Source organism: Mizuhopecten yessoensis, unplaced genomic scaffold, assembly GCF_002113885.1.
Source record: "Mizuhopecten yessoensis strain PY_sf001 unplaced genomic scaffold, ASM211388v2 scaffold11139, whole genome shotgun sequence".
Taxonomy (NCBI): Eukaryota; Metazoa; Mollusca; class Bivalvia; order Pectinida; family Pectinidae; genus Mizuhopecten; species Mizuhopecten yessoensis.
In genome coordinates, this window is record NW_018408899.1 from 1,353,846 (window position 1) to 1,421,024 (window position 67,179).

Consider the following 67,179-nt stretch of genomic DNA (forward strand, 5'->3'; position numbering starts at 1 on the left):
CGGACACTCATGACCTAGTTGCTGTATCGGACACTTATGACTTAGTTGCTGTCTCGGACACTTATGATCTAGATGCTGTCTCGGACACTTATGACCTAGGTGCTTTCTCGGACACTTATGACCTAGTTGCTGTCTTGCACACTTATAACCTAGTTGCTGTCTCGGACACTCATGACCTAGATGCTGTCTCGGACACTTATGAACTAGATGCTGTCTCGGACACTTATGACCTAGTTGCTGTCTCGGGCACTTATGACCTAGATGCTGTCTCGGACACTCATGACCTAGTTGCTGTCTCGGACACTTATGATCTAGTTGTTGTCTCGGACACTTATGACGTAGTTGCTGTCTCGGACACTTATGACCTAGACGCTGTCTCGGACACTTATGACCTAGTTGCTTTCTCGGACACTTATTACCTAGTTGCTGTCTCGGACACTTATGACTTAGTTGCTGTCTCGAACACTTATGACCTAGGTGCTTTCTCGGACACTTATGACCTAGTTGCTGTCTTGCACACTTATAACCTAGTTGCTGTCTCGGACACTTATGACGTAGTTGCTGTCTCGGACACTTATGACCTATATGCTGTCTCGGACCCTTATCATCTAGTTGTTGTCTCGGACACTTATGACGTAGTTGCTGTCTCGGACACTTATGACCTAGTTCCTGTCTCGGACACTTATGACCTAGTTGCTTTCTCGGCCACTTATGACCTAGTTGCTGTCTCGGACACTCATGACCTAGATGCTGTCTCGGACACTTATGAACTAGATGCTGTCTCGGACACTTATGACCTAGTTGCTTTCTCGGACACTAATGACCTAGTTGCTGTCTCGGACACTTATGCCCTAGTTGCTGTCTCGGACACTTATGACCTCGTTGCTGTCTCGGACACTTATGACCTAGTTGTTTTCTTGGACACTTATTACCTAGTTGCTGTCTCGGACCCTTATGACCTAGTTGCTGTCTCGGACACTAATGACCTAGTTGCTGTCTCGGACACTTATGATCTAGATGCTGTCTCGGACACTTATGATCTAGTTGTTGTCTCGGACACTTATGACGTAGTTGCTGTCTCGGACACTTATGACCTATATGCTGTCTCGGACCCTTATCATCTAGTTGTTGTCTCGGACACTTATGACCTAGTTGCTGGCTCGGACACTTATGACCTAGTTGCTGTCTCGGGCACTTATGACCTAGATGCTGTCTCGGACACCTATGACCTAGATGCTGTCTCGGACACTTATGATCTAGTTGCTGTCTCGGACACTTATGACCTTGTTAAAAGGATTGTCCTCAGTTAAAATTTTGTTTAAGCGATAGGTCTGTTCAACATAGCAATGATCTAGATGCTGTCTCGGACACTTATGACCTAGTTGCTGTATCGGACACTTATGACTTAGTTGCTGTCTCGGACACTTATGACCTAGGTGCTTTCTCGGACACTTATGACCTAGTTGCTGTCTCGGACACTTATGACCTTGTTAAAAGGATTGTCCTCAGTTAACATTTTGTTTAAGCGATAGGTCTGTTCAACATAGCAAATCAATGCCAGTGTCTGTGACGTCATCAAAGCTTCATCAATCATCTCGTGGAAAATTTAAATATATATATATATATTCCAGGGTCAATAGACCATTTATCCGATGCAAATAGAAGCAGTTAGCCGATATCTTGAAATACGGATATACGTTCAAGTTTAAAGTTTCAAAAAAGACGGTAATATTTCTCAATATTAGTTAATGGATCAGTGTAGACATTAAATCAGGCCATATAGCTACGTAAGTGTACTTGTAGCGTTCACACATGCGTAAGACTGCTAAATATCCCGAAAGCCAGATGAAAGGGATGTAGAACGGAGGCGAAGCCATGCGGTTCCGAATGGTAAGTGTTTCTTACACCACACATATCACCCTTCATGACGTATCCCGTTCAATCCAGAATTGATATGTTACCAACGCTCGAAGACCCCGTAAGCAAGTCTTAAATCATGATTAACAATTAAATAATTATTACAACTACCTGTAGAAATGACGCCAAGACGGTGACCGTAAAATATTCATCAAGTTATCAGAGGAAACCTCACAAGTGAAACTTGGTAATATTACTACTAACCACAGCAGTAACCAGCACTAATACATGTAAATGTATCTGTCCTTGTTACAGTTGTGACTAAATTCTACATTTTTAAACTTGTATTTTAAAAAGGAACCTTTCAAAGTAATATTCAAAACTATACTGTGGTGAATTGACAAGATACTAACCTTCTTCCTCCTCTTCCTGTTGTTGTGCTAAAATTTCTGGAAATATTTAAAAGGGAATTCATTTGCTTTACGTATACATACATGTAGGTCCATTAGTTTAACAAGTTAAACAATTACTATCACAGATTAATTAAAAGGAAGCTATCGATGAATAATTGTTTACAATCGATTAAAGATACTTTAATACGTCTTCTTAAGTCAAAATTGAAAGGTGATCTGTCATATCATGCGTATTATTGCTAAATTAAATTTATTCTAAGCTTAATTTGATATTGTTAAAAGGAATTAAGATATCTAGACAGCTACATATTTCTAAGAAGTGAATAATTATTAGCACAATTAAGCATCGTTGGTCTGAGCAATGCTTTCCGGGAAAACGAATGAATAATGTTACTTTAGATTTATGAAACAAGCACTTAACTATGTATAACATACTCCCGTAGATGAAATCAACACTAGTACTAATCAAAGGCGTTTTTCATGCAACAATCCGCCCCGAACTGTTACTTCCCAAAACCAATATATCACAGAAAACCCTCGTTATACTGCCACCAGTTAATTAGAGAATTGTTGGCGTTATAAAAGGTTTGGTGATACACAGAGGGTGACGTAATATAGTTGTTAAGAAGAAAGCGAAATGAGATCTCTTAAAGACTTTGGCGGGAAGCAAGATGGACAATCAAAAGATTGACATTATATTATCGAGTTTTTACTGTTCAATTTATTTTTGTTAAGGATATAACAAACCAAGCTAACAAGTCAGAAAATGAAATATGAAATACATTTCCTGAGAATAAGACATGGATTACAATACATATAGTTATCATGTGATTTTTTTTAAAACGATACACATCCTATTTATTAACAAAGTACATGTTTTGCTTGCAACTTTTATTTTACTACGATTCGTTGCCATTTAAGACATTGTCTATCTCATAATGCTGTATTACTGTACAATAGAAATGTATCATACAATTCGAACGACTGTTCATGTTCAACCAAATCACCACGGAAGAGAAGGAAAACAAAAGTAAAAACAAACACATCTTCAGTAATTCCACCGTTTTTGCCAATAGTATTTTTAATGGCAACTTTCTGAGGAAGAAAACAGTTAATTAGTTCCTCTGACCGCTAACACCACATTAATTTTAGATTTTAACCATACATTCCACCTGTATATCAGCAAACACCTTCACCAAGGACCCGACACCGTATCACCTGCCCATGTGACCACCGGTGGGAGTGGTGTCCCTTGTTGTTTTTCCGGTTCCTCAGTTGAATCGACCGAGTCTGATGTCTGTGGCCGTGTCGGCATTATTTTTTTATATGAATATTTTTGAGGCTGGTCTATTGTTGGCGGAGGTTGAACAACTGTTTGTAAAATTGACTCACATAAGACACATCTGTTTTCATTCATTTTCAGGTCAGCCTTGGTGGAAAATAGCTAAGAAGCTCTAGAATAGGATCATTAAAGCATACCTACCGTATTTATGTTTTACCTCTTCAAAATTTATATTAAAGATACATTTAAAGGATTTTAAGTTTTGCCGACAGATGATGAGAATTTAAAACTTTGAATAAAAACACACGCAGATAACAATAAAAATATTTAATATCAATTTTTTGTTTTGGAAAATATAAACATAAAACAATAAAGTTGGATATTTATAGGTTCTATTTCGAAAGTTTAATGGGTTGTAATTGATTTTAATTTCATTATCACTGCACATCCATGCTTTACCTTTGTCTACAGGCCTAGAGCTTCTACTTCCCATCCTGAGCTGTGTGTGGGTTGTTAAGATAGGTGCCTGCAATTTCATGTAAAAACGAGGAAATTAACCCCAAGTTGTGAAATCAGGATATAGTCAGGTCTTAATCAGTACTTGTTCTAGGTCAATAAATAGATGCTTGTTCTAAGTCAATAAATAAATTGAACCCGATGCGGGGGAGGGGGTGATGTGTAGGAAGAAACACGCTAGTAATGTATACGTTTGAGAAAACCCTCCCCCTCTCCATTTCCTTTCTTTATTTTCTTTACCGTTACGTAATGATAATCTAGATCACTTGCTTTTCACGATGGCGACCTAGGATTGATTCTCGATCCCCCTAACTTGAAAAGGTATTTGACCACATGAGGTGGGGGGTTTTCTGGTTCACAGTTCCTTTCCACTTTCACCCTCCTAGATGCTTTCATCTGGGCCAACAATAGTTATCAAACTTGTTTCATAATTGCTGTTAAATCATTTTCATATCTGGTGAATATACTTATTATGATTAGAGCGATTGACAGATGCATTCACTTGGTCATTGTACACGTATTATGGTATATATACAAAATGTAGATACATAACTGAAATATGTAATAACAATTACCACACCTGTACAAGTATATACAATGTAACACACCTGGCATCAACACTTAATACTTACCTGTGTAAAATTACCCGGGATGGTTACAGAGACTGTCTAAAATCCGAGACATTGTCATCCCTTCGAGTAGATTTCACCAACAGGAAAGAAGGTCAGACATTTTAACTATATTATGACTATTCTACTTGATATTCAAAACCACCTCGTGCTCAGACCACAGGTATAAATATACAGTTCAGATATATAACACGGTCTTTACATTGTCTACACTGTTCCAGTGACGATTATAAGATCATATCTATCACGTGATCCCATAAGACAGTCAGCTCCTTTGTTTTGAGTTCACGCTAATTTGGTCGAATCAGTGGCGGACTTCTTTTGTGTTGTTTTAAATGGTTTGATATTATCTTCAATCTTTTTGTCAGTGCCACAAAATGCATACGAGTTGTCTCCCCTCTACCATATATAATTTGGTTGGGGCGCGTCATAAAGTGGGACTTGATACTGAGCCAGATAGTATGTAGTATCCACCTCTTATTCTTTGATGATAAACCATTAAAAAGATCATGGTTTATATATAGCTTAAACGTACAGATACGGATAACCAATCCTTTAGTTAAGTTTAATCAGTGTTCCAGCGAAGTCCGGAAAGTACCCAATCAATTTTGTTATTATCTGTGTAAAATTAATTTGTTTAAGTGTTCACGTAACTTAGCATTTACAAGATACAAGAATACAAGATACAAGAATTATTTTTATTTAGAGTCGTATATGTTGTAATGGAAACATTAGCTCTGTAGCGCCATTATTACGACAAATAAAGGGATAAAACAGGATATATAAGACAACATGCAGAAAACAACAGGCAGATGGCAAGGTTTATACACACACAGACAAGATTGTTTTTAAATCACAGCATGCAGTAATTATAAACAACTTGGCACAAACAGAACAAAGTATATATAAAAATCTACATTAAAATTGATGCTGCACAAAAGATTCATGACACATGCTCACAAACTAAGAAACCATGGTTCAGTAATACTTAATGCCAATATGACATGAGTTAAACATTGACCGAATATACGCTAATATAGCATAAATTAAAAAGATGATTTGACAAGCATTGAGTAAGTCATACAATGCGTAAATAAGAGCACTAAGCAAAAAATTGAAAGGAAGTAAAAGCATAGAAGCATGGTATCACAAGACATGGTAAAAACTAAGTATAGAAATGATAAAAAAAAAGGTTGGAACAAACAGCAGTCTGCGAAATCTCTGGAAGTTTTCTACTTTCTTCAGTTCATTCGGCAAACTGTTCCACACTTGGGCTGCCTCAAAACGAAAAAACTTTTTTTTCCATACCTCGTTGTGTTAACTCTTAGTACCTGAATGGCGTTCTCTTGCCTGAAATTATATTCAACATTATTTTTAACAATCAAATCATTTAAAAATTCTGGAGCTAACCCAGTTAAAATTTTAAAGACTTCTGTAGCCATAGTCTTCATTCTAACAAAGTATAAAAATGTGAGGTTGTTTCTGCGTAGAATATCTATCACAGGTGAGGTTAAATCGTTTTCAATAAAACGCAGAGCTCTTTCCTGTATCTTTTCCATCTTTCGAATGTTGCTGAGGCTGCAAAATGCCAGGCTAGGGGGAAGTAATTAAAATTAGATGAAATAAAAGATTTCAAAATGTTGATCTTTCCCTTTTTTCCAATTCTTTTCAAAATAGCTAATTGTTTGGAGGCCTTTCTACAGATCTTAGATACATGGTTATCAAATCTTAATAAAGATTCAATCTCCACACCTAGCAGAGTAACACCATTTTTACAATCAATGACCTGGTCTCCAATAGAAAAGTATTTCATGTTGTCACAGTTTTTTTCCCCTATACATATGGCCTGAAAGCTAGGATTTGCTTTCATACCATTTGCTGAAAACCAGTTTAGTAAAAATTTACTTTTTTTTCTAGAGTAAGTTTAAGGTTTGAAGAACAGTTGCTGAAAAATGAAAGGGTATTGTCATCAGCATAATTGTACAAATCGCAGTCTTTTAGAAACGTAAAAATGCTATTAGGAAAATGTTAAAAAGCAGTGGGCCGATAATAGACCCCTGGGGAACTCCCTTCCTCGGCAGCTTCCATTCGCCGACACCGGGGCCAAGTCTAATCCGCTGCTGTCTGCCACTGAGGTAGCTGCCGATGAAACTGACTGGCCTATTCTATAGGCTCGCAGCTTCTCCAGTAGCAGATTGAGTAGAATACAGTCAAAGGTCTTGGACAGATCCATCAAAATTGCACCAATATACTGACGATCATCCAAGGCCCGACGCCAATCCTCAAGTAGACGAAGCAGAGTAGACTGGCACCGAAACCCCTTCTGAAAGCCGCTAAGTAAGGATTAAAAAATATACTAAAAAATCACTAAGTTGTGCATGTACAATTCTTTCAAATACTTTTGAAAGAGTGGGTAAAACGCTAACAGGCCTGTAATTTTCTTTATTCATGGGGTCATTCTTCTTTAAAATTGGTATTACTTGTGCCTTTTTTAAGGTATCTGGGAACTGCTGTTGTGAAATACAATGATTAAATAACATAGATAGGGGGAGGGGACTTGGGGCCTCAGATCCTGCTTTTAGCATTTTGGCAGAAATTCCGTCCACCCCAGTAGATTTCTTGCAGTCTAAACTTGATATAAGTTTCGTTACCTGTGCAGTACTGACGTTGGTAAACTTAAAGCACCCCTCATCTTCCACAGGTTCCATGTTGTTTTGAATATGAACAATGCTTGGGGGGTGAGCATGAAAAAGCACAATGCAATGGGTGATCAGAAAAAGTACTTGCACCATCAAGCTCTTTCCCAATATCATTTGTCATATCAGTAAAATATTCATTAAAGATATCACCTACTTTCTTCTGAACAGATATTACAATATTTTCCTCATTGATAATTTCTACATTTATTTGATAAAACAGGCTTTACTGTGGGCCAAAAGTCTTTAGAGCTATGGCCTGTGCTACAACGTTCAAAAAAGTAATTACGGACTGACTTTCTCTTAACCTTAACAACAAGGTTTCTCTGACACCTATAAGCTTCCCAATTTTCTGCATTTTTGAACTTATTGTATTTATTAAATAACATTCGCTTCCTTTAAATGGCTTTTCTAAGTACACTATTGAAAAAGGGGACTGAATTACCTTTGGCCTTCTCTCCTTAATAGGTAAATGTTTATCAATTACATCTTTAAGCATACACTCATGGGCCCAATAAACACCATCAACATCATCAAAAGTCAAAGCTACGTCAAAAGGTACATTACTTAAATCACGATTAAAAGTTGCTTTATCAAAATTTCTGTAACTACGAAATTTATATTTATCTTCGGGTAGCCCAGGGGCTGTTCCCTTAATTACTATTTACAAATGTTTGTAGCAGTGTTAGATCTATTTCGTACGACTTAACGTTAACATCAAAAGACAATTGCTTCGGAATAAAAACATGAGTTCGAAACTACCTACCTTGTACACTACAAACCTCATCATGTCCGATCGGGGAATTTAACCCCGGGCGACATGGTGAAACGCGAGTGCGCTAGCCAACCGTCCTTTTATCTGTTATAACGGGGCAACTAGAAAAAAAAAGTGATTTTGAAAAAAAAAAAAATATCAAAACAAACAACCAATCGTGCATCCATTCTACAACCACGTGAATTCGTCGCCTCCCTTTTGCCTCTTTGACCAGACAACTAGTAATAAACGCTGAAATCCGGGAATATCCTGTAGGTACAGATTGCTACGCACTCCAAATAATGATTGAAAATATTATTTAGCTGGGCAAACCGAATTTATATGACTACAATGTAACCTTTTATTTTACGTCTTTATATATAACGGAACTGTTAAAAAACAACATAGAATCTACATATATCCGCGAAATATAGACTTTCTTCATTCAGTTGACAATTAACATATTATGCTTATTTTCATCCATTGTTTTTCAGACGTCATCACTCACCGTTGGAATAGAGCGACGCTACTTAGATGAGCTACTGTGATCTCAAATGACGAGTACTTTAATGTACAACATACCTAATATTTATTGATTGATTTATCTTTCAATAGAATTATTCTTTCCATTTTTAAATACGCAGCAAAAGTCTTCAATTAACTTCACAGATTCAATTAGACGATGAAAAAAATAACGATGTTGCCCTATAAGGTGTTGTTTCTGTTTCGATTAAACGTCTGACCCACTTGTTCTTTCCTTGACACACAGAATGCATACGCATGCAGCACAATGCAGGCGAGCACACACGCGCACACACGCGCACATACAATGCACATGCTCGTAGCACCTTGTTTACCTAAATTGTGAGAGAATTAACACATTGGCTACCACTTTTAATTGCAGTACCTGTATTTATCTTTTTATTATTTATTTATTTTCGAATCAGAAGAACTGATTTTGTTTGAATTACACTGAATATATTCGAAAAATAGAGACGTTTTCAAACCACAATTTGCGCGAGATAAACAAATATATAAAAATAACATGCAAGTTGGCTCATCTTGCCCCGTTCTCAACTTACTTTAAAAAGAAGGATTTCAACTTTTGCAATCGGCAGTATGCATTTCGCTGTTGGCATTATACATTTGGCATTACGCATTTGACACTAAGCATTTATGACATTTCACAAATACAATTTCACACTTCGTATTTGGTTGAAATCCTTATATTTAAATGTAAGACAGAACGGGGCTTGTTGAGCCTTTTTTTTAAAGATTTTTTTCATGAAATGGCACAGGAACATTGTTTGTTGCTTTCTGTTCAGTGTATATATCTATCTCGGGTACTGATATCACGTAATAGAATCTCTGATCTTTTAAACTAGAATTTCACATAACGCACTTGACAATTGACAATTAGGAAATTTGACATTTGACAATTAGCATTTCGCATTCTTATTTTGTTTTGTGTATCAGCCTCTGTATGTACTGTAGTAAAAAATAATCATTTTCAGTCATGATCTGCTGGAAATGACTACTGATCCACAGTTGTAGTAGGGGGTTCATTATTTTATGGTGTTTGTAGACCTCTAATACGTTCGATATATACAAGTTAAAACATATAAAACGGGGTTAAACTTTTAAATATGAAAACACTGAGCACTCGCTATTTTTCCATCTAGTGAATATATTTTCGTCAAAATCTAATATTTTCGTAAATAATTTTATTTTCACTGAATAAAGTGAATTATTAGATAATAATTTTGTTATCATTTCTTAAGATCAATATATGCTTTGGAGTCAGACCAAGAGTCCCCTTATAACATCCTGTGTTGAGAGCTGCTCGGTGTTTCGGTTATATCTCTGTTTCAGCGACGTTCTCATGTCGGCCGGCTAGCATTTGTATTCCTATCCAGTTATACCAATACACTTTTTTATATTGTAAACAAATTGAAGATAATTAAATATATTATTATATGTAGTCTACATCCAACGGTGTTCACTTGTAATATACATAAAACACAGCGATAAAGGGTTCCGGTACCATGTATGTCTATTTCTTAAAACTGGTATACAAAAACGAATAAATATAGCACGTGACTTAGGTTTTGATGAAGTTTTATTTCATTAAAGACAGACAAATTATATAACCAATAAAACAGTATACTTACCTTTTTGTTATAATAGTGTCTTCTACACTGAACCAACATTCGAACATAAATGTAACTTAGGTGTATGGTTCGGATATGTTAGCTCAATAATAATAATGATAATAGCAGCTATCACCCGACTTTGATAAATATCAGTGAATCTTGCTTATCTTTGTTCATACAAAAAGATCAATTGGCGTAATAGAGTAAGGAGGATATACGTTTCATCGTAATCACCCACTAGAACATTGAATAATTTAAAATAGATCAAATCGAAGCTAAAAGGAAAAAAGGAAAAAGTCATCTATAAAACTTAGCGCTATGAGTTGGCGCCTGCGTCACATACTGAAACATGAAAATAGGATGAATTCAAATAGGATGTGTAATGGCTGGTCTAGCTACACCGGAAGCGGAAGTGCTAATGTGTGTATGGCTACCAAATGTTGAATGAAATGTTATTCAAAGGGGGAAAAATGTGAGCATGATCTTAATTTACTTTGCATCAGCAGGACCTTTGTAATTATGATGATGTATGCGAAACGGAAAGGTATACTTGAGATCTACATCAAATAAGACAAGAGTTAACGTGATACTTATATACAAAGCGACACCAGACCTTTCCGGTCTAGTAACGATTTCGGAACTTATTTCCCAACTTGTTTCATTATATATCATATCATCTGCGATGAAAACTTGTTTGACTTTCTGTCTTTCGCCAAGCGAACTATGCCAAAATGACCGGCTTCCTTCTCATGGAACATATTGTCACGTTTAGAATTACGTCACAATATAAAACAACCTGATCAGTCTTAAATGTACTACTCAGAGCTCTGCACCGGGTTATAACACATACTCCAAAATAAAATTGAATATGATTGATAGCATAAAATGTTGAAATAGTGCTACAAACAGTATCGCAATCAATTAAAAGTAACAATGAAACACTAATAATTTGATGAAACTTTCGATTGTCTCGAGATTGATGTCGTTGTGTACAAGGCAGGCCGCGTAGGAATATTTTGAGTTGCTACATCTGTTAATAGATATGCAAGAAATGCCGTAACTATCTCTATAAATGTATACTCAAATTTTGTTTTAATGCATTTCAGATATTGAATTTTTCGACCTAAAAGAATTTTGAGTTTTTAAAGCTAACAACATATACAATTTAGTATCCATTACGGTACTACATCGCGGATTATCATCCATAATAGAGGAGCATATAGTCAAAGGTCACCGTTCTTCAAAAAACGTTTATTCACAATAAGGGGATGTGTTAAATCGACAGCCAGCACCTCTGCCATTAAATTGTTGGCCTGTAAGTTGATATAAAACAGGCTGTGATGGTAATAGGTGTGCAAAGTTTCTCCAGAGTTTTGTTTGTTTTTGTGAAATATTGACCGGCGTCCTTGTCCACATGGCCCCAAAATGCACATACCCAGGTTCACGGAAAAGGAATTACGCTCCCTATCTCTGAATTATTTATCCAACTGTGGTATAGTTTAAAATATAGTGGCTTTAAATGCCATCAAGCAAAACGAAATGGGGACATTACCGACCACAAATTGATAACAAATAATTTACGACACACATTCATGAGTTAAGAAAATGTATGAGCTTTACCATGATTCACGTAAATCGGTGTCTATGCGCAATGGAACCAAATTTCATGCACGGCTTGATTGCATGGGTTATTGTCATGCGCATAGAATTTAGTTAGTTTAAAGGGAGTAGTTAGACATTGTTATTATCAGACTTTGATCTCTTCAAGGTCATCGTCTACTGGAGGATCGTCACGAGCCTGCATCTTCTTTTTCTTCAAATCGTCTAACCGAGCCTGGAGCTGCAGGTCTACCTTTTCTTTGTTAGATGTATTTCTGAGAAGAGAATCAAATGAGATATCAGTATATATAATATATGAATATATACATTATATTTTGTCAGTGATGAATTTCGAGATGATCTGTTGAGGTGTGTGGACGTGTTAATTACTTTCCTACTAATATTCTGCAAACAAAAGCTGCACTATCAAGCGTTTCTTGCAAACAGTGTTTGGTAAGTGTTTCACGCATTGTTTGCGAGATATTTGCATCACAAAATGTAAAAAGCAGGCTATAATTCTATTGATGACCCTTTGAGTCAGGACCAAGCCTCGATGTATGTAGAGAACGAAACGGAACCAAACGACATGCATGTTGAGAGCGGTCGATGTTGTTGTGGACATTCATACTTTGGCGAGCCTTTCTTAAACTAAATATATAAATAACACCCTCAGGAAAAGAAACCTATCTACCAGTGACATATTGCAATGTAATGACTCTAAGAAAATAAAGACATTTCGACCAGAAAGTTTCGTTACTCAGAAACCGGTGACACCCTTTGCCACACCTCCGCTACAGTTTAACGACCAGGCGAACATAGCCTAAATCCCTACATGTAATAACAATTGTTTTCGTCCCATCAAGGACCTATGTTTGAACAAATAAACTGTAAACTCGCGCATCGACACCGAAATGGGGGGAAAATCGGATCAATCAGCGGTTTTCGATAACATGCAAAACAAAGTTGAATCTCAATTATCCAGAATATCCATAAATCGGTTCAGGAAAAAGTCGAAAATCTCTCCGACCGTCGGGACAGGAGGCTTGACATAATAATTTGCAATCTATCCGAACACTCTAGCGAGAATGACACAAGGAAAGTTAACAGTACTCTCATCAATGAAGGACTGCGCCTTCGTGACATTTCATTCGTGTCGACAGAGCGTAAACATTGTAAAAACCTTCAAAAGTCGCGGGTAACGACTGATTCCAAGAAGTGAACATCATTAACGACGTACCAACTGGACAAAGGAATTTAACCCAAAATTTAAGAAAGATTGTCAACAATCTGGGAAAAGACAGTTGAGAGGTTCAAGGGTCGTCGGCATTACACGGGCTAACACTGCTGTTTCTTATGCAAATAAGGTCCGATATGGAAGCAGTTTGTGTAGCCGATCGCGGGACAGCACGCGTCGACAAATGTGGCGGTCACAAGCGAGCAAACTCGGAAGAATGCGATGACCCGGAACGATGATCCTTGACTCGTAGTAATTAGCTATTACAACCAAAATTAGTTATCGGAAGCCGAAGCGAGAACACAATGATATGTATGTTTTAGTATCTTTACAGTTTCTGTTAAAATCTTCATAAAGTTTGCTGGATGTGTTTACTATTCGGCATCTCTTCGTCCGATACAATCTGATTAAAATCATCTGTTACATGGCTCCGCCTCAACATTTGAATGTGCCGCGGTCAGGGTCACGTTCAAGTGACCTTTAGATGAACCAATTAGAGGCGCCCTGGCAAAAGTTTGCCAGCGAATCGGAATATAATGGTTGATAGATAAATAGCGAGAGGTATCGAACAGATTAGTTTTCCAAAACAAATATGGTGGCGGGAACTGACGTTTCTACGACGCCAAGGGAAACGTACCCATTGGGAAATAATTGTGTAGGCAACACCGCCATACAGTCTTTCTTCTCTAATAAAGCTTCGAATATCTTTTTCTGTTCGGGTTTCAGACGATCAATCTCAAATAACTTGAGAACGTTCGCATCATTCTCATCAATGTCAGCCATATTTGTTACAACTCCGAGCGCCCTTTTGAAAGAGGGTCTCTGATTGGTCAAAATTTAATGAGTATTTATAAATATAAAGGTCACCTGAACGTGACCCTGACCGCGGCACACTCCGATGTTCAGGCGTAGTACGAAGTTAACGAAGCCATGTAACTTATGATTTTAATCAGATTGCATCCGATATGACATTTTTTTAAATCAGATTGCATCCGATATGACATTTTTTAACTAGCAATTTATAAAGTTTCCAAACATTACACCTGAATCCAGCTAAATGAAGCGAGTCGATAAGAATTTACACGGAAAAAGTGGTTAAAAACTAATTCAAATATGAATCTGTTTCGAATTAAATCATCTGGAGAAAATGCAAATACATTTCTAGACAATCTTTCAAAAGATCACAGGTGTAAGTCATTAAACTCACGTTTGGTTGATTTCCAAGGCGCGGTCTAGTATGGCCTTGGCTTGGTTTTGAAGGTCACTGCGTGCCGCTATTTTCTCTTCCCTTTTCCTCTGTAGCTCCTCCTGCTGTCGTTTCTTTTCCTGTATTTGTTTGTTCTCAGCAGCTTGCATCCCCGATAATATGGCGTCGGATTCCTTTATGACAAAAAACACTGCATTACATTGTATTGACAGACCGGTGTAGTATGGATAAAGTTCATGGTAACATGAACCGCTAATCTGCTCCATGGTTAAGTGAAGCTTGACACATTTTGATATCTGTTGACAAAACCCTTTCTTAATACCCTACCCAAACCCGATTTCTGCTATTTCCAAATAAATATGAACAAACTGAAGAAAACTACATATCAAAACGAGTTGATGGAAACAAAAACTATTAGAACAAATATAGGTGACGGCTTCATTTAACCGTGGGGCTGTTAACATAACCCTTATAGTGAATGAACCGCGGTTCAAATTACAATTATAGAAATTGACCCAGGTTCATTTCAACATACTTCCCAATTTCACGCCAAACCTTTATATCTGATAATGAATTGTTATATTATATAACATCTACAATATAATTGCTGTAAACTGGATCTGGGATAGATTGTAAGGAAACGCTAATTGTTTAGATACTTAAGTTTTAACAGGAAGCTCGTTTTTCACCAACCTTTATTTCTCGAAAGAGAATTGTACGCACAGATGAGTTCAGCCGAGCGTTAACTGTATGACACAGTCGTACAACAATAACAACAGCCATATTAACCTGTTTCAGTTTTTCCTGTGAAATGGAGGGCTCGCCCGAGGCTGTGGTACTGAATGGACGTGGACTGTCCGAGTGGGCCCTGGACGCTGGTCTGTTATTTCTTGACTCCGGTCTTCCACTAGACATCGGTCTTTCATCCTCACCCCGTCGAGATATTGAACTGAGAGGCCTGTCATTACTCCGAATGCTCGTGGAACTCGAAGCGCGGTCGTTTCGGCTCTGTGCGCGGCTCTGTGCGCGGCTCTGCGCTCGTTCGTTGCGTATCTGCGCCAGAGTTCTGCTCATCGGCCTCTGTTGCTCTTCCTCCATTCTGGACGATGATCGCACCTGCATCCGAGACTGACGGGATTTTTGTTGAAACTCGAGTTCCTCCTGTTGCCTTCTTTCCTCTGTATATTAGAAAGGATTCTTGAATATTGATCACGTGACAGGTGTTTTAAAAAGGGGACTTTTGTTTGGTACTTCAGAAATATAGATGAAAATTTCAATTGTAAACTAAACAACCCACAAATGGAGAGTTTGTCATCATTTTTTGTAACTTTTGTATGTCAAACTTTTATTTTGAGTTGCATTTATGAGAAGATTGTGAAAATAATCATTTTTAACATTAAAATAATATGTCATTATAAGGAATTTGTCCATGTTAAGGAAAAGAATAACTTAGAAATTGTCCAGAATTAAACGAAAAAGTGTGAAATAAGGTGTTTTCGTATACCCATGATAATTAAGGGATGAACCTTATCGTTAAGCACCTCAAAATAAACCTACACCAAGTGACGGTATATTTATCAGTAGGAATTCTTCATACCTCTTTGTACCGGAAGCAAGGATGGATTCAGTGAAAAAACATTTAAGATTCACGATTGATAAACAACGGGGCTAACGTGTGTTATACGGTTAGGATATAAAGGAAAGAATATTTAAGTAAACTTATTTTGTTAAACAGTTTTAAACCAGTTGCAACATCAAGCTGTGATGTTGTGACTCCGTAAACGCTCACCGTGCGTGCGCGCTTCGTGTTTGAGTGTTTCCTGTTCAAGGTGGTAGTCGGCGAGCTCGGCCTTGAACAACATCCGGCTCTCTCCCAGGATCCCCACAGTTTCATTGGCCTCCTTCTCAAACAATTCCATGAAAAGGTTCATCACCGTGTTCTGAAAAACAAATTTATTAAAACCGTCAACACATAATTGTTGTGAAAATTGTTTTGTATTTTTTAAACCTATAAATTATTTGATTTCTGAAATTCTCATAAATATTATATTGAACTGTGTAAATATCAAAGAGTGTGAACAGAACGGTTTATTGGTGATATGATTGGCCTATCTCGTGTAGAGTTCTGTAGACGGTTTCATAAAAGATAGGTATACAATTTGTATAATAGTTTATCATCTGTTACAAGAACTACGGGTACGAAAGGCTGGGACAGCGTTGGAAACCATGTACAGCTGTTGTTTCTTATATAGAACCTAATCGTGGTTTTGCAACGCATTTAACCGTTAGATTAAGTTAGTTAGTACAACCAGACGTACCCTTATCCACCTTTCCCAGCTATAAAAGAATGTTCGTCCAAGAACTCTGTTAGTCCATCTGGTGATCAGAAGGAGGAATGTGAAAATTCTATTATAAAAGAGGCAGAGGCAGACACTAATTTAACCACGACAGATAATCTATAAATTTTGGCGAGTACTGATGCTGCATGTAGCGGTTTCTCTTAAGGTTCCCCTTTGAGTCAGAAGAAACTCTGGCAATGCTTAAAAAGGATTCCGACGGATATGAGTTAGACAGTTAGACACATTGATTGCGTGATTATAAGCGCAAAAGAACATCGCCTAATCTATGAGTTTTTCGCTTTCACACAGCTTCTGGCATACTAATGGCGGATTCCACTTCGTTCATATGTAAATACATTTTTTCGAATGTCTCCGAAAGTAAAAGAAAACATATCATGTTAAAAAGGACTGATATGGTCGTTTTAGAAGTTATTGTTGCAGTCATTCATCAGCACGATCACGTGATCCATGCACAGTCAATTACATTTATAAATTGCCTTGGACTTTTGAACATATGAATTACATCGGTTGTCCTAGTGGTTCTCAAACTCTTTTGAACGAGATATCAATACTTTTAGTAATCCCTAGAAATGCAACAGTATAAAAAAACGTGCTAGAATAAGTTCCAACTACAAGGTTACAGAACACCCTTCAGACTAATGATCCACATTTTGCCTGATTTCTGTGTAACATTGATCTTGTTCACTATAAAATTGCTATACCAGGCTGCATCTCATGAAATTTTGTATAATCTATAATTTATTCAATTACGGATCCTTTTCACAGTTTACACGATTTCTTTTCTAGGTAAATTGTACTGTACCATAAGGTCATTTCTAACGTGTTTCAAAACATGCCTGCAATATACCTGATGTTGCATTTGTAATTGGTTTGGTTTGGTTTTATTTTGTATAATGTCCTATTAACAGCTAAGGTCATTTGATGACGTGCTTCCATGTGTGTTGTGTAAGCGTGCGTGTGTGTATGTGTGCCGGATACAGGGTATGTTCGTGTAATTGCCTCCTTGTGATAGTGTGGATATAATGCCGACTTTATAGTGCTATCTCACTGAAATACCATGCCGAAGGCACCCAGCACAGCATTTCGCCCGATCACATTATACTGACAATGGGTGAACCAGACAGAGCCCATTGCCTTCCTAAAGTGGGCATTGGATCAACATAAAAGCAAAAAGTGAGTTGTTGCTAAGCAAGGAAATAATAATAATAATAATAAAATAATAATAATAATAATAATATACAACATTTATATAGCGCCCTATATAATTTGTAGAATTACTCTAATGCGCTTTACAACATATGGATAATAGTAATGGTTATAATTGTGAAAACAAACAACAAAGGTTTCGATCACTTTCATACATTTAACAAGCAATGTGCACATAATTGAACAAATAAAAGGGTGGTATTTTCATGACGTCTTTGCAAAGATTCTAAAATGCAGACGTGAAGAGTTTAGTTTTTATGTTCCTCTTGAACTTGGCGAGGTTATTTGACTTCCTAATAGCAGATGGTAAGCTATTCCACAACGTAGCCGAAACGCTCCCGAAGCATCTTGTTTCCGTAGGTCACAGTACGAGATTTTGGGACAAACAACAAAGATTCTGACTCCGACCGCAGTGATCTTGACGGCTGATACAGGGTAACAAGCTCCTGTAGGTACTGAGGAGCTGTTCCATTCAGTGTCTTGTATGTGTATACCAGAATTTTGTACTGCGACCTGTATCGTACAGGTAACCAGTGCAACGAATAAAGCGCAGGTGTGATGTGCTCTCTCTTTCGAGTACGAGCAAATTTGTCATTTTGGTCTTGTGCAAGTCTGTCCTCTTCGGTCAACGTCAGCTAGACGCTTTATGTACTAATTTTGCGCTTATGAATTTTAAGCGTATCCATGCCCCTGAATATCTCTGTCCCGGATGTGGCTACTCGAAGCCTGTTTGAACAATTTAAGGAAATTGGTCTTAATATCCTAAAAATTCAATATTTTAATGAAAGCTGAGCACATTCCTGGTAGAGATAATGTAATCAACAAAAATGTCACTATCGTTCCCATTCATTTCGAATAGGTGTGGCTACAGAATTAGCCATGCGGGGGGTCGCGGACGATGTCATTAAAAGATGGGGGCGCTGGAGTTCGAGAGCTTACAATGGTTATATTAGATTACAGTTTTTGAGCTTCCATACAGTTAATATTGTTACTGTGTATGCTCAGTTAATGATTATTATTTAAATAATGTATTCTACGTTTCAGGAGCCACGATTTTGTGTATTTGTTCATCAATTATATTCTGCGCACATAGGGCAGTTGGCTCAAGATTAGGAGGTCCTAACCTGTGGCTGGTAAGATACGAGTTCGATTGGCGGGGGTAAAGAGGTATGAATTGGGATCAGTTCAGCCCAACATTGGACGACTACTTAAAAAAGAATCCCCCTCCATCCTGTGTTTTGATTCAATTGGGTTCCAATGACCTTGGGGTCATCAAGAGTAAGGAACTTATTGAATAGATCAAGTGTGACCTCCTTCGCCCTTTGGCCCTGGTACCAGGTGTCTGTGTTGTAGGGAGCGACCTCCTGCCTAGGCGGTTTGGCATGTTGTCTCCAGTCCTCGGGCCTTGGAAAAGGTTAGGCGTAGAGTTAATACAGCTGTAAGACATTTTGTTGTTCGGGAAGGAGGGGTCGCTATCCGATACACTTATATTACAGAAAAGGAGCTTTATCGGGGGCGGGGGCTCCTTTATATAATTTGTGAATTTGTAGTATTTCGTGAATCGTAACTGCGCCAGAAATTCTCCAAGTCTACAGTGTAATTTGCTGTTTGTGTTATTTTGTTATGAATCTTTAACTAAGTACCACTTCTTTTTAAGAACACTAATGTTCGGACATTAAGTATTGGTGTCCTTTTCAATGGCATGGTTAAACAGATATGTCTTCCCCCTTACTGAAATAGTTTTTTTAACGAACGTACTCTCTATACCTAACCGACTTGAAACGACCATGGTTCGACTGCCTCTTTTTGGTGCTTGTCTCTCATAGATTGTTGTCATCATCACTAATGTTAAAAATACTTCATATTCTAATTTCTAAAGAAGGACCTCAACAACCGGTTACTGGTAAGCTATACAAATCTACTTCTGGTCTGTTTGAATTCCACTGTCACCAGGAGGACCTCAACAAACGGTAACTGGTCAGATATCCAAATCTACTTCCGGTCTGTTTGATTCCACTGTCACCAGGAAGACCTCAACGAACGGTAACTGGTCAGATATCCAAATCTACTCCTGGTCTGTTAGATTATTTTGGCTTTAATAAATAATTTGTTTATGAGTATTTTTCTGTTGATTATCTTCTTTGCATTAACGATATTGGGATTCACGTTTAAATGCATATAAATATATGTTTCTAGTGGGTTTCCTGTTGTTATTATGCATAATAAATATTCATTTGTTTAAAATGTTGTACATGTTTATGTGATATTAGTGCATATTATATGCAAATGTAGTCCACACTCAATTGATAATTATTCATATTTCCGAGTTCACATGGGAATCTTTGAGTCAATTACATTCATAAACGTGCATGTGACAACTGAATTAGGACATTGCGTCCGAATAATGAGCTATTCAAATTAATCTAAAATTTAAAAGCTTCTGTCTACTGAACATTTTGTCCAATTAGTCTATTCTCCAGAGCTTTGCTTATCACAAAACTTGTACTATTTATCAGATAGAGTTTCCGACCTGTCAGTTATAATTCATAATGTCGGAAATTGGCGTAAACAAGTTGATGATCAGTTAAAGCAACGACACTAATGTAGTATAAACATGATTAGGATCTATTTAGTTGCGATTGCTGGAGCTTGTGTAAGCCTAGTGATAGTGAGATGTACCTGCATGTCATGTGTATAAAGCTGACCAGGCAAGGGATATACATTTAATAAGGCAGTAGATATAAAGTTAATCAGGCAGTAGATGTAAAGTTAATCATGAAGAGGATATAAAGTTGATCAGTCTGCAGATATAAAGTTTATCAATCAGTAGATATAAAGTTAATTAGGCATTAGATATATAGTAAAATTAGGCGGTAGATATAGAGCTGATCAGGCAGTAGATATAAAGTTCATCAGGCAGTAGATGTAAAGTTAATCATGAAGAGGATATAAAGTTAAGTAGGCTGTAGATATAAAGTTTATCAATCAGTAGATATAAAGTTAATTAGGCAGTAGATATATAATAAATTAGGCAGTAGATATAAAGCTGATCAGTCAGTAGATATAAAGTTTATCAATCAGTAGATATAAAGTTAATTAGGCAGTAGATATATAGTAAATTAGGCAGTAGATATAAAGCTGATCAGGCAGTAGATATAAAGTTAATTAGGCAGTAGATATGTATTTAATTAGGCAGTAGATATGTAGTTAATTAGGCAGTAGATATAAAGCTGATCAGGCAATAGATATATAGGTAATCAGGCAGTGGATATAAAGTTAAACAGGCAGTAGGTATAACGTTAATCAGGCAGTAGATATAAAGTTAAGCAGGCACTGGATATAAATTTAATCAGGTAGAAGATATGAAGTAAATCAGGTAATAGATCAATCAATCAATCAAATCTTTTATTCCTCTGTTTAGAGATTTACAAAAAGAAAGAGTTATTTACATCAAATTAATTTGAACGTGTTGAGTTTATACCATTATTATTTTGATACAGTTCTTTCTCGAATGTAAAATCATTTTACTTTTGTTGGCACACTGGTACAGTATATATTAAAAGTCAGGGTGGATTATCATTTGATAAGAAACATGAGTAGCACTTCTGATAAATTTGGCACTGTCCAAGAGGAATTCCTGGTATTCCTCTTTACTTTCTAGTTTTTCTGCTGGAACATGTTTCCCGAGAAGAGTCCTTAGGAAGTCTTCGTACTGAAGATTGCCTAAGTAGACAAATAATGGTATGCCATATTTATCTATAATCAGTGTCATGTAGACGTCACGAAGGTCAGTTCAGAGACGTATATATAACACACGTCTCGGGTCAGCTGTAGCCCGGCAAACAGTCACATAATGTAAAACAGCATCTGTATACAGTACGTTACATAGTTTACACTGTTGAGGGGAACACGTCACCATTTTACACACAAACTTGACAATTTTGAGGTCCTTCGTAGTTTTAGGTGTTTTCCACAAAATGTATGGAGACGCATACGTACTATAAACGTCCTCGGTTGTTTTAATAGAATAATTTACAGTCTGTTTCCATATCACTTTTGAGGGGAAATTGACATGTGTTATGTACACTAGCAGGAATTGTTGTAAAATGTATTTACATAACATAGACCAAATATCAGGTATACATCCGAGTTGGTTATTACATGGGTCTTGGATGTACTGGTATAACCTTCGTAGAAATATCTGTTTAGAAAGAGTTTCTGACTTTAGGTGAATGAGAGTAGAAAGGAAGTTGAGCTTCCTTTTGTCGATTTCTGACGGCAGCCTAGGAAGGCTTAGCATAGATTCACACATATCAGATCTGGCTAGTTTCCGGAAGCATTGAGTTCTTTTTGCAATTGTGTGCTGTAGGACGTTAATGCGCTGTAGATCATTTTTAGTAATTTTAGACAAAAACTCGGAACCGTAAAGAAAACTTGGAATTATGACTTTCTTGTATAATTCCGTTGTTTTTAAAGGGTTGGTCTATTCACAATCCTGTCCAAATTTGGTTATAAGATTAAAACAGTTCCTGCCTTTATTACACCCGTTTTCTATAGCTAACGTACTTTTGAGATTTGTGGAGATAATAACACCTACATGCTTATATTAGTCCGAGGTTTGTAGGTTATGTTCCATGATTGACCATTTGAAGTCGTTATTCCGTTTATGGCTATTCCAGAAGATCAGAACTGTGCTATTGTCCGCATTGTACGTGAACTTCCATGTTTTCGCATATTTTGTGCAGATGTCTAGTAGCGTTTGTAAGGCTGACGGACTGGTTGCAATGAAGGCAATGTCGTCTGCAAGAGCTGGGTTACTACAATTTATGTCGTAAATCTTGGCTCAAACTCGGCTATGTTCCAATTCTAAGAGAAGGTCATTTATAAAGACGAGATATAAAAAGCTGGAGATCACTCCTCCTTGTTTAATTCCAGATTTGACCGGCAGCCATCTTGATCTTGTACCGTGTGTCATAACTGTGCTATATATATCAATATATGTATTATTAATTAAAGTTAGGATTTTCCCTCGCACACCCAACTTGAATAGCTTTTGCATAAGGCCGTGATGCCAGACAATGTCAAATGCCTTTCGCGTGTCTAAGAATGCCACGAATACTTTACTGTTGTTTTCCAAGTTATAGTAAATGGTCTCTCGCAAGTTAAAAGCAACTGTGGAGCAGCTGAGGTTTCTTTGGAATCCTTGCTGCTGTTTACAAAGTGGGTTTGCGATACACGACAACCAGCTCTGGATTCTATTGTTTATGAGTTTTTCTAATAGTTTGTAGATTGCCAGAAGTAATGTAATCGGGCGGTAATTATCTGGATTATTTGGGGCTTGTGCCCTCCTTTATAAATTGGAATGACAATGCCACATTTCCACGTCTTTGGTATATATCCTTTGTCTAATATTGCGTTAACAAGTTTCAGAATACAAAGAAACAGCTAACGTCCCCCATAACGCAAATGTTCGTTACAGATATTGTCAACTTCAGGTGCTTTGTTTAGTTTCAGGTCCTTGATGGCATTTATCACTCCATCGATTGTAAACTTGTAATTATGAATATCGGAGTTTTCCAAGACTGTGTTATCATGTGTTAGAGATGATTCGTCAGCATCAGGTTGAGTGTAAATCTGTTCAAAGTAGTTTGCGAAAGCTTCACAGATATCGTTGGGGTTCCGGAGGGAGTTTCCGTTTTAAACTAATTCGGGGCATGGATCAGCTTTTACGGATTTGAGTCTACTAATAACCTTCCAGAATAGACGAATGTCAACTTCCGCTGTGAGTTCTAATTCTTCTTGACATTCTAGTAAATACGCGTTATATGCATGTTCATGAATTTCTCTGAATATTTTCTTTGCGTCCTTGTAAGATTTATAACTCTGATACGGTAGACCACGAGGACGTCCTTCACTGATCCACAAAACGCGTTTTTGTAAAGCGTTTTTGTGTGCAGATTTTACCTCGAGGGACCAGTGCGGTTATAAAATGGGTATTATGATTTCTCAATGGAATTGTATTATTTGCCGCTGTAAATGCCGAGAGAGTCATAATTTCAGCGTAAGTATCTATATCACATTGCGTTTGTAATGGCATATCTAGTAGCCCTTTCAGTTTGTCCGTAAGCACTAATTGATAATTAATCAGGTCGTTGACAGAGGCTTTGTTCCGGGCTCGAAGGTCGTCCGATATTGGTGTTCTACATGAATGATCTCGCTTTATCGGCACGTTAAAAGTGCAAATGATCGGGAGATGATCTGACGATATGTCCGTTTCTGAGGTAGTGAATATTTCACAATAATTAGCTGAGTTGTAGGCAAAAGTTTTGTCGGTGAACATATAGTCCAGCATCGTCTGACAGGGAATAAGCGTGTATCTGTAGCCTCGACAGCTACTAAGACAGTTTAAAGGAACTAAATTAAGGTCCGTGATTACCTTCTTAAGTGCTTTAGATTTGTGTTTTGACACAGGGTACTGAGGGTTTTCATTTATCCTTGCATTAAAGTCGCCACAAAGAATCACTTTTTCTGACAGCGAATAATAAACATATGCGTCACGCAGTTGTAGATCGTAACCCTGTAAATTACTGTCACTTGGCATATACACGCCTAATAGGGTGATCATTTCAGTATTATTAGTATGTATCTTTATTGCTATAAGTCTATCATTGCTGACATTATCGAGCATAGAAACACTATAGAATAGGTCTTTCTTTATCAAAGTCACAACTTTGTGACGTAATGATTCAAGGATTACGTCATTTCTCGTTCTTGGGATTCCGTAGTATCGATTGTGAATTTTATCTAAAATATTTACATTAGTCGCATAGATATTTGCCTAGGTGAGAATGACAATGTCACTTTGATATTCTGGCATAGACAACAGTTGTCCAATACATGCTGCTGATGAGGAAATTCCTCTAGCATTCCAAGTCAAAAGCGTCAGGTTCATGGTGAGCAGAAAACACACGAAATAAAATGTAATGATACACATTGCTGGTATAAGCGGTTTTACTTCTTTGGATGTTTATTGATCGTTGGACCAATGATCTCTGGAATCTCTATTCCAATTATATTGGTCGTAGTAGTCTGAATTATTATCCTCCCAGTCGTTCGCCGCGCTGTCGTTGTAAGAACGGTAATCGTTATCGTCTTCGTGTCTGTAATCAGAACGACGTGACGTCGGTTTTCGGTATGAACGCGTATCGAATCCTGAACTGCGTTGATCTATTGCGTTGTTTCTCTTTTCATATCGATGCTTTTTATGCTTTTCACCCATGGACGACGAACCACGTCATCGGGCCAAATATCTGGTACGAGTAGAGACTCGGAATTCATCTCTAGTACATTTATTTTGGCATAATACGTTTCTCCTCTGTTTTCAAAGAGAATAAAGTGTGTCACTTTAATACCATTATTTTGAATATAGTTCACAATTCCACTACGTGTGGATTCCGTTGATATACCACTGATGTAGTAGCTGGACGTCCTACGTCGCTTTACTCCAATAAAAATATCGGTATTCTCGCCGTTATGCTTTGTACGTTGTTCCATACTGTAGGAGTTCTCAGCTGCTGGAGTTACAACGTCATGGTTCGAGCAGTCCCGAGTTTTTAACGTGGAATTAGAATCGCGGCTATTTACTTTCGGTTGTTTTTCATTGCGTGAACAAGCGGTATTAACTTTATTTGTGTCCGTGTTTAGTTTGGATTTACTCTTGGTGATACGAGTTTCCGTTGTTTTAGGCGACGTGTCGCTATTTTTGGAATTAAGCTTGTCGTCGTTACTGTCCCTAGTACTATTACGTGTACGCCGTGTACTATAGTTCAGTTCAATAGGTGACCCGTGCGTTTGTTCCGTTTGATTTGGCACGCTATCACTCTGGACAGCAGGTTTATCGATATCGATGTTCTGAGGAGTATCACTCACGGTCCTGGGGGTGTTTACGGGGGAGTCCTGGGGTATTCGGGGTGACAATGTCGGATCAGTTACATTCGTGTATGTTCGAATACCGACTGATTTTGTTGCACCGATGATTGTTCGTTGTTGATATGATATCACACCGACGGGTGTTGTCCGCTCTAATGTGTTCGAGATCATTTATCATACGTTTCTCGGCTAACACTCTGTCTTTAAGAGTCTTTTCTACTTCTTGGAGACGTTCCACTACCGGGTGTACAGAACACGTTAGCGGATCAATTGTCATGTTAGTAGATGACATAGCTTGTACATTGTCCGAGTTACGTGGCTGATTATCTTGTTCACTTTTGGTTAATGTTTGTTGAAGGGGGGTCCCCAAAACAATTTCCTTTTGACTCTTGTTTCCTTCTGGAGCCTCATGACAACCTTTACTAAATACTTCGTCGATCTCCGAATTATCACCATAAACAAAGGATTGGATGATAAAACAGTCTTTTGCATTTTGAAAGAACTTGAACTTTTATTCGTTGTTTTTCTGAGGGCCAGTTTCCCTTTTGGTAACGATGAAATTGTTTCGCTCTTTGTAATAATGTGTGATGATACCAAGTCGTTAAACTTTCGTTTTGTCCCGCTGTTTCCAACATTTTAGATATATAGTCATCTATAGAAAGATGGAACAGTTCATTATCAAGCTTTTCAATAAATTGCTGGTTAGGTATCGGAATGATGGGCTGTGATAGTGTTAAAGTCATCTACATGATGAGTGCCGTTCACAGTACCTTGACCGGAATTGTCATAATTCCGGGATCCACTTCTAATTCCACATTCAGGGGCAGAATTCCCTTCTAAACCTTCTTGGTCACTGTGTTGACTACACATGTTGACTTCGTTCCGCTCAGTACAGGAACTTTGGTCAGAATTTAGTACATTTGCTTGATTACTTGGGAGCAGATCTATCGTGTGACCGTCAATGTCGGCCATCTTATATAGTATCCATTTAAGGCTTGTGCATCCCGAAGTCCTTGAGACAATATGAACAACCGGCAACCGGACTATAGAATCACACTGGTATTTAATAGATTCCAGTCTCTGTTTTTTTAGTTTAATGTTTTTCCATATACAAGGCTATTTGTAACAATTTAGTTTATTTTGTCAAATGTTTTGTTCGATGCTTGCTGGTTTTACTGGTAGCTCGAAAATTATTTTGAATTCGCATGCAGTATGCGGAAAACATTTGTCTTAGATAAAGCATGTAGAAGTGTTCATAAAGTGTGTCTACGCGGCGTAATGTTTACATGTTTTATTTGAAAAGTTTGAAAGGATTTTGATAAGATGTCAATGTTTTCAATGTAAAATGCCTATTTATGTTTCCTTTTGTTTTCCACAAAAAAATATTTAAAGTTACTTTTAAAACAATGCTATTACATAAACACACGTAGTGTGTTTTGAAAAAAAAACGGTTATTAAATACTTTATAAAAAACATTTAAAGTTACTTTTAAAACAATGCTATTACATAAACACACGTAGTGTGTTTTGAAAAAAAACCGGTTATTAAATACTTTATTTACAGAATCGATTTATTTTTACATTGTACTTAAAACAATAATGATCATATCACTACCTAACTGTATTACAAACCTGATGATTTTGATGTTTTTATCTAACTTTCTTTTCCTTTATAGTGACACATCAGCCTCCTCAATATATGAAGTTGACAAGTCGCAGTTGTTTTCGCGAATACAAAACCTGTTCTTAGTTTAAGGACTGTTTGGATGCATAATAATATTGATGAATACATGTACATCAAGTAGTCAGGGTCCTCTACCTAAAGAGTTTCAATCTACGTCTAAAAACATGGTACGGTCGACATCATGAACTGATTGCAAGACATTGACTGACAGCTGAGTGTCAACCATCATACTGCACTGTGCTTGTGATGGAGACCTACATACATCATGATGAGTGCCGTACTGGGTGTCGAAGGCGCTTATCATTTCGTTCTAAACTTTTTTTTTATTAAATAATGTTTTATTTGCATCTATTATACAAAAACGATTTGGCACAAGTTATCTAAGTTATATAAAGCCTTTTCCCAATACCATGTTATGATATAAATAGATACATATACAACATGGCAAATTTTAATTTAATTAGTATTTTCAATTAAGTTGAGTGTCACATTATATGAGAGACTTAACTTCTAATGCGGTTTGTTCTTTTGTTTTCGCCTCAGTTCCTGATTTTGCCAGTTAAGATCAAACGATTTCAGATTTGGTCCTTGAGTGTTCACGATGTGGTACATAAATAAAGATGTATAATTTCTTTCCTATTTGGTGCTCGACATTGGTATACAGAAAAAATCCTTTCAGAAACTATCGAATATGCCGAAATATTAAGATGGACAAACAATGTAAACCTCAAATCGGGCATTACTTATATGGTGATTCTCCTGTGAATGATTTTTTTAATTAACGGTAAGTAAATATAGTTTAGGTTTAAATTTATTAATTTATATCTAGTCCCACTTAGTTTGCCTATAATATAATACTTAAATTTCGATTTGGAAAATGTTTTTGGCATTTTGGTTAATGCTACAAAACTAGCATTTAAATAAATGCTCTATTACAACACAGTCATGTCTTGTTTGTTTTTTGTCAAATAAACTACCAGAGTTCTCTGGTGTGATGTGGTTCAGCGTACATATTAACCAAACACGAGGCTATTCCTTCTTTGCGTATTGCAGAGTTATCTTCTCTTGGGAGCAGGTATTGATTGTTACGTCATTGGTTTGTGTGAGAAAATTACGTCGTTTTCTCAAAAATTGATGACGTTCCTCTCACAAACAAGTGACATAACAATCAATACCGGCTCCCAAGAGAAGATAACTCTGCAATACGCAAAGACGGAATATCTGTATTTATGATCACATACAGTAATTCATATATTACTTCCGTCTCTTTTGTAAACGTTTACATATTATATAATGGTAGTATATTTTACTATGCGAACGATGCCACGTTAATATCTTTTACTCTGTGAAACTAGTTGGTTTCCTTTCACACTAATGAAATATATATTGTACGAACGAGAAACCACTAACATTATCTCAAAATCATTAAAAAAAATCGTATAACACAATACATAAATGTTACACCAAGTAGAGCGTCAACAGAACATCATATGAATGCATATAGAGAGCTTCTCTATTTCGCTTCGATATCAAAAACCCATTTTTAATATGTATGTTGAGTGAAACTGTAACTATTTATAGGAAACTGTTTCTTTCGCCATGGATATAGATTTGATATATCGTTTTTGAATAAAGAAAAATGGCAGGACTCTCATGAGAAATAATAAAGATGATACACCACAGTGAAGTGGTACAGGGATCCGTCATTTGATCATGACTTCCCCTCTTTATGTAGTGTTTGATCGGAATAAGCGATATACAGAAGAGACATTAGATTTTGTCGTCAAGAGCCATTGCTTTGCATGCATAGGTCAATATCTGTCTATTACTTCCCGATATCACTAGCACGTATTGAACTATCGTTGATGGTTCTTGTAGTAAATTATTCAGTGTATTTCTCGTTTTACTGTTTATGCAACGGTAGAATAATGATTCCTTCAAACGAACAAACAAAAGTGATTCCATCATTTGTATTATATAAAACTGAGAGCATATTTTCAATTTAAATTCCATGAAATTGCTCAGGTTGTGTACGTTTAACCTGTACATGTACATTTCTGTATATATTTTTTTTATCTAATCAACAGTCTTTTGTTAGCTCACCGGGTCCGAAGGACCAAGGTGAACTTATGCCATACCGTGGCGTCCGTCCGTCGTCCGTTCGCCAACAATCTCTTTAAACAACTTCTCCCTCTTAACCACTGATTGGAATTTAACTAAATTTGACTGGAAGCATCCCAAGGTGGTGGTGATTCAAAATTGAACAAATGATGGGGCTGAACCCCCAGGGGGCTGAGGGGCGGGGCAAAAAGGGGGCAATTTGGCTATATTGCTTTAAGCGACTTCTTCTCTGGAACTAAGATATGGATATTGACCATATTTGACTGAAAGCATCCCTAGGTGGTGGAGATTCAGAATTGTACAAATGGTGTGGCTGACCCCCAGGGGGCTTAGGGGCGTGGCCAAAAAGGAGCATTTTGGCTATATTGCTACAAACGACTTCTTCTGTAGAACCATGCACTGGATATCAATCATATTTAATCAAAAGCATTCATGGGAGGCAGGGATTCAAAACTGTACAAATGGTGTGGCTGAACCCCGAGGGGGCTGAGGGGCGGTGCCAGAAAGGGTTATTTGGCTATATTGCTTTAAGCGACTTCTTCTCTGGAACTAAAAGATGGATATCAATCATATTTGACTGGAAGCATCCCTAGGTAGTGGGGATTCAAATTTGTACAAATGGTGGGGCTGACTCCCGAGGTGAAGGGGTGGGGCCAAAATAAATGTATTACTTGGAAATGGTTGAGATCCCCACCATATAACCATATATACAATTGCTGAGTATAAAGAGAAGAATGCACATTTGCTTCAAGGATGGCTCCAGGTCTGACCCCACCCTTGGAGACATGTCCACGGGCCATAACTTTAAAACGGTTGAGATCCCCACCCCAAAACTATATATACAAATGCTCGGCATAAAGAGACGAATGCAGTCATGATATTATAATAGACCCTGGGGTCTGACCGAACCCCTAGGGACCTAGTTTCTTTGTCACAGCTTGGAAAAGGTTGAGATCACCACCCTATAACCATATATACAATTGCTGAGTATAATGAGATGAATATACATATGCTTCCAGGATGGCCTTGGGGACTGCCCCACCATTGGAGACTTAACCCCTGGGTCATACTCTTCGAAATGGTTAAGATCCCCACCTCAAAACTATATATAAAATTGTTGGGCATAAAGTGACGAATGCAATCCTGATATTAGAACTGACCCCAGTGTCTGCCCCACCATAACAGACTTAACCTTTGGGTCATAACTTTGAAACGGTTGAGATCCCCACCCCAAAACTATATATACAAATGCTGGGCATAAAGAGACGAATGCACATATGCTTCAGGATGGCCTTGGGGACTGTCCCACCCTTGGAGACTTAACCCCTGGGTCATAACTTTGAAACGGTTAAGATCCCCACCCCAAAACTATATACGCAAATGCTGGGCAAAAAGAGACAAATGCAGTCATGATATTAGAATTGATCCTGGGGTCTGGCTACAATCCTAGAGACCTAGGTTCTGAGTCACAGCATGGAAACAGTTGAGATCCCCACCCCATAACCAGGCATAAAATTGCTTGGCATGAAAAATCTAAAACAGATATGCTACAAGGATTGGCCTTGGGGTCTGGCATATTCCTTTGGATCTCATTTGGTGAATATTTTGCCATGATTGCTTAGGTATCAAGGTGAGCGATACAGGCCCTCTGGGCCTCTTTTATTGATTTCATTTTGTTTCTGATGTTTAAGATCCCTTTCTTCTTATTTTTAATGAGCTTATTGTCTGAAACATAATATTTATTCTCTCAACTATTGTGTGTGGTGTAAATGGCATACCGTTGAAGCTGTATTTTACCAGACTTTCAATGCTTTTCGTATATAATTGAACTTGAGCATGCTGTCAGTAAAACCGCCAATCGGGAACCGTCGGCACAATTATCAGTCGTTGTCGAATGACGCACTGTTGTAGGATGACATAATCCAAAATGGTGGGGTTTTTTTGTCCATGGATTTTTTGACTGTGCAAAAAAAGCTAAAAATATATATAAAAAAGCGTCAACACCATAGGACAAAATTACCAAAGTGTGAACAAATAAAAACCAAAGCTATCCCTTATTTTTAACACCAAAACGTCCATAAACAATGACCAAATTACCATAATGTCAACATTCAAAGAGGAATATTCCCCATGTCGACATAATAAGACCCAAGATATCACAACATCCATGTAAGAGGACACATTTACCAAATTGTCAAAAATGAAGCTAAAAGATACCACAGTGTCAACATGCAAGAACAAAATACATTTGTACACGAGGCCATAACGTCAACATGTAAGGGTAAGACATGGTTTGCTTGTCGCTTAGCGTCCTCGCGACAGCCGGGGTGATATAGATACGGAGGTCACGACATACCACAACCTTAAAAGACAATGACAAATGTGCATCATAGCGTCGATACAATGGAACAAAGAATGCCATAGTGTCATCAGAACAAAAGCAAATCATAACGCGACAAACAATATGAAATGAGAAGACAGCAAGAGAAAAGGAAATATATCAATTTCTCTCATTTTCTCGAAACTTTTGTAGATATATATTTTCTGCAACCTACTAAATTGTAATAGGGATTGTTCCAAGAATGCCAACGTTAAACAAAAGGTGTAAACCAGGATAAAAAGTAAGAATACAAAAGAGAATATCAACTTAATTATATCTGACGTAAATAAGAGATATTTGAAAATGTTCAAACTGCATCAATTCATAAATACGACTTGGATGATTAAAAACCGAATACTAGTATAAACAACTGTTTATCCTTCGGTGGCGACATTGAGGCGCGCAGGGCCAGTAGAAAACCCTAGAGACAAATATATTAATTGATTGTCACATCAAATATAAATGAAAGCCTAATGCACTTTCTGAAAACACAAGCAAACGCATTTAGTATTCGAGAAGATGAGGCGTATTTCTATTACACGTATCTGTTTATTGCAGGCTTAAAGTGTCTCAATCTACCAACCATTTAAAGAATCTATGATTTATGATCTATATAATTTTAATATTTCAAACCCTGGTTGACATGGTTCGCCATTGCATTGATGAAAACTGAATTAATACACTAAAGTTTTAAACAGATTGTTGACGACGATCTGAGTATAAGCTACATTGTTATAATTAGAAACTGTAAAGACATAACAAAATACACTACAATGGTGGCGGTGTGAATACCCTGGTTCCCAAAGATAAATTGACAATACAGTTAAGGTAAACACCTAACTAGCTGCACTTAAAACTTACCACAATATTGTTAAAGAATGTTCTATCAATAGATATATTTAAGAAACAATCAACGCATGTGGCCCGAGTTGATTATTTTTCCAATCTCAAGTTATATTTTCCCACTAAAATAAACAAACATAATTTTTTATGTTTACTAAATCTATTCTGTCAATGTCTACATCAGTGTCTATACGCCTATGATAAACAGGGTGCTTTCTGATTGGCCCTTTGAACTCATCGTCGTGCATCCACAGTAGAATGCACAATCAACAGTAGGGCATTGAATAAGATTAAACAAGGCCGATAAAGTATGAAAACACTTTGACCTCGCTGAACTAAAGTCTCTGGGGTCCGTGTAGGGAGTCTTAAGGAGACAAGAAAGAGGTCAAACTGAAAATGGCATTCATTTACATCGGTTTATGTCGACAAAATGACGCTACTTAGTAGAGATAATTGAACTGACATTTATTCCTGCTCGTGTCCGGAAAACAGAATTTTGAAGATTCGCTAAATTCAACATTTCAAAAATCAATAATTTCCCCAAAGTCACCAAACCAGTTTGTAGCTCATTTGGAAGAATAAACAATTTCCTTTACGATGGTGTAGATTAATGGCTTCTAAATAATATGACATATTGCAATGATATGGCTAAAACATGTTTGGGACAACATTTCCTATTAACACAACAATTAGTAATTCCTTTGCCTTTTACACTATTTTATAAAATATCCAAATGTTGAAATGGATGACCCTGACTGCAAAGCTTGGATAGGTTGGTCACAGAACAGTTTCTCAACATCCGTTCGTGTTTGGTCCCGTTTTTTTCTTCTTTGGTATATACCAAAGCTACACAAAATGCTCCTTTACTTTATCTCTTGTAATTAAGTGTTCCGCTCTTTTTGGCATTTTCCTGCCTAGTATTTCATTATACAGTACAAGCATTGACTAAATCTATAGTTTCAGTGGTCTTTGGTCCTGACCATTTGAGTATGGAACATATACTTTCATAACATCATAGACAAGCTCACATGGTTGGAGCAAAACGACAATGTAGGCGTTGATCAGGGTTTTAGAGATGTCCTGCCAATGTTAGAAGCATCTTGTATGAATACCAGTATGTACTCATATCTTAAGACTGTCCAGAGACAACACTCTTATATCCAGGCTAACATTGACAGAACAGTTACTAAATTCCGATGTATTGTCATGGCCGTTTTAAGCATTGGATATGTTTTAGAACTCAATTAATATCCAATTGCTTCATTAATATAATTGAGGAAGTGCTAAAGATTGGGACTGCATGTCAAACTAACGAATCTTTTGCAAACATGTTTTCTGTTGATGAAATATTTCTTCTTTTCTGTTAGTTTTCAGTCAAAATAATTAGACTATATGCAAAGCCATGAATTCTGATGTATAGACCATATGGTGAGTTTTATATTTTCCCATACAGTCTTATTACAATGTACAACAATATCAGTTGTCATATACTGTTAACATCAGTTTTCTATTATCAAAATTTCCGCTTATAGCATCCACATTGATGCAATTGCATGGAAACATAGCATATGTTTGGGTTTGTTTTTAGTCGAGTCCTAATAATTATTTTGGCCATTTCTATCTAAGAAATTAAAATCGTGAGATAGATTGTCATTAATGAATGTATAATTCTTTGCACCTGAATTCTTTAATAGCTCGACCTAATATGAAAAATATTAGACACTAAAAAATGACACTGTAACACAACGTTATCACAAAAATATAGACTCAGAAAAAAATGAAACGTAGAGACTTTAACTTTAACATCACCAAAAAATAAAGGGTAAGCATTTCCTCCACAATATATTTCAAGACGTAACCCAGGAAATTTTCAAGGTCGCCAATGAGTAAAGCAGACACTTACGCAATGGAAATCATATCGTGATTATGATTGTTAAATTTCTCCAATTAAATGGAAGCCTTGTAACAACTACCATTGTTATCCCACTCAGTTGCAGATGTGCCTTCTTTTCTAATCTTTTAATGGGATACACTAGAGGTTGACGTTATCGATACATTAGAAATCCCTGGCATACACTGTAGATGGTGAAATGTTTGCGACAAAAGGACGAGCCTGACAAAGTTCCTTAATGTTTACGATACACGGGTATAACTATTGAACAAAGTAAAATCCGTAAATATAATTCACATGCTTCCTAACATATTTTGAAAGGAAATGCATGTCTGAGAAATGTAGATTTTGTTTAATTAATAGATTAATTTGTCATTTGGTGAAATAAAATACATACCCAGACAGCGACAATAAGAAAAATCACTGTATGATTTCAATAGCATGACTTTTTATATTAGTGACACATATTGGGGTTCCAAAACGGATAGTGAATGGCTATCATGTAATCTTAGTCGAGTTATCTAATTTTCAAAATGCATAAAGGTTACCCAAATCTCTTTGAACATTTGGAACTTAAGTAACTTGAGTTTAATATACATGACTTTCAAATATCACGGGTTTGGGGACCGCTTTCTCCCCATATCAATTATATTTTATCTAGAAAACCACATATTTCCATTGGAAAAAACATTACACTATGTCTCTTTCCGATGGGTTGAAACAATTGCCATCAATTATGACGTCACAATTGAAGACTAAAAGCATCGTTACTTGACATAATGAGAAGATTGACCAATGAAATGAAATAAACGTCCAGTGTGTTGTCGACAAGTGGGCTACCAGAAATGTTTACCAATACCTAGCAGGTTTATTCAATGAGTCGGGAGTGATGAAACCTATAGTGGTTGTTGAAGAATGGAATTGGTGTATAGCTACCATTTATCAGTACGAAGTTATAGGCAATGTTTTGATAAAATATACTCGGGTATTCTCCCATTTTAATTTCAATCACTGAATATAGATAAAATACAATAAAATAGGACGGCAGAACAGTAAAGGATGACACATCTGCACTTAAGAGAATGTATACTTGATGAAAAAGCTATTGCATTCCAAAATTAATTATCATATAAAAATTAATTACATTTCAGGTTCTGGAAAGAGGTCACATTATTGTCAGGATACATTTGTGTTGATATAGTTTATTGATTGTTTGTTCACTGTGGCCCTTACTCTAGGTTCGAAGAAAAAATAACGGCACTGTGTTTAGGCAATATAAAAAGGACACATTTTATTAAATGTGAGGAAGAGGTCCTCTGAGTTGACATGTTATAGATGTCCAACATGGATTAACATTTTGTTGATCTGCAGTTGGGTTCCTTTTCAGGAAATTCTATCGTTGTATAATTTCATTTAATCGCTATATCCAAAAGTTGGTTCACCACATGGGTCTAATGTCGATTATGAGTTCCTTTAATATCCTGTCCTGTATTGCCATTTTGATTGCTGTGTTTATTTCGATTTCGATTTCCTGCCTGATATTATGATATTTCACCGCGTAGTGTGAAGCTTCTTCCTGACCTACTTATGCCATTGTATTCTAATGTTGGGATTTGTTTTTAATATCACTGAAATTAAATATATTTTATGAAATTCTGCATGTACTTCTTATAACAGTAAGTATTGTGCATGTTTGAATAGAACAGCAATCTTCGATGGAGGGTCGGTGGTATCCAACATTACAAATATGACGTCATATTAATGATGACGTGTGGGTTTTGGCATTTACAGTCAACATGAATTCAGCTGCATTTGGTATGGTAAATATGACCTTCTGAAGCCTACATAATGGTTTCAAATAATTTGCACGTTTCAAGTAGAGTCGGTTACAGATAACCAAACGTAGTTATGCTGAATACCAAATGAAATAATATTGGGCAAAAGGTAGCCATTTAAAACGGGATATAGAAAGAAGACGTAACACAAATAGGTGATTGACTTTTAGATCAAAAAGTGCCAAAAATGAATTACTCTGCATCATGCTGACGTTTCGTCCTTCTGTTACTTATTGATGATGCTAAAGGCCAAAAGTTAGAAGTCCAAATCGGTCTATACTATTGGAGAAACAGAAGGGAAAGTGCGTAAAACTCTTTATAATATCAATTTCAAGTTTCTTTCACCATTGCTGTTGCCTGTCAGAAAGATTCATTTCTATGCTTTCTTATCACGAGGCCATCTTTGTATGGTGAGCCCATGCATGTCTTATTGTGCATTGATGCAGTACGTGTGGATAATAACATCTATATCCCATTTATTTATCATTTAATTAGAAATCCATCCATCACGAGACAATGATAAAACAAGTACCATGTCTATTGCTATAAAACACAATTTTTACAAAAATTTGCGTTCGTTGACAATTTGAATTATTGTCGACTATTCTTCGGGAAACCTGACAGTATTCCCCTACTTTTCCTATTTTCTCATTATAACATTGGCTTTTTCCACCTTTTGCCTTTTCCCTATTTGGGTTCTAGATTATTGGTTGAAACTTCGGTATTCTCTTGTTCTTTTAGCTCCAAATAACATAATAAGTTCAGGGGGGTACAAATAAGGATCAACTCGAGGTACTCGAAAAAATATACGTACCCTTAGGTCTGATGACATCTCGGAAGAGCTGAGATACTTGAACACTGCATCATCCACATTCTCCGTCATATTCATGGCTGGTGTCTCCTCCTGAGTCATGCTGATTTCTTTTGTATAATACGGTAAACTTAATGTCCAATACCGAACAGATATCAACACAACTTCCTAATGAAGTTCTGTTTACCGTGAAATTTCGTTCAAGGGTGAAAAGTCTATGGAATCCTTCCCATGTGTGTTCGATACAATGGCTGCCGAAACGATCCTTGGTTTCGAAGTTCAATGCAGCTTTTCAGGAAAAGATGAGTTCTGTAATTCTATTTTTCAGGAGTGGTTATCCTTTTCCAGCCGTGTGATATACTGACTGCCTATCTTCTAAAAAGGTATATACATATTCACAAGGTAAGCATCCATTGGTATTGATCTATCCATATTAAAAATTAAAACAGACTAAAAATTAGCCTGACATCACATCCGTTCGATAGTGATGCCAAGCGTGTCCTAAGTATTGTATCAGTAGTCGGTCTCGCGTGGTTACTATACATAAACAATGTGAACAACATATAGGCTGTAATTGCGTTCACGCATGACTAAAGACGCTGTAGTAGTAGTAGTATCCCGGGCCTTTGAGACGAATTAACGGTAGTTTATTACTACCTTTCATACCAAAATATGTTATGAATATTGATACAATTGGGTGGGTTTTTTTCTCTAAAATAACGCATTCGGAATTGACATCATGCCTCTAGTTTATGAGTTAACGCATTTTGTTTGTTTTAATTTGCCAGCTTTAATCATGAAATAAGATAATTGTACACGTTTCCCCCATCCCTGCGGACCTGTATCCAAGATCAAGGACATCCATGCCATGTTACGGTATCAAACATAGACGCACCTGGTTACCTTGTTGGCTAATGATCTATAACGTAATGCTTTCTAAATGTGATGTGTGGCGTCATTATACTGTATTTTTGATCAGTGGAAGATAATCTACCGACAACAGACAACAAGCAACTGGCGCAGCTTCCTGAAAATAAACACTTACTAAATAGACTTGTTAATATGTATAAGTATATCTTACAAGTAAGAACACCATCTTCCAGCTGTTCTTTCAAAAAATATTTCATGAATGTGTAGATAATTCAAGAAAATATTGTTCAGTCAATGTTACACTTGTAAGGTCAATGTAGGTTTTTATCAAGAACACATTTCATATGAAGGAGAGAAAAACCATTTTCAGTATGGGGGAATCGGGAATATGAAACGTTATAACAAGATTTTATATTAAACAAGATGTTGAACAATTTTACAAAAGTCTTCGTGGGTCAGAAGGTTTGTCAAGATTTAGAAATGCAATTTTATTATAGAAAACGACATTGTAACAATATAAACTACATCAACAATAAGTAAAATGTCAAACCGCTTGTCATCATTTCTTAGAACATTAAACATATTTACATAAGGTATGACAGTGAAAATGATGTTAATGAAGTACTGATTATAGTAAAAAAAAATATTATCGTCAATGAGATTACTTTTGTTTAAAGGCAAACATATTTTACTAAATATCGAGAAATACACAATTGATGTCGATCCTTTGTTACACGTTAGCCGTGTATGTATGCCATTCTAAGGGAATGGTTGTTACATAGTTCTCAAAATATCCTAAGATGTTGATTTTACTTTTTTTGTTTTTGTTTGCAAATGAAAGTGTGCTAAATCAACACTTACTTATATAAACAAACTACGAACAAAGTTTCTTCAATAACATTTACCAGTTTGGATATACGTATGTAATATCAAAATATTCCTTAAACACAAGCAATGTACGCATTCAACATGTCGTAACGTTTCAAGACTGACTGAAGTCATAGCTTGACAAAGGGATGAGTTGATCTTGGAACGTTTGCAACATGTTTAAAAGGTGCATTGTTCGTGAATATAGTAACACGTTGATATTACGAAAGAAATGTAGTGCAACACAATTTGCCCATGCGAAATACTAAAAACCATTTATGGCAATTTAAACCGTTCCGTTTATTCAGAATATATGAATTGAGGACGTTTTCCCATTAACTATACTGCTACAATGTATATTTCAAAACAACACATATGTCTTTCAGGTTACACATTGATTTGTTAAACTGAACAGACTCTGTATTCCAGACAATATCAGACAGTGGCATGTCAGAACAATCAAAAGCAACTTTAAAATATTGCTTATTTCTATAAATAGATGTATGGAAACTGTATTAAGCGCTTAATAATTACCTACATATATAGATATATTAAAATAAGGCTATTTCGATTGATCACCAATGAATATGTTTTCAAAACACCCGTTTAAAATTATTGACGGCATTATTTTTACACATCATTGTATAATATAAAATACAACATAGATTATTAAAATTACAAAATTTTATGAATTTAAACAGATAACGGCAGAACGAAATGATATACTATGTACAAAGAAGTATCCTGTATATAAAATATATAGCTACATAGTTATATTTTTATCTGAATAATAATAACACTAATTTACCTAAGAAAGATCCAGTGCCAAAGAATCATCCTTAACAACTTCTGTTTTTTTTTCAATTTGACATGGTTTTGACAGATAAAAAATCATACTGGTATCTGTTGTTAGAACATTAGAATTTTAGCCATATATCATATTTCACTGGAGTTTTACGTCACTTTTTTAACTTAATCGAGAAAGATGCTGAGAAGAAAATGACCAATAAGAATTGTGATCGTACAAAACTCCTTTGATAAAAATTAATATATATGTACAAAACATAAGCGACACCTGAGTTTATCTAAATGAGACTTACAGCTGAAGTAATTTGAATTATAAAACCATGTTAAACAAAGATATCTTACAACTCCCTATTTAAAAGTGTATTTGTCTGGAATGAAATCAATGCACTCCCACTTGAATTTTGTCAATCGTTGTAATTATGTTGAGATTATCTCCCTTTGTACCATTCTGTTATGTCCAAACTGTTTCATACTTTGTCACAGTCATAAAATCATGAATTTCTATTGAATTTTTCACCAAAAAACATAAATCCTGGTCACTGAATATATGACATAGTTTTTGTTGCCAAAGTAACTTCATCTAAATAACACAATGGATTCCCCTAATGACGTAGCCGTCACCAGATACTTTCCTCTATCACCAAACATTAACTATAAACACAAATATATTGCGTGGTTATCACATATGGATTTCCTCTATGTCATCCATTTCTTCATGGTATTGCTGAGATCGTCGGCCAGAGTCCTTCATTTTGTTTTTCTTTAGCTCGTCCAGTCTGGCCTGCAGTTGAATGTCTACCTTTTTCTTATCGGAGGCAGCCCTGAAACAAATTCCAATTCATTTCAGGTCACATTTTGTTGACAGTTTAAAAAAATGTGTTGTTTTTTTTAACAAATCGGTAAGTTTAGAATAATAATACGTTTTGTTTAGAGGATTCTTCATTATCCGGTTATGAATTGTCACCAGTTTAAAGGTAATCATGAATCTGTTTAAGGAAATAAAGTATTTGTTGGTAACACGACATGGGTTAATCCCTGAATTAACCAAACGGACTTTCCATAGTCATGAGAGACAAGAAGACGATCAAATTGATAATTTATTTAAAATATCTGATGTTTCTATCAAATGATTTACACCTAGTTCTTAGGAATAGTATTTAAAACAAATTAAACATTTGCCTACAAGTAAAAACAAAAACATACATAACGACAACAGTGTGAGTAATATCTGTACATTATGTATAACAAAAGGTCGTTTTCACTTTATCACTCATGATGTCCCTTTTCACGGATTTACGTGAAGATAGTTATCTGAAGAAATACGATCTATACACTAATATATCAGTTATTATCATTGGGAAATGCATCAGGTCGGTAAGTAGAAATATAAGCGGTGTTTCAGTTTAAACCTTGCACGCATTACAACATGAGATGGTGATTCTTTAATTTGAAGGATTTGTAAAAAATATTGATTGCAAACCAATCTAAATTTAACCTCATATGTAAATTAACGATGTCTTAACGAATGTCTAAATCTGAGCACGATAGAATGGCACTATTTCAGAAACATCTTTAATGACTTTAGTAGAAGGACATGTGGAAAACTACTGAAAAAATAGGTAAGCTATAAAAACTAAATACACCGTGTATCACATAAGGGGCAGCAGACCAATTTCGGTCTCTGCGTAAATGTCTCCTGAGCAGAATACACAAAAGAAAATCTCAAAATCTGCGAGGGAGGGAGACAGCACAATGTCGCCTTATACGATGTTTTAATAAATAAATATACAACATTTGATATAGCGCCCTATCTGGCTAACATAAGCCACTCTAAAGCGCTTTACAGTACATAGATATACAATTTTATACATTCAATACAAGAGCATATATATATTAATCAATACAATATTGAGGAATTCACAGGAGCTGCCTTATCAGGCGCTAACTACTAGTCCTGTGCCACCTGGCTAATATATCCCTATGTGTGTATTCCAGTGTGTGTGCTGGAGATGTATTGTGTTCTGTTTGTAGTAGGACCGTGCTTCCAACGGTATCATTTATAGTGCCACCTCACTTGAATGCTACAGCACAGATACCGCAACACCCACCCCAAACCATTGTATACTCCACCTGGGTTGTTGAAGTTGTGTTGGCAGGAGAAAAACAATTTCTCTAATAGTCCATGCGTACGGCGACTTCGGGGATCGAACCCCGGCCGCCTGCATGGAAGGCCGGAATGTTAACCACTCGACCAATAATGAGATATAACTTTTCTATTCTTTCCAAGAATCTACAGTTTGTGTGTTTGTGTTTGTTTGTGTCCGGTTTTTTTATGTTTATTACTTACGAGTTACTCATCTGGATGGCTTTGTTCAAGATGGCCTGGGCTTGGTTCCTCAGCTCATTCTTTTTATCCTCCATTTTCTCCTCCCGACGCTTCAACATCTGTTCTACCTGCCGTTCTCGTTCCTTCATTAACTTGTAGTCAGCATTCTGCATGTCGCCAATGATCATATCTGTCTCCTACATAAATGAAATATATAACTCGATGTACGAGCAAGATATGTGTACAAGAACTGCCAATATCTGTGTACTAAGCAAATCCAAATCATGGCAACACATTACATTATTTTATGTAGAGAAAAGCACTTGAATACGTCAGAAAAAGATATCATAAACGAGTACACATCATCTCCAAATTGTACCCTTATAAGCACTAGGGGATTTTATCTAAATTTTAAGAAACAGTTTTGTAGCTTTCAATTTGAAAAATGTATATGAAAGAATATAATTGTGATATGATAATATATGTTAATATCAAGAGGCTAAATGTAACCTTAAAAGTTGGTCTAAGCTATTAAATCACTTCACATACTTCAAAGTCCTTTTCATAATTAACACAAATAACATGGCCCTAGGTCTCTTGGTTATTAAGATGATGTTGTTGACCATTGTTACCTTAAAAGTGGGTCTAGGCCATTTATTGAACAAACACTTGAGAGCTTTTCATCCAAGCATGCTACTAACAAACATTACACAGCCTAGACCTCTTATTTATGAAGAATTCTTTTAATCTTTTTGACCTGTGTGATGTTGAAAGTCTCGTGCCAGATAATCTTAAACTGTAAAACATGAGAGAAAAAATATAGATCTTCACAATGAATATGACAGTATTTGTTCGTCGACCTGCATTACCTTTTTCATCTGGTCGTTAGTCAATAGTGGCTCTCCCGAACTGAGAGTACTGAAGGGGCGTGACTCTGGTCTCGGGCTACGGCTTCTAATCTTATCTGGTCGTGCTGCCGACAGTTCTCCCCAACTCTCATTATCACGGGTTTGACTTCTACTTGGTCGTACTTCACTGACACTAAGCGTAGTGGGACTTCGAATGTATGATGTTTCCCTGCGGAGATCTGCCAAATCACCCCAACTACGGTCATTGCGACTCTGTGCTCTACTTTGAGCGCGTTCATTACGTATTTGAGCAAGACTTCGACTCTTCGGTCGTATCTCACCCTCCATTTTTGATTCTCGACCTTTGTGTTGATGGTTAAAGTCATCTTGCTTTCGTTTTTCTTCTACATGAGTAAAAAGAGGGTAAAAGTTCTATTAATTAGTTGAATTATAGGGAAGGTCGTAATTAAAAACTTTTTCCAAATAAATAAGGACAGATTTCTTTTCAGAATAAAATTTTGCGAAAAATGTATTATAAATCTCATTTAGAATATAAATATTCGTAAAACTGAAAAAATCTTAGGTTTACAATATTTGACGATGATGTGTCTACTATAGCACAATACTAACATTAAGCTGTAATCAGTGTACACATTACAACAGAGAAGTAAGCTGAATGTTTAGGTATCATATCGATAAACCTGCTCTTCTTACCAAGCATGCGTGCCTCGTTTTTGAGTTGCTGGTTTTCGTAATTGAAATCAAGGAGGGTGGAACGTATCATCATTCGGGACTCCTCTATAACATTGACGGTATCCTCTGTTTCCTGCTCGAACAGATCCATCCACGCCTCCATCACCATTTCCTGCATACCGTCAGATTGAAATATATACAAATAATCGCTAGAAATATGAGGCGATTAAGCACCTTTCATAACTAAGTCGAGTCTAAGTCCATGTCTAAAGTGTCAAAAATTGAAAAACCAAGCATTTGTATACAATTAAAATTGTGGACTATTACATCTGAAAGCAAGATGTTGTTGTATGACTTTTGTACCAAAAAATATAGCAACAATGTTTAAAATGTATAAGAACCTAATAACCCGGCAAAGTGCCACCTTCTTTTCCTGTGTTTTAGCTAAGATATCTTTAGATAATATTTGGTAAGCTTATTGTATGGTTCTAATATGTAATAGACACACTCCATGACATGATTTAGCCGATATATAACAAGTTCACCATGAACTACTTATCAATTATGTGGTTTTTTTTCTGTCAATTTTATTATGTGCAGCTTAAGAATTAAAAATGCATAAATATTATGAAGAAAGGTTAAAAATAACATGAGGTTTTGTAAAAAGGAGAGCGTATATTATAATTTTGATCCTATACTTTACCCCCCTCATATTCACTTACTCTCAGAATGGTCTCGGTGATAGTCACCGGAAGTCCCTAATTGACATGCCCTCCTTTTTTTGTTTAAATTGCATTTATAAAATATAAAAAAGTAAAAACATGACTTATCAAACAGGAGAATCATTCCCAAAAATAATGATAGACTTTTTGTTTGGAAAAGACACATCTTAAGGTGTAAAATATATTGCTTTTTATGTGCATGTAATTAATGACAAATATATAATATTCTCCAGAAATGTCAAAACAATATCATGTTGTGAAAGAACACTCTATTTGTTAACAAAGTGAAAGGTAAAACAATCGAAACTACCGACCTTATGAAACAAACCGTGAATAAAAATACGTTTCATATGTTTACCCATTAAAATAGATTTAACCGAACAAAGCCACCGTACTGCAATACAAATCAGGAAACTGGAATACCCTTTGAAGTACATACAGTTAATTTGAATACATGAAAAATATAGGAAAAAATAACAGATTCAAGGCTTGTTCAGTCGATAAATGTGTTCTTCAATGACACTTAATTAGACAAAGTTGAATTCTTCTCAAACTGAAAAATGTATGCTCATCTCAAACGTTAAACCTTCCAACCTGCAGACGCCTTCCCATGAAATGGTTGGACTTATAGTTTGGTCAGCTAACATCGAACGAACTCCTCTGTCTATGCCTTTATCTAACACAAATCAAGGGTGACCATGTTTGTTTCTGACTATGTAAGCTGAGTTTTGTTCAAGAACAGTAAAGATCATACTATATCAAATCGATTTAAGGATACTTTGAGGTTAACAACAAACATTTGCCTCTGCAGTATTTTGATTTTGTCATTCTGGAAGATGTCAAGCTAAACCCAAGAAGAGCAATATATGTGTAAATGGATGGTCATAGACTGTCGCACAGCATTTCTGGTGCTGCCAGAAAATGTGTTTACGATACATTGTCTATGACTGCTGTGGACATATTTTGCTCAACTGTTTGCATGGTGGGGATTAAGCTTTTGTATCTTTTTTTATAACGTATTCATTTCCAGTGGAGTCATTCATCCTTGTAGTACATTGAGTTAATTTGAAAAGGTGAGAATTTAGAAGTTGTCATTTGATCATTTTGTTTGCAAATTATGATTGGCGATAATGGGCTGATAAATGGCGATGTTATGGTTCAGTTAAAAAACGTTTTACGCATCATGTGGAAGGATTCGATTATATAAGATAATTTGAGAAATAAAAATATAAAATGCAATTGCTTTATATCAAGACTTTCACAAGAACGATGCATTACTTTTTAACCTACAGCTTATGTATTTATCAATTCGTACATGGCCGTTCAACTTCTCATGAACAAGTAATGAAGCCAGTGGCATTAATGCTAATAGGTGTACTTTTATGAATGTTGTTGAAAATGGAAACAACTATTGTCTTAAACACTACACTAGCACTGTGTACAAACCATTAACAAACACTACAGCCTTTACTGTCAAAGCCTGATTTTTAGGACTCCTTTATAAAATGTAGAGTTTCAAATCTGGCAATACCGGCATATTCTTACAGCGCGTATGATGTATCTATTTGACTTGACAGGTTCACAATTCTCACAGTAGATCAACAAATATCTCAACAACAAACAATAAGACAACTCTCATGCAGATTTATACAAATATAAAACATTGCTCATGTTCAATTTCCTCATTGAATGTTTTATGAAGAACTTATAAGGAAACAATTGATTCAGAGAAATAAAACTAATGTAGAAATATTAAAAAGCACCTTTATTATCAAACACTAAACATTGTTCATTTGGTATTTGTTAAATATCTGAAATGTACCAGAACTCGTCTAAACTTTAAAGGCCTTAATCAAGGAGTTCTTCATGCCTGCCACACTGTTTCATCAGTAGTTTTGACTATTTGGATTTTCAACTATTGGTCCTCAGCATCACATTGGGCCCTACGAAGTCTCAACAGCTATATGCTGTCGTGTAATTCTTCTTTTTAATTTGGTCATACTGTGCCATTACCAAATGTTAATGGTGCTCTCTATTACCAGAACGTAAACTTCCAACTTTCAAGGCATAAGGTGGTAGACTATGCTGATGTTTTTTTAGAGCCCGAGGTTTGCTGTAATCTTGATGCCCACCTTTATCTCTTTTGAGCAGTGGCAAGGTTCATAATATACATACTTTACAGAGTCTGTCACGTCCGCATGTATTGGTAACCGTTACATTGCGTTGCGTTATACCTTGTATTTTATCGGTCAAGCCTTCTGTTTATCGGTTCGGTCCACTCATGCGTGATGTTTGTTGTTATTGTGTTACAATGTTCTACACTGTTTAATAATGGTTTTTACCATTGATTATGACAAGTATCCAATAGCAAATGTATAGTAAATATAAGTAGTCAGATGTATTTGTATATTGTAAATATCTGTTTTATCACTGACATGTATCGGTTCGATAAAAAAAATGTATGGAAGCACTGATTCGTTGGTATTAGCTTCTAGCCTACTGTGCAACTGTGCGCGTGTAAAATGTATGGAAGCCGGGAGTGGAAATAGAGAACGCATTTGAGATTTCGTGATTTTGAAGTTATTTGTGGACCTGCACATTAGTTTAAATCATTTATAATAGTTTCATTAACATTTTGTAATGGTAAAACTATTATTTGATTGACATTTTCTATTTTGAATACTTTAATACACTTGTATGTAAATTAAGTTGTATGAGAGAGTGATGTGTTCTATATTTGTATATTAATATATTCTAGCGTCACGTGACGGGGAACCAGTCATTTTGGGTGACCACACAGAATCTAGTAAGGAGCAACGGGACCGACCAGAATGCTACCTATTCAAAGGGGTCAAGGTCAGCTTCTCAAAAGATGATGTCTTGGTGACAAGGTCAATGTCATCCACCAGAACTGAAGAGTCAGCGTCTCAACGAGAGACATAAAACCTTATCCAGTCATTGGAAGTTTGTGATGTGTATTTCTTGCGGGACGTTATCTTTGTAAGGACGCAAAGGTTTGTTAGCGTCATTGAGCTAACATGTATCACCGTTGGTGATCTGATCAGTATTATACTGCACTGGAGCTACGCTATTTGATACTTCGGAACAGACTGTGTCTATGTTGTGTCATCTGTGCCGTCAAGGAGTGAAGCTTTAATATACTGTAGCATTATTAGTTATCTGTTAGATAGTGAGTGTGAGTGTGAGAGTGTGATTTGTTTCTGATGTATTCTTGTTGTAAATAAATCATTTACTCTTTAAACTATGTCTATTTGTGATCATTAGCCAAAGTACACAACGGTCGCTCGTCTTAATTTTTAAGTTAATAAATGTAAAGGTTTTATGCACCGTTTTGTCCCCTGACAAGGATGAAACATCTGTATGATGCAGTGTAATTATATTTTGAAATACTGTAGCTTTAATCAAATATTGAGGTACAATCCATTTTTGACACATGCGTTAGGTAACGCAGGTGTCTAGGGGATCGCGCATACTACGAAGTTTACTTAACGTGGAATTGCACAGTAGATACTTGCCCCCACCTATGACCTTTATGGTCTCTCAGCCCTTATATGGTAGCTGATATCTCCTTATATGGATATCATTCATTCACTTTTCATTCATATGCAAATGTTTTCGGCAGCGACCCCTAGCATTTTCATCCATACCGTAGTGTCGCCATTTTGTGGTTTGCCAACTAATAGGCAGAAAAAACATTCACTTCGATACTTTCTTAACTAGCCATATGTATGTGAAAAATACAACAATGTATGTATGTTGTGAGTATACAACCAATACAAAATATTCTGATTAATTTTCTAACGATGCTCTGCTTGCTGAAATTGTGCTTCCCGCACTCTTCCCCGAAGCAGATGCTTTCCTCTGACCTACTTACTGCAATGTTCATACCTAACTACAGTACACAATTCACGTCACAATGTTTGGGTCACTAACGTTTTGCTATATATCACAAAAACTACCACCGCAAATAAGCCTATTATACCACTGACCACTTGAATATGACTATTCTTTCCGGCAGAATTAAGAAACTATCTCCAAAATATTTTGTCCATTTCAGTATAGTCACAGAATAAATCGACAGGACTAATACATTAACACAAAAGAACTTTAAAGCAAACCATACTTTGATAACTTGAGCTACTCGTCAAACAGCAAGCAGCCGAGCTGGCTGGATGTGGCCGAATGTCACCGCCGCGGTTTACATGTATTTCTGCAAAACCTTATCTCCCTTAGTAGAATATTGGACTAACCTGATCAGCCAGATTTGAATGAAGTCGGTCTGTTTGAGCACAAAGCTTTATCTCCCTCAGATGATATTTTAGACTAACCCAATCAGTCCGACTTTAGATGATTTTGTGCCGCTTTTGTAACACAAGTAAAAATTAAAAAATGTACTAGCAGAGACGTATATATTGTAATATAATATTTGATAATATCCATTAACTATTTACAAATAATGAACGGCAAAAGATGGAGTGCGATATTTTCTCTCTCAAACATGTACATCACAAGATATTTTATCAGTACTAATGAAACATGATGCGGTGTGTTCAGGACAGGGATTGAAAGACATGTTTGTTACATACTTGTTACGCATTTGTTCAATTTAGTAACGCAGTGTTTTTGTTTACTATTTTATGTTGTGGCAATATGTCTTTGCTATATTATAAGAACGTTTTGTACTAGAGTGGAACCTACTTATTTTGATGTCGCTTATTATTATACTTTTCCCATGTACCGATTTTATCCTTTAACTAAGCAAAACAAATCGTTAATTTTGATATGGTCAAAGGTTGGACCCCGCTTATTATACTTGTTTTTTCTGCCGTGAATGGATTTTATAAGGTAAAAACTCACTTAAGTTGTCCAAGTTTGATACCAGGACAACTGAACAATAGGTCGGGCTAACCTTGCATCGCCCGAGGTGATCAACTGTCCAATCAAGGTAAAATTTCCACACCTCGCTTCACCCCCGTCAGTGGAAAACAATAGATCGACCATCGCTTTCTAGTCATAACAAAAATTGTGCGGTAGTCAATTGCTATCTAAATTACACTGTAGGACTGTGTATGAAATGGAAATGATTAGGCCAATCTGATTAAAATCATCTCTTACAAGGCTCCGTTAACCTACCGACATTTTCTGATACTGAGTCTTATAAGAAAACGAGCATGCCTTCCTTTAATATTAACGGTTGCCTTGACACGTCATGTGAGAACATCATGCCGATTCAATGAAAATATTACTACATAAGGCAGACGAGTGTTTTTAATCATTTAAGCAATAGTTTCTCTGTTCTCTATTGCATTACAAGTTGGTTTCCCCGTGTCTACGTTGAAAAGTGTCAAAATCGGGGCATGCCGACCTAACAGCATGGTGCCGGAAATTGATCCAAAATAAACGTTATTGTCGTAAACAACTGACGACGACTGCTTTATTTACAATATTTGATTATTGTTAACAAAATGATATATTTTATGTTTTGAGTTGTTATTGTTTCTGTGCAATTTGATTTAACCGCACGACTTGCGAGGCATGTGATTGTCACGTTATCGTAATTTACATAGCGCGGCAAAACATTGTGACGTTTATGGGCCAAAATGTAATGCAACTTCTTGTTGCAAAATAGGTAAATCATGACTATTTATATCACTTCTCTCATCTTATTGACTGTTGCATTACGACATCGTTAGCTAGGATGATGTATAACGATAGTTCTAATAGTTCTTGGTCGAAGTTATTTGAAAGTGAATATAGAATTTACATACTGATCATTACGACGACAAAATGAAATCTTCTCGATTTTTTTCAACAAGCTGATATAAATGACAATTAACAAATGATTTCAATTATTACCTAATCAATTTGTATTAATATCTTATCAGGTTTTCACATTAATCTATGTCTGATGATTATAGGGCATCTCACTTCCGGTTCAGAAAACCTAAAAATGATCGAAAACAGCTTAATCGGGGTTTTTTGTAATATACGTTTATCATATTTTTTTCTACAGCAAATAGAATATCATAATAAGCGGGTTCCACTGTACCGTTATTATTTATTTCTGCCATCCACTTGCGACTTACGAGTTACGTATGTCGACATAAGTATTGAATGATGTCGACATAATCTGAGAATATGTCGACATAATCTGAGAAGATGTCGACATAACTGTTAAATTATGTCGACATATTATCACATTTGCCGAGATAATTAAACTCAGAATATTATTATTTTATTACCCCTAAGCTTGTAAAAGCCAATTTATAGTCCACGTCTCTGACGCACTGTCACCTTGATGTTGAAGTCAATATATTATGTTTTGGGTTCATTGCGAGCGTAGTAAGCTTATCTGATTTTAATATTTTCATTTCTTGAGTAATTTCTGTAGCTGTTTATGTATTACACTGCCCGCGCAATATCTGTCCCCTTCCCTCTTACATGTTTATAAACTCGGTGTTGAAATGTTGTCACTTCCCCAGCATCAATTAAATTGGTCAGCGAACCTTAATAGAGACGTTTGTACCTGTAAGGTCAGTGGTCCGTAGTAGTAACAGGGTACAAGTGTTAGATTTAAAGTTTTTAATCCGAGAATCTTTTTTTCTGGTGAAAATTGAAATACATGTAGATAAATACACAAAACATTTGTAACATATTCATGATTCATTCCACTCTGGCATTTTTTATTTTTTTTAAATGCAAGTTGGGAAAGTACAAGATAGCTAGCCAAGATATGGTATCTAACTTATTTTTTTTTGCAACACTATATGGTTCAGATTACATGCGTAGCAAAATTAACTAGAATGGTAACACTTGTCCGAAAAAAAATCTGAATCCGCCCCTGGTCAGTTCTAAATAAAATATAATAAAAACTGTTGAACTTGGAAAAAGCATGACTAATAAAAATGACTGTTAAATATCATATAAAATAATAGACTTGGTCAAAATGAAAACAACCAAAACATTAAATGATGTATTCTTTTTTGTATTTCAGACAACACAGGAAGATTTGGAAGATGTGAACAAATCCAAAGAGGCTTCAACTTTTAAAAAATAAAAATGGATTGTTACTGAAGATATTATTATCTGCAATGAAGATTTAACACATGATAATTAAATGCACTGCATGATTGCCAGACACCGTATACATGCTGTGCAGTTGTGGCCGAATATGGATTCAAAAGTGTCTATCAAATCCTTATTATCACATATACATTTTTTAGATACACTGGGAATACATGATCTTTCATGTCTTTACTGTACTGGTAACGTTCGGCTTGCAGCACTGACAAATCCATTATTACTCAACAGTTGATACAGTGTCATACTTATAGATAAATAGCACCAATCCATATATTGATCTGTAGTTTCGCGACAGGTAGAAGTCTATAACAAGCTATATCGTACAGAAGAGAGGTCACACCCTGTATGAAACAGCGGGACATCGCTGGGACGCACTAGTTGTCGGTATCACATCAATCGATAAAGGTGTGTTATCGATTATTTTCACTACGCGATAACAATTATGGCGTTGGTATACCGTATCTATGCTAAATAAAACCATATGCTTAGAGCCACAGATTCGCGAAAAATAGGACTAGTTTTACTCTTTTTACCTCTAGATTAAAAAAGAAAAACGTATGATATATATTTTTTTTATCTAAAATCAAGAGATTGAAGAAACACATTGACGTTAAACTAAGAACTGAGGGTAGTTACGTAACTATAAAGAAATGATTAAAGAAATTATCAGCAATTGATTAGATATAAAACAACAATAGTCATTCAATGATTATGAATGGTATATCAAGTGTGAATGTCGTATGTGGATGAAAATATTATTACTTTTATTAATGGCATGCTATAATTAAACGTTTTGAAATATTGATTTATCCTTGCAGCATTATGTAGCTTAAGCTTGACACGTGGACACTATATATATACTTTTTAATGCATGTAATACGGGACGAAACTATGTATCGCTATATACTAGTCAATATATAAAGCCTGAACATACTTCTATATCAGTCCGAGGTCCACTTAACACTATATAAATATTATTGTATATCTTGGTGTTCGGGAGATGTCCTCCGTATGACACTGAATGTTTTGCTATATTGATAGATTGAGGAACATACTCATTAATTGTTATATTATATCTTCAAACATGAACAAACTAGAGTATAAAATCGATAACCTGAGCTGATAATGAATTTTTAATATTTCAATTAATGGGAAATAAGTAAATTTTGCGGGAATGCTACTTGATATAAAATCATCTAACGATATGGCACTAATGACTGATTACTTATGTCCTTAACGTACAGTACAACTGTAATAGACCACTACTTAATTATTAACTTGCCATTCAAATAAATGACTTAATCAGGGTTTGCCTCAGGGCATAGGGTCAAACAACGCTGACAGCATTTTACGATCGTTGTCATGTTTACCTTATCTCATATCTTTGTTTCTACACGTGTTTACATACTAACAGAAGAGGAGAGTACGCAGTGCAAATCTTAAAGAAAACGACATTTGGAAAAAAAATACCTCTATTAAAAATCGTAACGTTTAACACTCCCCATTTAAGCAATTGCCAGGGAACGAAATACAACTGGATCTACGTCCTTGAATTCAGAGATATAATAATAACGTGCCATTCACATTCAATATGGGTTCTTTCAATAATGATATTTACGAACAGTACTTTGGTTAAGAGAACAATCATGTTTACCTGTAGTAAGGCGAATCCAGGATTGAATTGATGTAATGACTGTGATGAATATTCCATGAATGGATCTTTTGGGAATATAGACTATTTCATTATTCATAAATGTAAATTACTTTTAAATCACGTTTCAGTAGCGTTTAGATGGTGCTATTAACTATTATGGCCCAGGCCTGTGTCGATGTCTTTCTTCATTACTGCGATGTATTAACATGAACAATAGCTGTGATCGACTTCGGTCCTTACAAATAACTATTTTCGTTCGTCTTATCACATGAATCGATTGCTATAGTAGACCACCTACACATTAATTAAGATTGTTTGAATGAACACATCTTACTAAGCTTCGCTATAAAAAGCATTTGATGAACTAGGCGCTTTTGTGTCGCCTGCGAAGTAAGGGTGACGTATGGAAATCACTCCATCGTCACCAACACAAAATATTTCAATGTGATAACTCTAAAAGGGATGCTTCGATTTTAATTAAACTTTGAATACACATATAATATCAATAATACGCTCAGGTTCGAGACTTCTAGAATAGATTGGTGATAGCATTATGTTGTATTTATACATTAAACAAACCACAGCTAAGTGCGATTTGTTGTTACAGTGTGAGGATGTAGATGCAATTACGTAACAGTCTAAAACAAACGTTTCTAAGAAACAAAAATGTATCGTTCAAAAGTCAAGAAATTTGCATAACTTGCTTCAATTGTTTGATTACATAAAAAAATAACGGCTATACTAATATGTACAAAGTAACGAAATACCTATCACATCATATATTATGTTAGATCAAACAGATACATGTACTACCTTATATGACAAACTAAACAGATGGTGATATTTAGAGAAATGACAAAATCTTTAAACCTCTGATTTCGTTTTTGTTTATTTGTTTGTTTTTTGCTTTTTTTCATTCATTAATCGTTCAAGCGATCAAGCGATGGTAAAATCCAAATTCGACACATGACTATTTCTGTATTTCTCATCAAAACGGATTTCTTTCATTTGATTGTATTCCATGTTGCAACTTTTCGAGTATTACGATTCAAATAAGTATCCAAGTATCACGCTTGGATTCAATCCCCGAAGTATTTGAAGCATGTATTTCCAATAAAACATTTGTTCTTGCAGCTTCAACTCCAATTATCCAAAAGAAGAATACAATGGCATAGGATGAGTGCTACAGTGTCGGTGCTGTCACATTCAAGTGATGTGGCACTTTGAAATATGATGCCGTTGGAAGCACGCTTCTCATCGCTGAGTAGGACTCAAGCATACATGCAACATGTAATCATGTGTAGTTATTTAGCCATTTGGCATACAGTTAGTAGTTAGCAGTTGATAAGTCTGTTCCTGCGAAAACCTCACATTGAATTGACTATATGAATTGTATAGCTATGTATTGTTAATCAACTAATACTGGTTATTCTATTTAGAACCGACACTATTTCAAATTTCGTATTAAACTAATACTGTTAAAATTGGGATCTTCTCGGCTCCAAAGGGCAAATCAACAAACTTTGAAGACGAATTTATATTTTAATGGATAACACAATAACATATTTGTTCTACAAAAATATGCCACATTTGTCATTACAAACAGACTTTGATACACATGGTAAGTAACTATATTACGTTTTCCGAAATTGAAGATGCGCAGTAAATTTGTTACTATAAAGCGGGTTTTTGTTGTTGTTGTTTTTTGGTTTTTGTTTTTGTTTTTGCAATGCAGTTCAGTGCAGTTTTAGCGATTTTGAACATGTTTCGGTGAGCACAGTGTTACATCTATGTTTATATGAAGGAATAAAATACTAGATGATTATTACTTTGATATATTCTACGGTATGACGTTCTAGAACATATTTGTCCGGGACATCTGACAGGGAAAATCATTCTACGGCAATCGTATATTATTACTTAATCACCTCTCCAACATGTCAACTATGGCGATTGATCTTTTTGATATGTGACGTCTGTTCGTATTCAATTGAAATAAACAGGAAGTAGTTACACCACCATTATCGACATTAACAACGTTGTCATAGCGAACGGAAACATTAAAATGGTATACGTTACAGCTAGGGATTCAAAATTACAACACCCATAGAAACAAGACGGTATTGACAAGAATACATTTCTAGTTTTTTGTGGAATGTATTATTTTCCATTTGTTTGATGAACAACCGGTCTGATTACAGGGTTATTCAGAGCACAAACCTGTCATATTGACCTACGATCACAATATTGATAGCAGGCAAGGTAGTATTCATGAGGAAAGTTTAGCGAAATCTATTGCTAATAGTGAAACCGTCACGTCCTAGTTATGTTTACTGTAGTCGATACACCTTCATGACAACTCAATCGGCCGATTTGCATATTCCACGTAAAGGTCAACACGACAGGTCATGTTGTCCTGACTATAACACGTTGAGCTATTTTAAAGCATTACTGGTTTTGATGCTCGTTTATAAGGTATATAAATATAAACTTTCTATAGTTTACAACAATAATAAAACAAACTATTTCGATATAAGTTCGATATAAACTCTTGTTTGGCCGGATGTTAGCGCCCGGGGGACTGTATGTGGTAGGAAACTGGAGTATCCGACAGATAACCCACGTGGTCGGGCAGGTAATCCCATACCGTTTTACGTTCGATCGGGTCATCAAACTCCGGCCGCATTGGTGAAAGGCGAGCTTGTTGTTGACTGCACCACCTGATCATCCAATACGTATATATTTCTATGTTTTATATTTGTTCAATCAAATTTTTGATATAAAATATCTGTCCCCGCGGTTGACTGCAGCCGTAGAGCTGGATTTCATCATGGCAGGGTTTACATAGAAAACTAGTTGCAGTTTGTATAATTTGATAAAGAGAAACGCTGTGAGCTTGTAACGTTATAAAAGGGTTATTTAGGCACTTTTCACTGTAGTCTACATATGTTTCCGAACACTTAACACATGTATGCTAATTCTGTTGACCTTAAGTAATACTGATGACACCGAATAATGGACGAAACATAAATTTTGTTCAGTAAAATGTTTATCGTGTTTGGCTTTCTGCCTCCTAAAACAAACCTTTTTTTATTAGATGCTTCATTGTTTCATATTTCTAGTGATTAAGTGATTCTTCAAGAGTGATATAAATTCCTTCCCACCAAAATCAAGGGTTTTTTAGTCGTTGTCCTAGCCACTAGCTAGTCCTAGCCGTTACTGTTTCAACATACTCTTCATGGTAAATAGTGCTAATCAATCAATGTTGAAGACTTTATTACAATCAATAAGCAAGGTCCTTATACCACGGTCCCATGCGATACAATCTTGGGGTTAACCGCTTTCGCAGTTAAAACATATGTATCGATTGTCATAAAAGGACGAAAATCAATAGGAAATTTTCTCTGGAAGACAAATGCGAATGACGCCTATATGTATTTGTATATAACTCCGTGATGTATGGTGTGTTTACCGTATAACCGGGGAAGTAAGTGTTGTGGCACGGAATCGACTGATTGAAATCGTCCATTGTGTTATCAACAATGGCATGTTTATCAATAGAAAACAGGTCTAAGTCTAAGTCTCGGGCACTGTTCAACTAATACAATATAAAGGAATTACTGAACATTCTACTTGAGGAAGCACCTTGAATAAACAATATTATAATATTATCATTCCATATTCTTTCGTGTGGACCCTTGGCTATATATGGGACTTATTAATGTCAGGGTGACAGTCACATTAAGGTAATTATATTTCAGGTCACGCTAGCAACAAAAACAATTACACTGAGTACACTATTAATGTAAATTAACCTCTGCCCAGGGGAATACAGGACATGAACGCACAAACACTTAACATAATATTATAATGTAAATTCAATACAGATTACTTTGTTAAAGCCGTTTTAACTTTGAATGCTCCTGTGGTCTTTTTATTAACCTCGGTGGTTATTTGAAGTTCCTTCAGTGAACAACCAAAGCCCTTTTTTGATATTGATGTTTATTGCACATGCTCATGAGATCAATCCAATCAGAAGTCGTAAATGTGTTATAATTGATGCAATAAACTTACTCTTAAATTGATGTTTTTAATTTGGAAAAAAAAAAGCGTGATGGTCTGTATATTTACCCACTTGGATTCAGACCGACCGTATTGAAATTCGTTTGAGTTCGCAATATTTATAAAATAAATAAGTACAGAAGTAAACCTAGCAAAACAGTATGAGGACATATTAGTTTTAACAGCAGTACTAGTCGACAATAAGTTATTGTCAACATGCATATTTCCTTTTTTTTTTTTTTTTTTTTTCAAAACAATAGCATCACCACCGATTCCCTTATAAGGCTATTACGTTCAATATGAGCCAAACAGTTAGTCGGTTACGACAATATGTTTCAGGCTGTATGAAAACAAACATAAAGGCAGCTTTGTCCCTTTAATATTGTTACATTGTCGATAACAACAATTTCGAATTCTCAATTGTTTTTGATAGGATCTAACACTTCAATTTGCAAATGTAACAACGCAACAATACGGGGCACTTCGTCAGCATGGAAATATATTATAAAGTATCTCGGGTCGTGAATTCTGTATGCAGTTTGATACATGATATGTTTCATTTGGCACTTCTATTTTAATTGCATGATAACGATTTTTGAAAAGGCTTTTAGTGAGTTGTGATATTTGCAGGTTAGTCAGTTTTGAACCGACTGCTCTTGATTCTGATTATAAACTGAAGGTTAACCTAATATAATTCTTTAACTAGAATTATGTTCCTTGTATATGTCCTAGTATCCTCAGTTCCTATATGTTTGAACAACAAACAATATATATTTGTATAGACATTATATAAAATTCGACACGTTTTCCGTATAAAGGTAAACATTAATGATATGCTTAGACATTAATCGATAGTTAAGTAAACGAAATAATCATTCAACGCTCGAGAATGGAACAGTTCTATTGGTTCATTTGACCACTAGTTGACGAAATAATCTGTATAATATCTGCAATAGTGACATGATATTAGAGACAGAAAGTCGTCCTAGTACTGTTTTATAGGCAAATACTACAGCACATCTCTAGTATATAGAGATCATAGTACATTACATGAATATATATGATATATGAGAACGTATTATTACTAATATCATAACAACTATTGTAACTATAGATAACCCGATAAATTTCAATACTGTCAATGAGTATATATATTTCAACCGGAAAAGGTTGCTTCTGCAACACTATATGTCATTTATGACGACAATATATTCATACAACGGATTTTGAGTGATAGAGACATGTTTCCGTTTATTGATTTAAGGAAAACATAGTTTTAATGTAAAACTGGGATCTTACTGAATGAGCAAGACTTTGGTCGAAATTTTAAGAAATATAAGATTATTAAAATTATGCATAGATTCAGCCCCCAAAGACAACTTTACCATTGCATCAGCGCTTAAAACGATACGATATACAATGATGTTAACACCCAAATTGATGCAATATTTCATAATATCAAAAGAAAACAAATAAACATCTTCAACTCGCAAGGATTAAAATAATCATAGCTTCAACACAAAATACATCATGCCATACTCGATAGGATGAAATGTACCACACCGTCGATACAAGGGGTACATTTTACTACTTTGTCAACTCAAAAAGATGAAATGTACCACACCGTCGAAACAAGGGGTACATTTTACTACTTTGTCAACCCAAAAAGATGAAATGTACCACACCGTCGATACAAGGGGTACATTTTACTACTTTGTCAACTCAAAAAGATGAAATGTACCACAATATCTACACAAAAAGAGAGCATAAGATTTGGAAGTTAACACGGAAAGTCAATAGTAGGAACCAAGCAAACAGAACGTATTGACCTTATGGACCCCCACACAATTATGAAAATGTATTATGGACCCTTTAAAGCTGTTGCTATGCTTGGTATAACATTTGTTTGCATATGAACCGGATATTAAACTTTTTTCTTTTGTTATTTTAGTTTATTACTTTTTGTACCAACTTTTGTCTTTGTGTATCAACGCTTTTATTGTTCTGTATCATACATTTTATATGAAAGCCGTCAGGGAGTAAAATGAAATACGAACTACAACTGTCGGAAAGAAACATTTACAACTTGAGTTTCAATTGGTGGATTTTTCATGGAACACTATTTAACGATAATCACTTAATTATTTAAAGTCTTTACACAAATATTTCAGAAAACATTTTATTCATCTATGTAAAACCTACCAAAAGAACCATATTATATATTACTTCTGTATTTGACAGGGTATCTATAAACACAACCTATCTCATAGTGAACATAACAATTACCCTGAACATGTAATGCATGCACTAACAGCCTGTCTGTTAAGCCCCAGCTACTTGCTGTCGTAGGCGTCTTTTGTTAAGAATAATTTTGTCCACAACCCCGTTTGCATATACAGAATATTTGTAATCTTTTCATGTTTAACACTGATCAAAGAATATATTACACAAACGGAAAAAAATTCAGTCAAAATATAACGCGTTATCGTCCTGAGAAGCATTTGCTTTGACAATTTCCCACTCAAAATAATACTGTATCTTTCTTTAATCATGACAAAGGTTGTTTTCATATTTGCCTTATAAGCAAATATCTTTTCGTGTATAACAAGTTTCAAAAGACAAAAATCAATCAGTAACGATATAAGCAAAAACACCATAGAGAAGAATGGAACTGCATTACGTCAACCTAACATTAAATGAATGTAAAAACCAGTATTTGTTTTCAGCATAAGACAACCTACCCTCCATTCTTTTGACAGCGAGTTGAGTGACTTGATGATTCCGTCATCCAAGATGTCTTCGGGAGACGTCATCTTAATTTCCTGTGTGTTTCTGCCTCGTCTAAATGTCTTATTTAATACAAAATTTGACCGGTCTGAATTGTTGTATGTTTTCCCAAGATGTCACTCCACTCATATCCTGGACTCCTTAACAGCCAGAATATTTTTTGAAGAATATCTAAGATGTCCTTTTTCACAAAAAGGATTATTCCAGAAATAAAAAGTCCTCGTTTTACAAATGCTGATTCGATACTCTGCGGGTTCCAGAGAATTCTTTTTATCGCAGACGTGACAGGAACTTGTTCCAGAGCTCCTTAAAACCTTTTGATTCTCTAAAGCCTCTAAAGTGCTTCGGATCCAGTGTTTATCAGTCGACGGCTGATGACGCGGATACAAATCACGAGCTTAGAATACGTCCTGCCTGAACGCATTATTCGTCCCTACTGATCGGAATGGATGAGCCGAGAGCTTACTTCTGTACAATGTTATAATATACAGCTATGGGACCGCACCTTTGCTATAATTTTCAGGTAATACACAGATTTAAATCAATAATTTATTCAAAATGTCCGCAAACTCGAGTATATTGGGCATTTCATTTCATTGTTGACACTGGCCTAGGCTTTAGCCGTCAAGCATTGTCACGTGCATGAATCGTTTTATCGATGTACTACAAATCCATAAATACCATTATTTAAGTACCAATTAACTGGACTAGCGTAGCTATGATACTTCCAATGGAACCCGTGTTAGACCCCATACTGCACATGAGTGTCTTAATTCATCAAAATAACATTTAGTAGGAGAGGTCTGATGGACCCCCTAAAACTGTGGAAGGTATAAAACACCCTTATTATATCAACATGTGATGCATTAAGGCTACACTTGGTGCCGTCGCTGAAAATTGGAGCTTCTTCAACAAGAGTATGCTTTACCTTCAACAACTGATACAGTAAGCATACACATGTATGTGCTTAATGTTATTCTTATGCATTAAGACACGTTGATGCATCAGGGGGTTAAGACACCCGTCCATTGTTTCTATACAGACAAACTGTCTATTACAGGAAGCGTTAGGTAGAATTGATCAAGGTTATAATTTTGGTACAGCAAAATGCGACTTAAAGCGTCGGATAAAAAATGCTTCTTCACCGAGACATTTATGTATTTCAAAAAGAGTTCAACTTTAGAAAACCTGCACATATTATTGAAGTGAAAATGTACACAATAATTCCCGAACAAATAAAACTTACCAGACACAAAGTTATTATATATGTACTACCAATTTAAATAGCTATAAGGGATTAAAGCTCTAATATCAAGAATAGTTATATATGGTAGGTGAGAAAACATTTGTGTCATTTTTTTATTGTTTATTTATCTATTGTATAATATGCGAGGATTTGTTTGCGCTTAAGTATTCGTTAGAAGGCATACCCTGATCATTATATTTTATACAATTTTAGAGAGTTTGTGCAAAATATGTCAATTAATAATAAGTGCTCTATTATGGCAGCATACCTTATTTAACAAAATCATGATCTCGTTCGGAAATATCTTTGTCCCTGTATGCTATGAATGTCTAATTTTTATTGTGGTTATTAGTGTGCCTTGTTGCTTCGTTATTCCATTTCTCGCTTTTAGGACATGCTATTAATTGGATTTGTCGGTTGAGTCGTTCCTACCCCTCTCGCCATCTGTTACTCCCACTTTTCACTCTTATTCCACCAGTCACTCCTAATCCTACATTCACTCCTATCCCACTAATAACTTCTATTTCAATGTAACTTCAGTCGCTCATTTTTAGTTTAAAAAAATCAAAGATTTCAACTGTCATAAAATGACATCTCCGTTTGCAATACAATGGGTCCTTAAAACGTAATACATGATATGTTACTGGGAAAAATCTGAAATTTATCGCTCTCTCTCTCTCTCTCTCTCTCTCTCTCTCTCTCTCTCTCTCTGTCATAAAGGCAATATATGTGTACAAGTGTACCATTACATATACTGACGTCAAGTATATCAACTGATGAAAGTAACAGTATATATTAGTCGTGTGAGGTATGAATATATAATATGAAATGTTTGATTGTAATTATACCATGTAAGAATCTTGAATAAAAAAAAAAAAGAGATTACAAACTTAAACTGACATTTCCAATATGGGCGCCTGACAACCATTTTGTTCTTCTAATCAGTCTTAAAATAAACGTAAATAAGACAGATAAAATTAAGAGGTGACAAGCCTTTCCAGAATAATATCGTAAAAACAGACCATTTCCAAGAAGGTAGCCTGTCCATTGTCCTGTTCCTCCGATCGGTATCAAACTGAAGCATGCACAAGTCAGAACAAAGGTGAACCTTTTAATAAAATTTAAGAAACATATATTAAGGCATTCTTCATAAATAGTGACAAAAATATAACACTGCAAAAATCTTATATAGACGCCCAAAAGACGTCTTTAGCTCCCAATCAGTCTCAAAATAAAACATGAACAATTTATGACTTAGGAGAAGGGAAACCTAGTTATGAAATGTGAGAAAGATCTAATTCATCACTTCTTTTTTGATAACAGGAATCATTGAAGGATGAATAAAGACGAGTTCAACACACGTCATCTGATGATATTAAGCCCTGTAAAATTCCCTTTAAGATACAGTATCTATTGAAAAGGAAACAAGAGCTAGTTCAAATTCATATTTTAACTAACCGTATCAGGAATCTCACATAAGATGCAAAAGCTCCGAAATTCCAAACAATTGATCAGATGTCTTTACATGTTTATGGTACCTGTTGCTGTTTATGTCCTGTTAAGTTTATTGTAGACCTATAACGGTAGGAAGTCTATTTCTTCGTGTTCAAACATGTAAGGCTACACTGGGACGGGGAAAATAAGATATCTTTTAGTCAAAGATCTACAAGAAACGTCAGTTTTGCTCTATTATGAATCAGTGCGCTAGACACGATAACTTCCAAGTTTGGACGAGGATGAGCTTTAAAAACTATTTCTACACTATTGTTAAAAGCGTGTGTAACACGTCCACCATGATGCTATTTAGCCAGTAGTAAGCTGGTTATAACAGCTACCAATTTTGTTCAAATGAAGGACATTGACCTTCTCTCAAGAAGAGCTACCAATTTTATTCTAATTAATAAACTCGCCCTGCTATCAAGGTCACAGTGTTCATACATGTTGAAATATTTAAACAACTACTTCCCAATAACCAAAAGGCCCAGGGTGCTGATATATTGCTATTCGCATCCTGGATGAAAGGCTACCAAGTTTGTTCAAATGAAGGACGTTGACCCACTATCAACACCAAATGAGTCAAATGTTTAAAACAATTACTTTTGTAAATTATCTTAATGAATATTTTAATCGTTTTAACTGCAATATTGTTGTGTGTATACTGTGATAATACTTGAATGGGTAATTGCTGTTTTAGCAATATATCAATTCGCTTGATAGTTTAAATGATATATATAAAGTACTATATCTTCACTCTGTGATAATGTTCAAATTGATGGATTTAATCTAGAAAGTGTGATATGTATTACGTAGTACTGTGATAATGGTGTCTCACAGGTCAACACTGGCTGGACATTTTGTATGCATAGTCCTTAAACATTGTAAAAAGTATTTGATGGTACATGCATGTGTTGTAATGTGTGACATGGTAATAATGAATTTATTAAAATATTTATTAAATATTTATTATTACTATTATTAATAATAACCTAAACCATTGGTGGTGACGTTTGGCCTGTAGCCTAATTTAGCCCGATTTTATGTATTTGGAATTGGCCCTCGTTTAAGGATAGTTTTGTGAGATTAATAAGTGGTGAGCGATACAGGCCCGTTTGGCCTCTTCTTCTTTTAAATATTTTTTTTGTTTTATGTATTTATTAATTTACATAATCAATGTTTAAATTTGCAAATGCCACCGGTCAGTCCTTAACATACATAAAATGTAGGCAAATTTATTCATACCAAGGTTTATCGAACGCGATGACGCAGTACATGTCCCGCTAACATTAATATTAATTCAAGCTAGTTCAACTATTAAGTTTAAACAATATTAAAGAACTAAATAAAACGGGGAAATGTGTACATTTGGCATTCAAGAAAAGAAAACAAAAGGAAGGGTTGTTTATGATATTGTTTAATTTAAGCGTAAACACACTCCGTTATGACTCACTCTCCGTTTGTTTGTATATATGGTACATATTTATGTTGTATTTGCAACTTATGAGGCCGCAATGCCTAATGAATAAAGAACGTTGAACATTGAAAAGAAAATTGATGTGGCGTGTGTTTCAGCATCGTGAGAATGAATTGTTTATTTTGTGTGCATTATTCGTTTCTCTGTGGTAAAAATTAGTGTTGGTAATACGGGACGAACAGACACACTTTTCTACGTAGTTAACCATCGAGGTCGAATAAATATATCAAGGATAAGAAAAAATGTAAGTAGAAATAAGTAACGAAAGCAGAGGGACTAATGTTGCTAATAAATCAAATTAAATTGCATTTTTAACAGGCCTAGCGAACTCGGAACCCCTGTTTTTGTTTACACAGGATTTTTTAAAAATAATTGTTGTATAGTAACATAAAAGGGAACGTCGAAATCCTTACTCCTAGCAATCACCTTATAGTGAGCAATCCTTGTTGGTCTTGTTTAAAGTGAATCGAGGTAAATGTATAATGTAGAAAGGTGAATACACCTTATTTCAAAAAATTCAGTAGCTATGAACGTGATATTGTAGGGCTCTACGATATTTATAGATTACTGAGTTTTCAGGAATTGTCGTGAGATCAGTTTTCTCATCGGTAGCACTTTGATAAAATCGAGATGCCATCGCAGGTAGACTCGAGATTTTATCCACGTGCGACCGATGAGAGAATTGTTCGAACGACAAACGCAGAAAATGCTGTTGGATAAATCGTTTATCATCTATATACTACTACCTTATAAGTATCTTCATTTAAAAATGTCACTTCTATATTCAGTGGTCATCGATCGCAAATCCTCCACAATAACGCTTATCTTCACAATAGTTGTTCGTAACTTTACATAAATTCCTTTATGACGGACTTTTTTCTTACGCGGATCCTTTTTATATTGATACTATTTCCGGTCACGGACGTAAACTGGCGTGAGCAGACGTTCTTTTTTGAGAAAATACGTTCCCAAATGCTGGGAAATGAGAAAATCCGTTCAGGGCGTTCTCAACTTATTCTTGAGTATTCTCAAACTGAAAACCCATGATAATGAATTTATCATGATACCATTAGGTGGTATAAAGTAGTATATGGATGATAAATTCGTCTTCTTCTTTTTTAACCGATTGAATATGCCAAAAATCTGTTGGAAGATCCACAGATCTTGTCAACGATATTGTCAACCAGAAATTTAGTCATTCTCACGATTTAATCATCAGTATATTTTGTTGTTGATTTTCCTTTGTTTCCAAAAATGTGATCCATAATTATTCGCAACCATATTTTCAATTGCCTTTCACTCTTCTGCAAACTGATAACGACAGAAAAAAAAATGCAAAGAAATATATCTCATAATATTGTAATCGCTGTGAGTTGACATCGTGATTAAGTAAAACAAGCTTCATCAACTCCCGTTTTGATTGTTGCTTATTTGCTTGTTACGGGCTTTCCAGGTGCTGTCATTTATAATATCCGTTATTGTTTTGCTTTTTTTTAGTTATTTCCCGAAAATGAAAATAATAGCCAGGCCTCGAGGCGAAGTAGACGATATGTATAGTGTACACGCCCATGCCGGCAATCTCAGTCGTGCGGTCATTGTGGAATGTCTAAGTAAGATATATCGATCTACAGATTTGATATGCACAATAAAGGTATATGCAGAAATACAAAAATTAAGTATTGTACAATTGATATACTATAGAGATATATACACAAATGTTTATAAATGCCCCCAAACCCAATCTGATTAAAATTATATGTTACATGGCTTCGTTAACTTCGTACTACGCCTGAACATCTGAGTGTCAGGGTCGCGTTCAGGTGACCTTTATATTTATAAATACTCATTACATTTTGACCAATCAGAGACCCTCTTTCAAAAGGGCGCTCGGAGTTGTAACAAATATGTCGGACATTGATGAGAATGATGCGAAAGTTCTGAAGTAATTTGAGATTGATCGTCTGAAATCCGAACAGACAAAGATATTCGAAGCTTTATTAGAGAAGAAAGACTGTATGGCGGTGTTGCCTACGCAATTATTACCCAATGGGTACGTTTTCCTTGGCGTCGTAGAAACGTCAGTTCCCGCTGCCATATTTTTTTTTTTAAACTAATCTGTTCGATATCCCTCGCTATTTATCATCAACCATGATATTCCGATGCGCTGACAAACTTTTGCCAGCGCGCCTCTGATTGGTTCATCTAAAGGTCACTTGAACGTGACCCTGACCGCGGCACATTCAGATGTTCAAGCGGAGCCATGTAACAGATGATTTTAATCAGATTGCCCCAAACCCAGCTTGAATGCACAATGATTTTCACAATGTATTGTATCGTTTGTGACGTCACTATGATTGTTTATTGATGTCGTCTCTTAAAGTGCTTATTATGCAGATATCAATGACGTTATGTAACCAACGGTGACGAAAAAGTGTGTTTTACATTGCCTACCAACAGCAGAAGGGGGTAATGTTTTTATTAATCAATACAATATCAGTTTTCTGATCACCCGATGTACTAATGACACCGAACCAGATTTACTCTGTTTCTGTTAATTATAGGGATAAGCGATAACACCGACATAAAATATGATACACTGGTTAGCGTTAATAGGAAAAAACCTTATAGATTTAATCATCAAAATGCAATGTTATTTGAAACATTATTTTGCTTTTTGATTATTTGTTTTGAGCATGAAGGCGGAGATAAAAAGTCCACACTTCAGAAATTGTCGTGATTTGTACCCCATCCCTCCTAGAAAATAATGAATTTATCATTACATTGATACTCAAAAAAGAATATATGTTTTTTGTTTTGTTTCCC

General features: G+C 35.8%; 3 protein-coding genes across 4 annotated transcripts in view; all 3 read right to left on the minus strand.

Moving 5' to 3' along the window:
• The window catches only part of LOC110466658, a 36,865-nt gene extending 32,019 nt beyond the window's left edge, over positions 1-4,846 (minus strand). For both annotated transcript variants that reach the window (XM_021523313.1, XM_021523314.1), the window contains exons 1-3: positions 4,701-4,846; positions 4,012-4,078; positions 2,271-2,306 (exon numbers count right to left, since the gene is read on the minus strand). In XM_021523313.1, the coding sequence (XP_021378988.1) occupies positions 2,271-2,306; positions 4,012-4,045 (70 nt within the window). In that variant the 5' untranslated portion in view covers positions 4,046-4,078; positions 4,701-4,846. The remainder of the gene's footprint in view (positions 1-2,270; positions 2,307-4,011; positions 4,079-4,700) is intronic.
• A 5,412-nt stretch (positions 4,847-10,258) lies between these two features.
• Positions 10,259-37,810, minus strand: LOC110466644 (putative uncharacterized protein DDB_G0271606). The gene is made up of 5 exons (XM_021523281.1): positions 37,403-37,810; positions 16,130-16,280; positions 15,130-15,518; positions 14,341-14,513; positions 10,259-12,174 (listed from the first exon to the last, which is right to left on the minus strand). Exons 1-5 carry the CDS (start codon positions 37,499-37,501, stop codon positions 12,048-12,050), a joined length of 939 nt encoding a protein of 312 aa, XP_021378956.1. The 5' UTR covers positions 37,502-37,810; the 3' UTR covers positions 10,259-12,047.
• A 1,103-nt stretch (positions 37,811-38,913) lies between these two features.
• On the minus strand, positions 38,914-60,590 carry LOC110466665. The gene is made up of 5 exons (XM_021523335.1): positions 60,094-60,590; positions 43,832-43,982; positions 43,139-43,521; positions 42,291-42,466; positions 38,914-40,764 (listed from the first exon to the last, which is right to left on the minus strand). Exons 1-5 carry the CDS (start codon positions 60,163-60,165, stop codon positions 40,623-40,625), a joined length of 924 nt encoding a protein of 307 aa, XP_021379010.1. The 5' UTR covers positions 60,166-60,590; the 3' UTR covers positions 38,914-40,622.
• Between the last annotated feature and the right edge of the window lie 6,589 nt (positions 60,591-67,179).

Excerpts from the sequence above, each read along its gene's own strand:
- LOC110466644 (XM_021523281.1), bottom strand. The coding sequence starts at position 37,501 with ATGACTCAGGAGGAGACACCAGCCATGAATATGACGGAGAATGTGGAT. Across the intron at positions 15,519-16,129 it reads ACACGAAGCGCGCACGCACG|AGGAAAGAAGGCAACAGGAG; the intron begins GTGAGCGTTTAC and ends TCTAATATACAG. Across the intron at positions 12,175-14,340 it reads GCCTTGGAAATCAACCAAAC|AAATACATCTAACAAAGAAA; the intron begins GTGAGTTTAATG and ends TTCTCTTCTCAG.
- LOC110466665 (XM_021523335.1), bottom strand. The coding sequence starts at position 60,165 with ATGACGTCTCCCGAAGACATCTTGGATGACGGAATCATCAAGTCACTC. Across the intron at positions 42,467-43,138 it reads CTAACGACCAGATGAAAAAG|GAGACAGATATGATCATTGG; the intron begins GTAATGCAGGTC and ends TCATTTATGTAG. Across the intron at positions 40,765-42,290 it reads GCCATCCAGATGAGTAACTC|GGCTGCCTCCGATAAGAAAA; the intron begins GTAAGTAATAAA and ends AATTTGTTTCAG.